A 68926-nucleotide genomic window follows, 5' to 3' on the forward strand; every position below is an offset into this window, starting at 1 on the left:
GGGGGGCGCGGGGCGGAGCCCACGGTGTGGGGCCTTGCTGCCCCCGGGAGGGCGGCGGCCTTTCCGCGGGCGGCGGAGTCGTCGGGCGCTGCTGAGCAGAAGGGCGGCCTCATCTGACCTGCGTGCTCAGCCGCCCTGGCTGCCGCGGCGAGAACGGACCGAGGGGCGAGGGCGGAGCAGGGGGACGCGAGGAGGCCACCGCCGGGACGCGGGGACAGACGGACACGCGCTGCTGGCCCGGACCGGAGGACAGAGAAGCGGGTGAGGCCAGGGCTGCGCTGACGGGCTTCGCGCACGGAGCGGTGCGGGCTGTGAGGACAAGAGGGGTCAGGGACAACCTCGGGGCTTTGAGACGGAGCCGCCAGAAGGACAGCGCGGTCATTTCCCGAGACCGGGAGGCGCTGGGGGGCGCGGTCAGGGCGGGGGTGCGAGTCAGGAGTCTGGTTCCGGACGTGCTCTGCTGCGAGGCCTCGCGGAGCCGCGGCCGCGGCGTGTCCACACCTGCGCTTCGGCGCTTGGGCGGCGACGTGCGTCGGGCAGCACGGAGCCTCCTGGCCCGAGACCACCGACCGCACAGGGGGGCGGGCGGCGCTCCGCCTGGGGCTCGGGCCTGAGTGCCCCCGTCCGTCCGCAGCTCACCAGGGGCTGCGCCTGGAGCCCCTGCGGCCCCTTGCACCGCCCCCTGCGCCGCCCCGCCGGGGTCCCCCCACCCAAGCCGCGGGCTCGGGGCCCAGGCGGGGCCGGGGACCCCCACACCTCCTCCCCACGGTTCTCTGCGCGGGGTCATCACACTGCGGGTCAGGGTTTCCCAGAAAACAGGAACAACCCCAAACCCGGTTACCCATTAACCCAGGCCTGAGCGAGGGCCGCGTGGACGGGCCTCGTTTTCTCAGCCCAGCTGGTTACAGTTGGTCCCGGGAAGGCACGTGGGTTCCTGCTCTTGTGCCAACCTCCGTTAATGAGGTGTGGTTCTGGGTGGTGCCGTCTTAACAAGAGGGAAGGGATGTAGTCATCGATGAGCCGTGTCTGCTATGGGGACAGGATCTGAAAGTGGCCGTTCGCGTGCCTCGTCTACCTGCAGATACTCACGGGTCTTGACTTACGAGGGCCCGTGCGGTGTGGGTCAGTCAGCCCGCTTCCTGAGATTCTCACTCAGAAAGGGAGATGCTTTCAGTCCTGCCTGAATCAAACAGAAGAGACCCCAAAGCCAACGCGTGTCACCGTTCCACACACCCCACCAGCTAGAGAATGAGGGCTTCCCAGCAGCCCTTTGTATCAGAGAACCAACTACAGGAACAGAATTGCAGGCCCTGGGGAGGACATGACTGGCGACCCCAGCTCACCGCTGTCTTTCTTAGTGGGCAGGTGACCTCCCTGAATCAGGAGGTCTGTGTTTTGAATTAGCTGGACCACATCTTTCAACCAGCCTCAGGAAGGCAAAGAGTTAATGAAATTCTGCTATCCGAATGAAACTTTCTTCCTTAGAGGCCACGTGATGTGGGTCTCCAAGTTAACCCCAGGCAGATTTAGAATTAAGCATACAGCATACCAACCCAAGAATCAAAACTTTAGCATTACTCTTTCTGTTTTTCCTTAAAGATTTATTTATTTATTTATTTGAAAGAGAGAGAGCACAAGTGGGAGGAGGAGAAGGAGGGGAGAGAGAATCTCAAGCGGACTCTGCACTGAGTGTGGAGCCCCATGTGGGACTTGATCTCACAACCCTGAGATCACGACCTGAGCTGAAACCAAGAGTTGGACGCTTAAAGAAATCTATGTATATTAAGTTTTTTATACAAATCGACTTTTAAAAGAACTTAAGTTTTACGATATTTATAGGGTGGATTTATCAGATTTATACAAATGATCTAAATCCTCAGGGAAGTTTTGTTTGTCTCAGATAAGTGAGTCAGTATCACAATGCATTTATAGATGCACCTTAAAGTATTTGAAGACGAAGTTTGTTAAAGGCCATTAGGAGCCCTTGCCAAAATCTGCTACATCTTGAAAGAAGATTTCTAAGCCGAGTTTTAAAGGTTAAGAAAGAACTAGTGTTTTGATTTAGTAATTTTAATGATAGAAAGGAATTGTGGACTCTAAAAATAAACTTCTGAATAGTCTTTCTGTGCTCCAAAACCCTCAGGAGGGGACGCCTGCCTGGCTCAGTGGGTTAAGCTTCTGACTCGGTTTCGGCTCAAGTCATGATCTCAGGGTCATGAGATCAAGCCCTGAGTTGGTCTCCGCGCTCAGTGGGGAGTCTGATCGAGATTCTCTCTCTCCTTCTCCCTCTGCCCCTCCCCCACTCTTTCTCTCTCATAAATAAATCTTTAAAATAAACCATCACCAAATGACCATCAACAGATGAATGGATCAACAAACGGTGGTACGTCCATTCAGTGGAATACTACTCGGCAGTAAAAAAGGAGGGAGCTTATTCACAGAACCTGATGGATCTCCAAACCATTATGCAAAGTGAAGGAAGCCAGACTCCAACAGAAAGCAGATGAGGGCTTGCCAGGGGCTGGGGTAGCACAAGGTGATTGCCTGCCAAGGGTGGAAGGGAACTTAGTAGGTAACAGAAATGTTCTATGTCACGATTATGATGAACTGAGTGTGCACATTGTCGACTCATCACATTGTCCATTTAAAATTGGTGAACTTATTGTATGTAAATTATACATCGATATTATTGCTTTTTAGAAAATAATACTATTCTCAAGGTCACCCAAACCTCCATATTCCACATGAGGAATAAAGCAGGGTCACCTTCTGAGAATGGACCAGAAAGGGGAATGGGTTGTGAGGAGAGAGGCCGAGGAATAATGTGCTTGTTGTAGAAAGCCCAGAGCCAGCTGGTGGAGAGGCAGAGTGGGCTTCCATGTGAAATTTCTGACTATGAATAAATCAGACCAATGACTTTTCTAGTCAGTTTANTGACTCTTTCCCAGCAGGTGTGGACAGGCAGGAAGTCGGTTGTAACCCAGATTCAGGTTTTGTCTGGTGTATTATCCATTGCTGTGTGACAATTACTTCAAATTGAGTGTGTTAAACAACACACATTCATTACCTCACAGTTTCTGTGGGTCAGGAGGCCTGGCACAGCTTACACGGGTCCTCTGCTCAGGGGCTTACAAGGCTGTGATCATGGTGCAGGCCAGGCTCATCTGGAGGCTTCGCTGGGGGGAAAACCACTCTCAAACTCATTCAGGTGGTTGGCAGAATTCACTTCCTTGTGCTATATGGTGGGGCCCTGGCTTTTTGCTGGCTGCGGTTGAAGCCTGCCCCTGAGGTCCCAGAGACCACTCACAGCACCCTGCTCCATGGGTTTCTCCAACACGGCCACTGACTTCATCAAATCTGCAGGGAGAGTCCCTTTCTCCAGGTGGCCAAGACAGAGTCTTACGTAAGGTAAGGTACTCGTGGGGGGGGGGGGCATCTCATCACCTTTGCCATATTCTATCAATTAGAACCAAGTCACAGGTCCTGCCTGCAAGGGATTGATTATTCAGGGTACGGACACCAGGAGGCAGGGGGTCATGGGGGCCATTATAAAGTCTGTCCCCACACCTGGTGACTGCAATGGAGGGAGGAGTGGGGCAAGGACTGAGGTTATTTGAAGGGGTGGTTACAGATATGAGGGTCCATAGGCTCTTAGCAAGGTAAGGAAAGAAGTGAAACCAGGAGGTGACCAATGGCTGGGAGGGGGTGGTGGGGTCAATGATTTGAAGACCTCTGTGAGGTTGGAGAATTTTTGCCATGGGAAAGCTGAGCACAGGGAGCTCAGAGGAGAGCACATGGCGGCTGGAGGATGGGAATCAGGATTCTCCAGAGAAGCCATTTTTGGTGGTGGTAGGTTCTGTGGGAGTGGGCAGTTGAGGTGGTGTGAAGGTGGTGCTGGAATTGGAGAGGCCTACATGGGCTCCCTGCTCCCACCCTTGTCCCCTCTCAGTCTGTTCTTCACATCGTGACTCCTAATATGTATGCCAGATCCAGTGTCTTGTGGACATTAATCCTCCCATGCCTTCTTGCCTCACTCAGAGTAAAATCTAACATCCTCTCATGACCTGTCCACCACCCCTCTCAGACTTTATCTCCTGCCACTCTCGCCCTGCTGTCTACACCCCTGCTATACTGGCCTCTGGGACTAGCCCTTGACCCTCCCTGCCTAGAACACTCTCCCTTCTGATAGTTGCCTGGCTCCCTCCCCCTTCCTCCCCTTCCTCCTTCCCTCCCTCTCCTTCCCTCCTCCTCCTTCCCTCAGCCTCTTTCCCTTCCCTCCTCTCCTCTCTCCCCCTCCCTCCTTCCTCTGGTGTCAGTTCAGACTGCCATCCTAGGTAAAATCGCGCCTTCCGCCCATCACTCTCTGTTCCCTTATCCACCCCATCCTTCTTCCCCATCAAGAATTCCATGTATTTATGTATTCGTCTAGGTGTTGATCATCTGTCTCCCTCCGTGAATCTGGGGCTTTATTTACTGCTGTATCCCAGCACCTCGAAGAGCGCCTGGCACATAGTCAGCACTCCCTGGGTGTTGTTAAGAAGGCACACAGAGCTGGCTTCTATGTCTTAAGGGGTGGCTAAGTTGATACTGGTGGGCGTGAGGCCAAAGCCTTGAGGTGTAAGCCAGGAGTCGTTGTGGAGGTCTGGGTACCCCTCCCACCCCGATATGTGGAAGGGGTGAACAGAGAAGATGGAGCATTTAGTAGGCTTTAGAACCTGGCAGTTAAGAGCTCTGCCACCTAACAGCTGTGTAACATTGGACGAGTCACTTAATCTCTCTGAGCTTCTGTTTCTTCATCCGTAAAATGGAGACAAGAATAGAAACAAAACCTGAACTGCGGAGTTGTGCGGATAAACTCCGACCCCACATGTAAAGCACTTGGTACCGGGCTTGCATGTGGCAAGTGCTCAGTAATGGTTGGCTAATGTGACGGGACTCCTGCGTGCCTGCCCGTGATCCATGACCTTCTACTACTGTCCAAACACGCTCTGCCATTTGCTGTGTTTCTGATCTGGGGGCAAATTATTTTGCCTGAAATATGACTGGGTTTCTCATCTGCATTCCACAGATAATAATTCCTGCCCTGGCTCCTTGACCAAATCGTGGAGGGGCGTGAGTGAGGTACCCTCCCTGAAGGCGCTTAGAATGTAATGTGCTGTGCCTTATGGAGCATTCTTACTGTTCTTTCTCATTGACCGATTCCTTTTGGGGTTGCTGGAGTTGTTCATTATTTTACTGGGGCTCCATCGGAGCATCTGGGTACCCGGGCTGGGGTGGTACACACTGGACTTCCTTGAGCAGAGCAGGGCAGTCCAGACCTGGCCCAAAGGCCTGAGCCAACCCTGACTTTAAAATGGCCCTTGGGCTCAGGGCAGCATAGGCTGGCCAGCCAGCTTTCTGAGATTCATGGGCTGAATGACACTCTTGCTTCTTTCTACTCTGACATGAAGTTTAAAAAAAAAAAAAAAAGTCTTGAGAGCTAGGGTCTTTGGGGACCCAATGCCTGGCCCCTCTTCACCCACCACTGTCAAGTAATTAGAGGGGCATCTCTGCAGCCCTACTCATGAGACACTCAACTTTCACAAACAGAACCCACAGTTCTGTGAGGTCCAGCCTTTCACCGGAGCTCCAGGCTGGCTGGGTCCCAGACAGCTGGAAGAGAAGCAAGCAGGACAGTCAGCCTGGGTCAGGGAAGGTACGAACATCAGTCAGGGCCTCCTCCCCAGTGGGGAGCCAGGATGCTGGAGGGAGGCCCTCAGGGCGCCTTGTGGCACACAGTCCCTCCAGGGGAGGCTGATCAGCTGTGGGTGAGGACCACTGGTAACGAGCCCTCCCACTCTTACACTGTGTTTTCTGGGGGACTTCTCCGGAGCCCTGGGCCCAGTGCAGACACAATTCGATTTGAGGGTATCCAAGCTACCCTTGTGGAATCAGAGAATGGTGTGGAGTATCTATACCTGGTTCCTTAAACTCAAAGTAAATTGACCTCCAGATCATGTGTGCACGCATTCCCCCCCGCCCCCCCCCCCCCGGCAGTCAGTAGCTTCCGATGGCCCTCCCAGGCTGGGTGGTAAGGACCAGGTGACAGAGGTTACCTGTCGCCACCCATTCACACCTATTGTAGAGAGCAGGGCTCAGACGCATGTCCCAGCCTCCTTTACAGTTCGAGGCGGCCGTCCATCAAGGTTCTCACCGACCGAAAGTGGATGGACATACACAGGCTACTCCCGGGTCCAGACTTTAGACTGGTCATGCCTATACCAGGCTCTTGTTCCCTTCCTGCTGGCTTGACACCATGGAGACCTAGCATCAAACATGTAGGCACAAGGCCCTAGGGGATGACAGGGAATCAAGATGGAAGGAATCTGGGTTCTAGAATGTCTGCATTGAGCAGACATTCTGGCTGACTTGGAATATTCACCGGGAAGTTACACAAGAGATAAATAAGCTTCTGTGTTCTTTCATCCACTGAGTTATTGCTGGCCTCTTTGTTACAGCAGCCAAGCCTTACTCTCACCAGCACAGGGGAGAAAAGCATGGTGGGATGAAGGCTTCCCAGGCTAACATAACAGTCCAGCCCACCAGTCCTTTAGGTCTACCACTGAATGTCTTTGGCTTTGTAACAGGAGGCAGTTTGGGAAGGAAGCAGGGTACTGTACCGGGTAAGACTCAATCAGATAGACCTTCATTTTCATTTTGACTAGAACATTGATTAGTATTGTAAATTTTGGGTGCTTTCACTAACAAATTGAGTCTCAATTTCCTCTTCTGTAAAATGGGGGATAATAATAGTACTCACTCCCAGGACTATAGGGAGGATTATATGAGATAATGTAAGTCAAGGGCTCAAAATGTTTACTGTTATTAATGGAATCAGCTGATATCCAGGCCGATTTTTCCTACCCTCTTTCCCCAGGAAGAGGAGAAGGAAGCTAATATCTTGGGTTTTCCACAAAGTAAAAAAAATACTCAATGACTCTTGAATGACTTACAAATCCCCAAAGCTTTTTTTTTTTTAAAGATTTTATTTATTTATTCAACAGAGATAGAGACAGCCAGTGAGAGAGGGAACACAAGCAGGGGGAGTGGGAGAGGAAGAAGCAGGCTCATAGCGGAGGAGCCTGATGTGGGGCTCGATCCCATAACGCTGGGATCACGCCCTGAGCCGAAGGCAGACGCTTAACCGCTGTGCCACCCAGGCACCCCCCCCCCAAAGCTTTTAACACAAAATGTTTCTTATGCATCTACCATGGGCCAGGGACTAGGAGGGGCTTGGAGGACAGAGATGCCCTTGTGGAAATTAATTTCTGCTTTGCTTCTCAGAAATATCAGTTCTTTTTAGGCTCACAAACTGGAATCCAATTCACCTACTGAATGGAAATTCATGTTGAGTAGGGAAGAAATCCCAACTCTTCTTCACAGGTCCTTACAGGATGTCTGGGCTCTGTTGCACACAGGTTAAGTCATCATCTCTGGGGCCTGGGCACTGATATTTTTTAAAAGCATCTAAGTGTTTCCAATGAATAGGTAGACTTGAGTCTGGAAGCTCCTTCTCCCAGGCACTACCCCAAGCAAGACTTTCTTAAACGGGTCCAGCCTTGGCATTTTCCTTGGCATTCACCTGGCAAAACCTTCCGTGGCTTCCATTGCCTATAAGTAAAGCCCAAATTCTGCACAGCACCCAAGGTTTCCCCCAATTTGGATCTGGTCTCTTTCCACTAATGACACTAACGGCTAACACTCAGATTGAGCGTTTCCTATGACCCAAGCCCTGGGCTGAGGGCTTTCTGTGGGCTACCCCATTCGCTCTCCCCTAACTTTAAGAAATGGTGCCTTGGCTTAGTTGTCTCACCTGTAAAATGGGAACATTCCAAGGAAAGCATTACCAACAGTACCCAGTACATAGTTAGCACTCAGTTAATAGCCATTACTGCATCATCCCTACTTTATCAATGAAGAAGTTGAGGTTTAGGGGTGTTAAGTAACTTGCCCAAGACCACAACCCTGATGAGTGACAGAGGTGGAGGCTGGACCCAGGAAGTCTGGCTTTAGTGCCTAGGCTAGCCCGCCTTCCCTCTGTCCCTGAAGGTCTGTGCTCAACTTAGAACCAACTCGCAGGGCACCCCTTGACGTCTTCAGGTCTTTGCACAGAGGTTCCCTGTGCTGGTAGAAGGCCTCCTCTGGTGCTCCTTCAGGAAGCCTTCCTCCCAGCTGTCCCCTCCCCCATGGCCACCCCAGGCAGAGGCAGACATCCTCTTTGGGTCCCCCCAGCCTCCTCAACAGGCCCCGCTCCATTCTCACCTCAGCAAACTGTCACTAGACAGAGGTCCCAGGCCCGCGGGCTGTCCGCGTGCGCACCCCCTCTGGCTCCACCACGCCTGGCCTGGCATGGAGCAGACCTCTGCAAATGTTTGTCGGATTGATCGCAAGCCAGATCCATCAGGGCCAGAGTGGAGAACAATACCTGCTGGAGGGATGCCTGCCTGTTCTCAGCTGTCAGTGTACGCTCCAGTGCGAGCACACTCACACTTTTCTTTGGCCAGAGCCTCTTCACCATTTGCCAGAACTTCCAGTCCCTTGGCCCTGCCTCTTGCTTTGCTCTCCAGCCTCCCCCCAAAGCCGGCCAGTGGGGGGTTCACCCCTCAAGGACCTGTATCATCCAGCGGCTTGAGTGTGGAAGATTCCTCACCTCCCCAGTTCATTTATTTGACAAATATTTATTGAACGACCACTTAGAGCTAGGTACGGGGCTTGGCACTGGGTCCAGGGTGGAGTGCAAGCCACACATGGTCTCTGGCCTCACAGAGCTTACGTGCTGGTGGGGGAGACAGTCAACCAAGAAGTAAACACACACGGATGTGCGATGGCAAGTGCCTTAGGAAGGGAAAGAATAAGGGACTTTGAGATAGATGAACTAACTATTCAAGCACAGTAGTCAAGGAAGCCTAGTCTGAGGAGCTGAGTTTAAGCCAAGGCTTGAGGGTATAAAGAGCTTGACCATGCAAAAGCTAGGGGAAGGGCATTCTGGGCAATAGAACAGCATATGGCACGTCCCGGAAGTGGGAACAGGCTGGAATGTTGACGAAATGAAGGAAAGTCAGAAGCACAGCGAACAAGATTGGAATTGGCTAGAAGTCTGAATGGGATGAGAAGAGGAAGAGCTTGGATTTTATCTTGGGAATCGAGTAAAGTGTTTTACGTCAGAGTCAGTATGATATGATTTGCATGTTTAAAGCTCTCTCTGGTTGCCTTGAGAACTGAGTGACAAAGCAAGAGGGAAGCAAGGTGACCTTGTGGAGGGCAGTGATCTGGGGGCAGGTGAAATGGCCAGACGAGGGTGATGGCTGTGGGCTCAGAGAGAAGTGGATGGACTCCAGAGATCTTAAAAAGTAGAATCCTTCAGAGGTTTTTAGAAGAACTAAAACAACTTTATTGGATGCCTGCTACAGCCCCAGCAAGGGGGTAGGAGTCGGGGACACCAGAAAGGCCTGGGACCAGAAACAAAAGATACAAGTCCTCAACCACAAAAACAAATACGTAGTCACCTTTCCCACCCACCATCTCTTGGGGACAATAAACCCAAGATCAACTCAGATGCTGAAAGTTCTGTGCCATTCCCACCTCATTCAATGGTGTCAACAAATTCTTCTGGAATTGGGTCCTGGAAACGTGGAAGTGGGTTTCCCATATTCTCAGGCTGTGAAGTTGCAAAATTGCAGGACTGCAGCGCTGACCTGGTATCCTGGGAGCAGGGAGCCGTCAGCTGGGATAGCCCGGGAGAGGAGGACGAGGGGCCGGAGGAAGATTAGGAGCAGGAGCAGGAGAAGTCCTTCCTGCCCTTTGGGACAAAGGTGAAGTCGGGCTCTGCCTTCTGCCACCTCTCTCTGCCCACCTTTCCCAACTCCCGGGAGCCTGCTGACTTGCCCTCGTTGTCTGTCTCCATCAGGAGCACTCCTGGCTGGTGACCCACTCCCTGAAACACTGCCCTCTCTCCCCGCGGCTGCACATCTTGGATGCCTCCAGGAGGACAGAAATCTGATCGAATGAACACTGAGGACTGAAAGAATACATTAGCTTGTCATGCCTCCTGGAGGAATTGGCCTTTTCAAAAGAGATTTCTGGGTCATTGAAATGATCTCTGCCCTCTGCCCCATTTCTCCAAAAGGGCCCTTTCCCCCAGGGTTTTTGGCAAACTCTATGTCTGAGCCCAAGGATCTCCTCAATTTAGTCTCTGGGGAGGGTAGTTCCATCAAAGGGTGGGGGTGAAAGAATCTTCCCAGGGGTGACATTCGAAAGAAGTATTTACTAACCAGTGCGAATAAGCACCAAGGAGTCGCCGGCTGGAGGACGCCGTAGCCTCTGGTCGGCCGGGCATTAATCAGCGTGGGGTCCTGGCGGAAAGCCACATGGGGCAGGGGGGCATTTAGAGGCCCTCAAGGGAAGCAGGTATTTGCCAACAAGCACAGAAGTGGCTCCACATTTTAAAAACTAGCCTGGCAACACGGGTCCAGCTGAATGTCAGTCCCATGTCTGCCCCAGTCCTGTCCAGTCTCTGCTGTTCCGCCGGGAATGGTGGCCAGGCCATTTGTTCCCTCCGTTAGAGGACAAGCGGCCAGGGCTGGAGCTGGGTCATGAAATGGCCTCTGAGCAGAGCCGGCTGCGTGGCATCCCGGGTGAACAGGATCTCAGGCCCTTGACCCGCCGCCTGACCTTGAAGGGCCCAGCCGCCTCTGACTGTCCTTCCTCTCGCCCCTCCTTGCAGTTATTTTTGTCCTGCCTGACAGCCCTTGGCTGTCCCACAGTCTGGGCTCTGCGAGCCGGATGCAAACCAGGCAGCACAAACGTCTGGTGCTGAATCCCCAGAGGGCTCCTCCTGGGGCGCCATCACATGGGAACGTGACCCTCCACGCTGTGCACCCAGCAGGGACCAGGCATCTGGAGGATGGTGACCGTGTGAGAGGCAGGGAGCTGGGTTCTCTGCTCCATCCCGGCTCTTGTCTGGGAGCGCTGTCCCAGGCCTGGTGGTAAGGACCCCCTCTGTTTTAGAGCCTTATTGCTGCCCAGAAACCTCCCATCTCTATGCAGGGAACTGTGGGTAAGCTGGAGGGTAGTTGTCTGCAGCAGGGAAGACCCCCGAGCAGGCCCTCCTGGGCCCCTAAGCCCCGGGCCTTGGTTGCAGTGGACAGGGGGGCCTGTCCTGTGGTTCACTGCAATGGGGTGGGCAGGGGCAGCCAGGGGTTCCCCAGAGACCACTTTGTGGCCCCTGCTCTGCGACTGTCTCCGGAAGGGAGGCAGACACTGTGGGGGCCTGGGAAGGCCGCAACAGTCAGTCACTGCTCGGGCTGGGTTCCGAACTCTCTAGGCAAGCAGGGGCCTGAGGCCATTGTGCCTTTTAGGTTCAAGCTTTGTTCCCAGACCTTAGATTCCTGCCTGCTGCCCCCTGTGTGCCGGGACAGGAAAGAGTCTGGGCAAAGCTTGTAGGGGCCCTCCCAGAACTTATCGGTCCCACATAAGAAATGAAACCAGGCCTCTAAGATCAGAACAGCTCCAGGAGAGCTGGATTGGGAAGCTGGGACGGACAGTGAGGAGGGGAGACGGGCCAAAGGAGGAAGGGGCCTCTGACAGGTGAGGAAGATGTCTTCACAGAGAGATGAGCCAGGCCAGGAAGCAGGGCAGAAGACAGCACTGTTTTTAGAGCTCCTGGAAAAAGAACCCTCCTCACTCCTGCGGAGAAGCCAGCTCAGAAAGCCCCGATTTCAGTGATTTCAGAGACCCAGGAGTGGCAGAGCACAGCTCCCGCTGGCCTCCCAGCTGCCCCCGGGGAAGAGGGCCTGGCGGCAGGAACAGCCACATAAGCAGGGGACCCCACGATGCTGGGGGGCAAGGGGGAAGAAGATCGTAAGAGGGGTGCCATGTGGCTGCTCCTGGCAGCCCTGATGCTGGGAGCCACAGGCAGGGGGGCAGCTGGCCTCTCTAGGGGGCGGGCCCTCCGCGTGGAAGATGCCCCTCGACTGGGCAGCAAATTCCTCCGGGCTGGCAGGACGGTACCAGCGGCTCTGCGCACAGGAGTGGTTCGGAGGGCCGGGATGGGGTAAGCAAGAGAGGAGGCGCTGGGGAGGACGGGACCGGGCACTCTTCCCAGGATGGTGAGCTGGTTGCTCGGGGCTGACAGCCCTGGACAGCTCTGGAAGAAGGACCAGGGCCAGGCAGGGAAGGCCAGGGGGCCAGTGGGTGTGGGAGAAGGCTCCATTTCGGCTGCATAGCTGTTGAGGTGCGAGAGAAGACGAATCCGGACGGGGTCTGCTCGGCTGCTCGGCCCTTCCAGGACCCCCAGGTACCTGATGACCTCGGTGAGGCACTCCCGAAAACCAATGCTCCGGAAGTCCACTGCCAAGGCTCGGGCGTCAAAGAATCCTGCAAAGCGAGGCATGATGAGGGTGTATGCCAGGCGAGGACCAAGTGCTAATCCTGGGGTCAGACCTGTGTGACCATGGGGATGCCACCTCACCTCTCTGAGCCCCAGTCTCCACATCTGTAAAGTGGGAATAATCACCCCTACCTGGGGGAGAGGGCCTGCATTGTGAGGATCAAATGAGTTCACTGAACTACGAAGCATGGTAAAATGGAGAGTACCGTTTTCATCGAAATTCACAATGAATGCAGAGAAGAAACTTGGCGACCAAGATAATGTCATTTAAGTGGGCGCCTGCCAGGTGTGAAAGGCCTATGCCCACGGAGGCATAGAACAACCCTGCCTACTGGTGGGCATGCATACTGGGAGGGGGGGCACAGCCGTCATAACCGGGGTGTCTCCTCAGAGAAGGCAGCAGAGAGTCGCACTGAAGCCTGAGGTCTCTGGAGGTCAGGAGAGCAGAGTTCAAATCCCAGCTCTGCCACTGAACTAGAGGGCTGACCATGGACACGTCTCTTAATCTTTCTAAGCCTCAATTTCCTGGGCTGTAAAATGGGTGTATAGTAATACTTGTTGCACAGGGTCGTGAGGGCAAAATTAAACGCAATGGTGCCCAGAAAGAGTCCATGAATTCAAAGTTAACCATCATTTACACTTGACCCTTGAACAACACGGGGCTTAGGGGCACCTCCCCCAGCGCCACTGAACACCTGAGTAAACTTTTGACTCCCCCCAAAACTACTAGTAGTGGGAACCACCAGAGATCACTTTTTCCTGTGATAGCAATTTCCTGGAGAGACGGACTGCTCAGGTGGAGATGATTAGTGCCGCATGAGGTCTTAAGCAGATATTCGCGATTCTTGAGCTCACCGTGAGAGCGACAGGAGGGGGCTAGGAAATTATGACCCGAGTACAGCATGTACAAACCAGTTACGATTATACTGCGTCTTCACGTTTACATTTCTCTCCACTGCAAACGGCCCCGTGTGCGGTCTGAGACGGTTTGTAGGAGGAAGTTTTGCTAAATTTTAACTTCAGTAATAGATGTGTGTATATTTTATGGTAGTGAGTGATAAAACAGACTCATATCTACATTTACTTTATGCATTCATGACACATCTAACTTTTTCTTAATTTTTTCAATATTTCTAGGCTATGTGGTGTGTCTGCAATTTTTTTTTTCAAACGGTTGCAAACCTCCAAAAGTGTTTCCACTTAGTACAAAAATTCTGCCTGTAAGTGAACCTGCATTATTCAATCCTGTGCTGTTCAAGGGTCAACTGCACATTACTGGCTTGGCCCCCGGAGGCGTGTGAGTTTGTCCCCTAGCCTGAAGGGCAGTGCGGAAAGCAGGACCCCACTCTGGTTCTCGGCTGCCCCCATCAGGCTGGGATCCTCAGTCTGGCTAGTTTCAGTGAGGTCTGACCAGGTGGCCTGCCCACAGAGGTATTCAGCTCTCACGGCCTTTCCACCTGCCCCTCTCTCAACCATCCTCTGTGCAAAGACAGACCAGCCTCAATGAGCACTGGCCTCATGACTATGGCTGCAAATATCTGGTCCCCGGTTCATGGCGGAGGCTCCCACAGAGGGACAGCTCTGCAGGAAATGGTGTTTGGAGTCAGGCCTCCTTGGGGACAAGACCTTACTCTGCTGTATACTTAGCTATGCGACTTTGAATAAATGCCCTCAGTTTCTGCATTTGCTGTTCTTTTTCAGCTACCATTTTCTGAGTTCTTATTAAGTACTCAATTTGCATTATCTGATGTAATCCTCAGAAAAATCCTATCCTTATTCCCATTTCAGAGATGAGAACACTGAGGCATAGAGAAATTAAATCACTTGTCAAAGGTCATAAAACTAGCAAGTAATAGAGTCAAATCCACAATTCATGGGATTTCAATCACTTCAGTTCAGGATTCTAACCCAAAGCCAGCGTTCTAAGTTACAGTCCTGTCTTCCCGTTAGCCCTTGGCCAGAGAAGGGTGATGCCAACAACCCCCAGCTTCGAGATTCTTGTGGGAATCAAATGAGATAACACTGGTGAAAGCATTTTTGAAACTGTAAAATGCTGGCCAAAATATTAGCCACTATTTTTCTTTGAATTGGATACCCGTAAATGTAGTTGCACAGGTCTCCCCCACTGGTTGATTAGAATCAGAACTTTTCACTGTTGGCCATGCATTCCTTTGGCTGAAGTTCTCAAAGTGACCACCTGCATCAGGGTCATCGGGTGTGCTTGCTAAACTTGCAAATTCCTAACCCCCAGGCCAGGCCTCCTGGCCCAGAGTCTCTGGGGTGTGCCCTGTGGCTGTCTGCCCCCAGATGATACTGCGGCTCACTGAAGCCTGAGAAGCACCAGGCTGGGTCACTTGAAATGCGACTGCCCCCTCCAAAGGTGGCCAAGTTAAGGTTTTAGGACTTAGGTTTTTGTGGCCCAGGTCTGTGGAGCTTTCAAGATTTCTCAATTGTGACATCGCCAAAATACACAGCGAGGTTTCATGCAGACAGAATTTCCATTTGTCCAGAAGTCTTTTTAAAGCCACAGTTCCATGACTTCACTGCAATGGACCAGCCCAAAATAACGGCACGAGTTACATTTGGGTTCCACTAAATCCCACAACGGATTTTCAACTGTGAGCGTGACCTATGGTCCCAGCGCTGCTAAGGACACGGTATGACCCCAGCACTAGCCCAGAAGGCACACCAGTGAACATCCGTGGCTAAGCATCTCAGGCAGCCTCCTCTTGGGATTTCAACTGGGATCCCAGTGAGAATGAGTGCATTCAGGCTAAGGCTTAAGGAGAGTGGGGGTTAAGGGGGGGGGGAACCCATAGGGACAGGTCATCTATGCAGACCTCCTCCAAGGGCTAAGCCTGGAAGGAGTGGAGTTGAGGACAAGCTGGGGACCAATGAGGACACTGACAGCGGAGAGGGCACTGCTGAAAGGGGAGAGACGGGCTTTGTGGCTGCTGCACCTGGGCCTGCTTCAGCCCCACCATAGGCCGTGAGCTCCTTGAGGCCGGCGACCACATCTGCTTTGCTCACCAGTATATCCGCAGGGCCTAGCCCCCAGACATGTGTTTCATGAATGACCCCCGGGACAGAAGAGCATCGGTACCTGTCCCACCAGTGGCGTGGAGCATTTTCAAGTGATCCACTGTCATCTGCAGGACCTCGGCCTTCTCCAGCTTGGAGGAGCCCTGCGTGCACAGAAGACAGAAGTGTGAAGGCCTCCAGCTGACCTCTCGCTCCCTTCCCTGTGGTGTCATCAGCCCTCACTGGCTCCCTGTCCCTATCTTCCTCCCATTCCACCACGGCCTGTGGGCAGGCTTCTGCTTTGGCCAAGGCTTCCCAAACGAACAGACTCTCTTTAGTTCCCATTTCAGTCTGCACGCACACTGCACTGCCGAGCGTCCTTCCCGAAACCCCTCCCCCTGTGACACCACTTCTGGCTTCTTCCACCACCTTGCCCTGCCTGTTCCCTTACAATGGGGCTGTTCCCCAGTGGGCGCTGGCTCCCTTTTCTCACGTGGCACATTCTCCCCGGAAGGTCTCATCTACCTCCACGGCTTAGCGCGCCATCCCAGAATACCACTCCCGCGTACCCACCTGCTTCCTAGACCAGCCTCCCCGGGAATCCAATGTCATGCTCGCCACACCCAAGATCTAGCGCATCCTCTTAGCCCCGCAGCACCTGCTCTTCCTCTATTCTCTCTCTTGAGCAATGTTCGCTACGCCTCCAGCATCACCTGGTCTCCCAGGTGAAACCTGAGGGTCAGACTCTCCCCGTGAGCTCCTGAGGGCAGGTGCCAGGTCTAGGTCATGGCTGGGCCTGTGAAAATTTCAGTGAACGCCTGTGGAATGACTGACTTGTTCTCACCAGTATAAAGGAAGGCCCATGACCCATGACCGTGCCTTGGAGCCCAGGGTGGAGAATCCTTGAGACTGTCCAACTGATTTCACCTTCTAACTCCCTTCCCACTGTCGCCTTCGTCCTCCACATGGACAGTGGCAGGGCGCTCACATCCCCGAGAAGCCTGTTCTGCTTTCAAACAGCTCTGGAACTGTCAGCAGTGCAGAGGGTGAGGGGGCTTTCAAGTCACACAGTTCTGTGGTCCGGTTCTGTTCTGCGACTTCCTAGCTGTGTGATCGAGTGCAAGGTACTTCACCTCTCTGTGCCTCAGTTTCCTTCCCTGTGCAATGGGCATAATCATCCCTACCCTTCAGGATCATTTTGAGGATTCCTTTCAAGGGGGTGATGGACAGAAAGGCGCAACATGAGAGACACCAGCGTAAATGGAAGTTTCTGTCCCCTTTCTCCCTGGCAGATATCAGTGGGTGACACATATCGGCAAACAAGGCACCAGTACTTCAGGCAGCTGCTACCAATCCATGCGGCATGCCACGAAAAATGGGCCGTACCTGCCACCTGCGTGGGGTTTCCTCTGGCACCACCAGGAATGTCACATACCTGTTTCTCAAAGGCGGTGGGGACCAAGCGTCGCAACTCCGAAAGGCTGCTGTTGATGCGGTCTCGGCGCCGCTTCTCTATGATCTAAAACACAACGACAGGATTTTACTCGCAGGCACTTCGCCAGTTTCCAACATGATTTGATGGACACGGACTCATATCTTCCCTCACAGTATTTTTGTGAGGGAGGGAGATCTGTTGATACTTTATGGAGGAGAAAACCGAGGCTCAGAGAGGGGCAGTGACTTGCTTAATGTCACACAGTAAGGAAGTGCAAAGCTGGGAGTGGAACTCCAATCTCTTGTCTTGGTCAGCAGGGGTGATGTTCAAAATGCTTAACTGCAGGTACAGCAGGAGACGGACCCATCAGAACAGGGACACCAGCCACAGCCCTGCCGCGGGCCCTGGAGGCTCCTGCAGGCCCAGGTTACCTCTGCAATGGCGGGGTGGTGAAGAGGCATTGCTTCCATCTGGGAAGGCCTCTCATTCACACGACCTCATTCTCACCTCACCCTACTGGTAGGAGAGTACTGATAGCAGAGCAGACATCATGACCCCCCATTTTACAGATAAAGATGGGGGCTGGAAGGAAGTGGTTTGCCTAAGTGAGTGGCAGGGCTGGTCTCTGCCACATTCCAGGTCTTTGGACGCCCAGGGCAGAAGCACAGCTGCATCCTGGGGGCAGAGTGGAGCCTGGGATGAGGCCGCAGAGAGGCAGCCAGGGAGCCTCCTTCTTCTGTTCCTCTCCCCCGCCCCTTCAGCACCCTGAGAGGAAATGAAAGTTCTGGGCTTGGAGAGAAGAGGAGGAAGGCTGGAATAAACAGTAAGGGCTAACTGTGTGTCAGGTCTTGTCCTGAGCATATTACATTAATTCATTTAATCTTCAAAACAGCCCTGTGAGGTAGGTACTCTCCTGGTTCAGTTACACAGTTGAAGGAATGAGGCGCAAAGGTTAAGTGGCTTGCCCAAAGTCTCTCCCCTAGCTACTGGCAGAGCCAGGATTGGCCCTCAGGCCGTCTAAATGGGGGTGATGTTTCTGACCAGGGTTCTCCGGACAAGGCCCCTAGGGACTCAGGGCAAAGATTCGTCGGGCAAGTCCGCAGACAGACACTCACCCCTCTGCGTTTCTTCCTGGCTTGCATCTGCGAAGGGCTGGGGGTGGACAGCGGCCTGGCCATCTGGCTGCAGAAGAAGAGAAAGGCTGATTTTTCAGAGCTCGGGGACCATCTCCCTGGCCTGGGCTGACCTTGCAGGAGGCGGGGATGTGGGCGGGCACAGCCCCCTCCCAGTAGGGCCGTGGTCTCCCCCGCGGCCGAGGACTCCCAGGCGGGGAAGCAGCGCAGGGCAGGCGTGGGTGGGGACCCATGGCTCCCCCCACCAAGTCGCCCCTGCGCTCAGTTTCCTGCCCCAGGGTCGCGAGGCGGCTGGGGTGGGGGGTGGGGGGGTGGGGGCTCTCGGCCCGACCCGCTCGGCCTTGCCCCCTGCCCCTCGCCCCTGGCCGGGGGCGTCGGGAACCGCAGCCGGCCGCCGCGCTCCTGCAACCCGATCCCGGGCGGGGCGGGCGAGGGCACGGGCGGCGGCGGCGGCGGCGGGGCCGCGCCGGCGGGTTGGGTTTCAGAGGGAGCCGCTGGGAAGAGCGTGGAAAGAGCAGATGCCGCCGCTTCCCACGGGCCGGGCGCGCCCGCCGCCCGCCCTCCGCCCCGCCGGCAGCTGCCGCCTCCTCCCACGCAGCGCGGCCCGGGCGAGGGGGAGGCGGCATCTGGGTCACAGGCCCCCTCGGACTCTCAGGACGCTGCCCTGGCCTCCCCCGAAGGCCCCAGCCCCGCTTCGCGTCGGGCCGCCCCTCTGCAGGCGGGCCTGGCACAGGATGGACGTTTGCTCGCACCCCGGGAGTCCCCATCGCGGCGAAGAGGCTCAGCCCCGGGGTGGCTGGAGCTTTCCTTCCCCGACTGACCGAAATCTCCAGCCCAGCCGCTCGCCCCGCTAATTTCCTGCTTCAGAGGCTCTCCCGGAACGGAGGGGATTCACGGGGTTGCACGGAGGGCCATTCATTTGGCCGACACCCCGGAGGCCGCATTCGGTCCAGGGCTGGACTGGATGTGGTCAGCCAGGCCCCAGCTCCCGGGGGGAGATGCCCTAGCAATGAGTAACTTCAGACAAGGTGACTCCCTGCCATTTCCAAATGCAAAATGCCACACATCTGAACACGGACCCATAAGCTTGCCTCCGACTCAACCACCACCCGTGTCTTCCCCCTGGGCTCCCACCTCAGCAAAGGCAACCGCATCTCCCAGTTCTGTGAGGCCACCTGGCCACCACTACTTTTGATTCCTCTTCTGTCCTCACCCACCTCATCCAAAAGTGCCCATTTCCATTCCAAGTCTGAGATACATCTCACCTCTGTCCTGCTTATTTCCACTGCTGCTGGGAGGACCAAACCTCTGTCACCTCTCACCTGGACGGCTGCATGACTCTATTGCTGGGTCCCTTTGCACCCCTTTCACTTCCTACAAACAGTCCCAGTGATCATTTAAATACACATCTGATTTTGTCACTCTCTTAAAACCCCTCAGGGCCTTTCCAATGCTTTTGGGATCAAGGCCATCATTTTCATGTAGCCCAGCTGGCTCTTGTCACCTCCTGGACTCAACTCTCCTTTGCTTTGTGTGTCCCAGCCTGTGAATGCTCGACTCCTTCCTGTGGTCGCACATACTGTTCCCCTAGCCTAGAGTTCTCTGATGCACCCTGTCTCCCCACCCCCAAGCCTCAGGCTCTTTGCCTAGTACCTTCTACCACTGTTCAGAACTCAACTCAAATGTCAGCTTCCTGGGGGAGGCTTTTTTGACATCCTCCCTCCCACTAGATAGCTCCTGCTCCATCCTCCTAGCATCCTGCAGTCACAGATGTATGCCCATTTGTTGTTTTTTACGTATATGATTATTTGATTAATGTCTATCTCTCCACCAAGTGCGTAGGCTCTCTGAGGTCAAGAACCATGCCTGTCTCATTCACCATTGTAGCCCCAGTACCCAGCAACTGTTTGGAGCACAGCAGAGCCTAGGGTTGAGCTCCCTCTTCTTCCCCTCTTTGGCATCACTGGGGAGCACAGAAGTGACACCATAAAACCTACCTCCTAGGACTTTGTGGAATGGGGGCCTATGTGGTTCACCAGGAGGGTCTCAGCCCATGTGACTGCCGTCTTGGCATGAGAGCTTAGATCATTTTCATCAGCTGCTCAAAGAGAGAAGGTTGCAGGAGAGTCCACATCAACAGTGATCAAATCCCACTGCTATGTCCCTGGCCTTGTCCAGCTACATCTGGAAAAGGATATCTCCTTCCAAACATCTGCATGAGAAGAGCTGGTAAGAGGCCTATGAAGCTCCTGGGTGGGATGGCCCAGCACGCTAGGTCCAGGGCTCAGATGGCCCGATCCTGAGATCTGTAGTGCAGCTTGTTTACAAAGCTACACTCAGGACAAGCCCCAGGAGCCAAGGGATACTAAACATGGCCTTTGTCCCCCTAGGCTGGATAAGGAGTCTCCAGGGGTATTGGGTTAACACTGTGCACGTCACTGCCCCCCAGCCTGATCCCTCCTCAGGGACCATCTGTCGGAGGCTGACGCACCCCTTGCAGGGCACGGTGGCTCTGCTATCCCTTTATCCTCTCTCCTGGTCACTTGTTCTCTGCAGTATTAGCCCCCTTCCCCGACTCCCATATCTGACAGGCAAACCTCACTTCACAGTTTTCTTGACATCGCTATATATATCTCCCTCCTTTGAGCCTAACAAAAGCCCCATTTTACAGATGAGGATGCTGAGGTTTGGAGACCCCAGGCAGCTTGCCCAGCCTACATAGCTGCTAAGGAGCAAAGCCAGCATGGGAATCCATGTCTTCTGGCTCCAAATTCAGCATTGTTTTCCCTCTTAATTCCTATTTCCTGTCTGTCTGAATAGCCCTCCAGTCCCCTTATCCTTAAAGCTCCCAAGAGCTCAACCAGAGCTCACTTCCAGGCTGTGATCTGGCCCTGACATTGGGGGGCGGGGGGGTGAGAGCTTCTTGTCTGACAGTCTGAAAATAAGGCAGATTTTCACGGACCCAGAGAAGATATGCTGACCACCAAGATCTGCTCCATGGGCCTTGAGTGGTCCCGAGCCAGATTTCTGAGGTCTTTTGGGGGCGGGGGGGGGGGGAGGAGAGCAGCTTTCTAGGTGGTCTGGCTGCCAGTCCTGACTGCCCTCAGCACTCACCCTCAGGCCTCCTGGGGCACTCTCCCCCCACCCGGGGAACCCTTGCAGATGACCCCACTCATTTTGCATTAACCAAAGGCAGAATCATGATATCCCCAATGAAGGGTTTTCAGGAGCACTGAGCCCACTTGTAAAATTAGGCAAATCTGAGAGGGGAAGGGTCTGTTCCAGGCCACACAGCAAAGTAGAGGAAATTCCAGAACTGGAGCCAAGTCTCCTGGCTTTTAATCTTCCCAGTGCACCCCGTATCGTCACCCCCTCCCCCACCACGTGTGTCACATAGCCAGTACTCCTTGTTCTAGACAGTACTTCCACATTCACTTGTCTCGCTTATTGCACAACGGCCCTGTGAATTAAGTCTTATTGGGGCTATTTCACATTAGGAAAAATAATCATGTGATAGATGGAGTGACAGAGACACAAAGAGTTAAGAATCATGCCCAGCAAATCAAGTCTTCAGGCTTCTAGTCTTTTCATTAGACCAAGCTGCCTTGTGAACATGGCGCCCTCCAACTGAATGGTGACGCCTTCCAGAGCGACATTGGTTGGAAGTTACCTCGGGCTAGATCAGGGAGCTGTGCACTTTAGCTACATTATGTCATCGAAGGCTCACCCTATGAGGTAGGTGTTAGCAGCCCCCGTGTTGTAAGGGAGAAAACTGAAGTTCAAAAATGCCCACGTTGACGGTGGTGAGAATCAAACTCAGGTCTATCTGACTTCAAAGGCCACCATGTGCCTTAAATCATGTAGGAAAGACCCAGAGACCCGGAGCCAGTGCCTGACATATGACAGGTGTTCACTGAATGTTCACAGAGGGGGAGGGGAGAGAGAGGCTATATACTCTCAGTTGGGACCCAGCATGGAGGGGGGGCTGGGTTCAGATAGGAGATCTGTGGGCGATTTTCTCATATGGGGCAAGATGCCGCCACCAGGCAGATGCCCACAGTGACAATGGAATACACCCTTCTCCGTATTCTCACATCTCTGAATGTGAGGGATTTGTGCCCTGCCTGTGACCCCAGGGAGGCTGGCTGCCCCAGTCCCGTGGCCCTTGCCACTGTTTATCTGGCTTTCTTTGTACATGAAGCTCTTCTTCTCTGAGAGTTCCCTGAGGGCAGAGGCTTAGCAGGATACATCTGGGCCCCCCACGCCCAGCCCAGGGTCTGGGCCACAGCAGGCATCGTTCAGCACACCCTGAATTGAAGCATTGATGTCTGCTGGGGGGAGGGCCCTTTGGTGAGTGCTACAAAGAGGGGTCTATAAGTCAGCCTCTGCCAGATGTCCAACTGCTTTCTCTGCTCTGAGAGGGTCTGCTCCTCTAAGAATCTAGATAGTCTCTAAAACTGGGCTCTGGGTAAAAGGACAAAATGCCATGTAGGAAAAATCTGCCCACTGATCTTTTATGCCATCGCCCAAATGCCACCACCTTCAAGCAGCCCTCCCTGTTGCCTCTGCTTATAAGTGACCTCTTCCTGCTTGGGTGCCCTCACAGCCCACAGTCTGTCTCTCTTTCCATCTTCCATCCTGTCGACGGTCTTTTTGTGACCTGGCAGGTCATTGGCCAAACTGCAAATTCTTGGAAGACAGAGCCAGCTCTCTGGCATCAATTTCATGCCTCTGATTCATGAAGACCCAATGACATTGAATTTGAGAGCCCTCTCCACCACCAGCACGTGGTACAGGGCCCTTCCCCTGCTCCTAGCAGGCGCAGACTCAGAGAATTGCTTCTCTAAATAGCAGTTTCTGCTAAACAATTTAAGAATGCTAATAAGTTGCATAGGAAATTGTATTATATATCTCAAAACCTAATTAATGTACAGGATGCAAGGGGGATATCTATTGCTTTACCTCCTGTTATAAGCCATAAATACTTGGAAGTTGGTGGCATTTTACTAGGATTTGTGATTGAGGTAGGATCTCCTGGACTCAGAAAACTGGAGTCATTGAAATGATGAATTCCCCTAAGAAATATCCCCAAGGATGAACTGAATCCCCCTTTCCAATCCTCCTGCTCTAGAGAATCAGGCTTGGATGAGCCAGGAAAGATCAGATAGCCACCTCTCTTTCCCACTCCATGTCTTCTTTTTATTTTATTGATGAGAAAACAGGCTCAGAAAGAGAAAGCAATGGCCCGAGGTCACATGGTGAGTTGATGTCAGATTTGGGGCTGGGACTCAGGCTTGCAGACTCCCACTCAGTCCCCGCTGCTCTTTCAGGGCTCTGGGCATCACGTGTTGGGTGCCTGACAGGAATTAAACATTTGCTGTGTGCTAAGCCCTGTGCTAAGCCCATGACATGCATCATCTTATTTGATTTTCCCCAGTAAACCTGAGATTGGTTCTATTATTTATACCCATTTCACCGATGAGGAAACTGAAGCTTAGATGGTGCCCAGAACTGGGGGAAGTAGCAGAACGGTACCAGTGGGGTTGGTTCTAGGGGTTTGAAGCAAGGCAGAATATTTACCAAGAGGTGAAAGACATGGGCAGCAGGGTGTGCGTTAGAAAGAGCACTGGCAAGTCAGCTGTTATTTTCTTCGGTACCAAAACCTTAACTCCAAAGTCCAATTTGCTCAAGGGAGGGGAGATTTTCTCCCCCCTGGAAGCTTTTTGTGTACTACGTGGAGAGTGCACCCAAGCCAGGGTAGACTAGAGAAAGTATGGCTATTCTGCCTACTCAGCGGATTCCGGACAGGGGGTGTGGAACCGAGAGCCGAGGAGGGTTTCCTAAGATCTTCAGGGAAAACTCCTCGGCAGTGGCCTTAACCTGGCGCTTCTACAGAAAGACGATCACCAACCGGGCGGGAAGACCCCAGAGCGGACCTCCGCTTCCATCCCGGCGCCCTGAGCCTGAAATGGTCCGGGGCGCAAAGGATCCAGACACTCGTGCGTGTCACGGCCCACGCTGCACACGTGCCCCCCACTCGCACTCCCAACCCCCACCCCACACACACCTGCGGGCCGTCGCCCACACCTGCATCTCCTGAGGCGGTACGGAGGACGAGTCCTAAGGCCCGCTGAACCCGTCCAGGCTCTCCCAGTATCCCCATCCGGCCCTCACCTCAGCTCGCCCTCGCGGCCCACGTCGATGGGTCCGTCGGACTCGCTGTCAGAGCCGCTCGGCTCCCTGGGCCGTTTCATGGCGAGCGCAGGCTCTGGGTCTCTGCGCTACCCGGCCGGCTCCCGGTGGAGAAGTCGGGCCCCGCCCCCGGCCCCGCCCCGGCCCCGCCCCGGCCCCGCCGCCCTTTCCCAGGGCCCTCTCCTGCGCCGCAGCCCCCGGCGCCCCGGCGCCCCCTCGCCCCCGCGGTGACGCGCAGGCCGAGCCGTGGGAAGGCCCCGGGCGGTCACCGCCCCCTCCGACGGCTGGGAGGTCCGGCTCCGCTCCGCCGCCCTGGCCGCCGCGCGCTGGGTGGCCTTGGGCAGGTGCCCGTGGAGGCCCACCTTCGGGGAAGCCAGGGGTCCCCGTCTGTCCCTGGTTCGCCCGGGGCGCTGCGGGTCTCTGGGGGGCGCCGCTCCGCGATGCCCCAGTTTCTGCAAGAGTCGAGCCCGCCGGTTCCTGCCTCCTGGGTTTCTGAAGGAGGCGGAAACATCGGGTTTGGTGAGGTTGGTGGGGTGGCTGTGGCCTGATCCTTGACAAGAATCCTCCGGCAGCTTTTCCCGTGGGGGTCCAAGGCATGTGGAATGTGTGTGTGTGTTGGGGCGGGGGAGGCTCCAACGTGAGAGAGGCGGCTGTCATGCCCCCTAAGGGACGGCTGAAGTTGCGGCTGTACCACGGCTCCGGCCAAGAGAACCGGGCTGGGGGGTGGGAATGGTGGGTGTCCCTGGGAATCCGTTCCCATTTATCAGAGGCGGTGCTGGCCTGGGAGGCCAAGAGCGCCAGGAAAGGGCTCCACTCCCAAAGCTGTGGCAGGGCCTCAAAAAGGGGGTGGGGAAGTATTCTTCAGCCTCCCTTCCTGAGTCTCCCTCATGCAACCAGACCAAACTGTTCACTCAGTGGAGACTCCAGCTAAGAAGGGAAAGTCAAGGAAGATTCTCAGGGATTCACCAGCCATCCTCATGGCCCAGTACCTCAGGGAAGCCCCCAAGGCTCAGAAGGAAGCGGAATGGGAAGAGCCTGCAAGGTGGACTTCAAGAGCAGGGAGGAGGAGATGGGAAGGCCTTGATGTGGTGGGTCAGACACCAGAGAAGTCTCTCCCTTTCACCTACCCACCAGGACACAGAGGAAGCCACCCCTTTGCTTGGGAGAATAGGGTTGGTCATCTGAGAATACCTGCAGACCTGATGGGGACACTTGATTACAGCAGTGTGGAAAAACATTCCTGTGCCCCCTTCCACACACGTCCACAGACACAGCCACACGGTCAAGCACACAAACACATACATACACACTCTGAGATACAGTAGTCAGCACCTGCCTGTAGCCTGTGCTTTCTCAGGAGGCCCTGGGGGTCACCCCAGCCACACCTACGGACTCTTATCCCAGATGCCCTCAGGGCTCACACACCTTCTGTGAGCACATAGCAGTGGAGTGGACATCTCAACCAACATAGAAGTTGCATGATCCACGCACTATGCATTCCCTGGAGAGGCAGAGCTCAAAGATGCCACCAGATATCTGCCCTGTGTAAGGACTTCGATTGCAAGGCCTGGCAGTGTCGCCGATTTGCAGGGGAAGGTGAAGGGCTCTGTTGTGGGCATGTTCATATGAGATGCCCCAGGTCATCAAAATGGGATGTACAGTTAAGCAGGGGGTCTGGAGCTCAGAAAGAGGTCTAAGGTGGATATTTAAATCTGGAAGTCACTAGGTAATAGGTGGCACTTAAAACTACAGGGATAGACAGATTACCCAGAGAGAAAGTGTGGATGGTGACAGAGGAGGGGTCTAGCTAAACAGTTAACGGGTAGATACTTATCACACCGGAAACTGTTTTGTAAATATTAACTCATTTAATTCTGGACAGCTCTATAAGGTAGTAATATTGTGTCATCCCCGCTTTACAAATAGAAACAGAGACCCTGAGAGGTGGAGTAACTCTATACCCAAAATGGACAGGCAGTAGGGGCGCCGTCAGTCAGTTGACCATCTGACTTTTGATTTCGGCTCAGGTTATGATCTCAGGGTCCTGGGATAGAGCCCCCCACATCAGGCTCTATGCTCAGCGGGGAATCTGAGATTCTTTCTCTCTCCCTCTTGCCCCTCCCCCTGCTTGCATTCTCTCTCTCTCTCTCAAATAAATAAATAAATCTTTTTTTAATGGACAGGGATTAAATGGAAGGGTTGGAATTCAACAAGACAATTGGGTTCCAGAACCAAACCATTAGGCTTTATTACCTTGTATGGCTCTTAAACATTAGGCTCTCTTATCTAGTACTGAGCCTGGAGCTGTGCCATCGATACGGTAGCCACAAGATACATGCAGCTACTAGGCACTTGAAACGTGGCTGGTCTAAATAGCAAGTGTGAAGTACATTCCAGAATTGAAAGAGAGTGAAAGGAAAGGAAGGTAGGAAGGAAAGAAGGAAAGAAATCTCATCAATATCTTTAATATTAACATGTTATGATGATGATATTTTGTACATATTAGATTAAATAAAATATATTATTAAAATGAACTGCAGTTTTCTTTTAGGTTTTTTTTAAGATTTTGTTTATTTTTGAGAGAGCAAGAGAGAGAGAACACGAGCGGGGAGGGGGGAGGGCAGAGGGAAAAGCAGACTCCCCGCTGAGCAGGGAGCCCCACATGGGACTCAATGGTGTGACCATGACCTGACCTGAAGGCAGGCGCTTAACTGACTGAGCCACCCAGGCGCCCCTAGTTTGTTTTTTTTTTTTTTTTTAATTTGGCTACTAGAAGACTTTATGCAACTCTCATTATATTTCTGTTGGATAGCACTAATCCAGTGCAGGGTTACTAAACCAGCACATTTGGGGCTGGAAAATTCTTCTTCATTTTTTTTTTAAGATTTGATTAATTTATTTTTGAGAGAGAGAGAGAGAGAATATGCACAAGTGGGGGGAGGGGCAGAGAGAGAAGCAGGCTCCCCACTGAGCCGGGAGCCCTAGAGGGGACTCAATCTCAGGACCCTGGGATCATGACCTGAGCCAAAAGCAGATGCTCAACTGACTGAGTCACCCAGGCGCCCTGGGGTGGAAAGTTCTTTATTGTGAGGGGCTGTTCTGTGCTTTGTAGCATGTTTAGCAGCTCTCTGGCCTCTCCTCATTAAATGCCAGTAGTACCTGTCCCACTTAAAAACGTCCCTAGAGGGGCACCTGGGTGGCACAGCGGTTAAGCGTCTGCCTTCGGCTCAGGGCGTGATCCTGGTGTTATGGGATCGAGCCCCACATCAGGCTCCTCCACTATGAGCCTGCTTCTTCCTCTCCCACTCCCCCTGCTTGTGTTCCCTCTCTCGCTGGCTGTCTCTATCTCTGTCGAATAAATAAATAAAATCTTAAAAAAAAAAAAATGTCCCTAGAGGGGCGCCTGGGTGGCGCAGTCGTTAAGCATCTGCCTTCAGCTCAGGGCGTGATCCCAGCGTTTTGGGATCGAGCCCCACATCAGGCTCCTCCGCTGGGAGCCTGCTTCTTCCTCTCCCACTCCCCCTGCTTGTGTTCCCTCTCTCGCTGGCTGTCTTTCTCTGTCAAATAAATAAATAAAATCTTTAAAAAAACCACACACATCCCTAGATTGTGTGAGACATCCCCTGGAGGAGAAACCACACTGGCTGAGAACCACTGGCCCAGGGAAACCCCAACATTAGAAACCCCAACATTAGGCGTTGAGTAGGAGAGAAAGAGCTGCCAGAGGAGACTGAGAAGGAACAGCCAGGGAGGTGGCGGAGAGCCAAGGAGGGTGTTAGAGCAGCCAGAAGAGTGTTTCACGTCTTTGGTCAAGATCCTTTAAAGTGTTGGTCAAATCATGTCACTTCCTGCTCAAAACCAATCCTAGGTTTGCCTTCGCGCTTGGAATAAAATGCCAGGGGCTGACTGCGGTCTCTACATAGGGTAACTTATCATCTAAAGCTGGGGCGCCCTTCAGAGGGAAAGGAGGCAATAGTAATAACTCTGCCGGGACAGCCCAAGGCACCCAAATGTGTAGGGTCATCCTAAGCGCTGGCGCCGGCCCTTACATTGCTCACTCAGCCACCAGAGCCTTCTTGCCGTTCCACCAATATTCATGTCTGTTGCCACCACACGGCTTTACGTTTGCTGTTCCCTCTACCTGGACCCCGCGTCCTCCAGATCTTCTTAGGTCACCTCACTCCATTCCGGGCTTTGCTCAGATATGCCGTCCTCAGAAAGGACCCTCCCAAGCTTCCATCTAAAATAGCCACCAATCCCCTGGTCACCCTGCGTCCTCTGCCTCACTTCATCTTACTGTATCGCATCTATCAATATTGCTGACATCATATTATGTAGGTTAATATATTTGTTTATTGTCTGTGTCTCCAACCAGAAGATAAACTCATTGAGGGTAGAGATTAGTCCCTTCCGTGTACTGCTGAGTCTCCAGCGCCCCGCACAGTGCCGGGCACGTAGTAGGCGTGCAAGGAATAAATACTGGCTGGCGGAAGAGCGAGCTAGGCCAATCAAGAGCTGGAGGAAGACGTGGAATCCAGCGTTCGTTTGCTTCTGCTTTTGTTTAAAGTCGGGAAAGAGTGGGGTCTGGCTCCAGTAGCAAGGACTTTTACTACGGAAAGGCTTCCGTCTTGGCTGTGAAGTTCCTGGGGTAGGAATCATTTTTGTTGTTCACGACCATGTCCCTTCATATCTAGGAAAGTGCCCAGTACCTAGTGGGCATTCTAAAATATTTATAAAATAAATAAATGAAATAATAATGATGTTGATGATAACAAAATTCAACTGCACTCACCATATTCCAGGCACTGTACTAAGTATTTTGACATCTATCAACCCACTTAAACCTCACCGCAACCCTATGATAGAGGTTGTTATGACTCTTTATTAGAGTCCCATTTTATTGAGACTTAGGGAAGTTAAGTAACTTCCCCAGGGTCACACAGCTAGTAGGTGGTCGAGCTGGGATTCTACCCAGGCAGGCTGGCCCCAGAATCCACGCTGGTAACTACTATGTCCCGCATTAGCATGGGGTAGACCCATCAGGAGCCTCCTGCATCAGACCAGGCAATGGGGACTGGGTTTGAGGCGGAAGAAGAGGGAACAAACCCAAGTGATGCTGGATTCCTGTCTGGGTGACTTGAGTGGGAGAAGGTGACAGGCACCAATGGGAACACGGGAGAAGGGGAGAAGTTCAGTGTGGCCATGCTGTTGGTGAGACCTGTGAATACCCAGGAGTAGAACCCGGAGAGAGGTCTGGACTGGAGTAGAGATTGGGGACTGGTAGCTGAAGCCAGCGGGCACAGGAGCTAATGCAAAGCAAGAGGGAAGAGACGCAGGATGGAACCCTGAGGAACAACAGCCAGGGAAACTCTGGGAAGAAGGAGGAAATCAGGCAAGCATGGAGTGCCAGGGGCCACGGCCAGAGAGGTCCAAGAACAGGCACTTGGTCACCAGCGCTGGGACTCAAAGAGGAAGATGGGCAGTCACAAGGTCATAGAGGCCTTGGCATGAGTGGAGGAAGCAAGGCAGGGGCCAGGACAGGGAAGCTTCTGAGGGAGGCAGGTCAATGAAAGAGCCCTGCAGGGCCTCAGGAGGAGTTTGCTTGCTGATGGGGGGTGGGGTCAGGAGTAGGCAGAAGGGTGAGCCCTGGGGAGCCCAGGAGTAACCTCAAAGGGAGGGAGGCACAGAGGGGACCTCTACTTTCCCCACCTGCCCTGTCCCCCTACCCCAGAGCTGAGCAAGCAGGGAGATTTTCAGAGGCAGGGGTCAGGTCTAGCTCAATGTCTGGTTCCCACCCGAGGTCACCCTCGTCTTCTCTTGGGGGCTGGTATTCAGATTCCTGAATGGACATGGTCCAGGCTCCGAATGGCTGGGTTGCTCGATACTTCTGCTGGGCCAGGCACTGAGCCTCTGACTATTGGGTGGTGACAGTATCTGAGGGGTCCCAAAGGAGGGGATGGTTGGCACAGAGACGCTCAGGGCAGTGGCTGGGAGTTACTAGTTGTGCAGTAATTCCTGTCATCCTGGGACATCACGGCAGGACCCAGGTCAGGTTTGCTCACCGTCCTCTCCCCCAGCGCCTACTAAGTGCCTGACACTGTCTGGCACCGAGTAGATATTTGGTAAATATTGGCCGAGTGTCAAGCGATGGAGAGGGGAGCTGGGGGGCCCCGGAAGTCCTCTATCTTCTCTGTAGAGGTGGTGCCTGGCCCCTTGGCAAACAGCAGAGTCCCAGTAGAGACTCTCCTGAGCCAGGGCCTGCGGGGAGTGGGTGAGGGGAAGGGCCGGAGCACATGGGTGCCACCCAGTCCTCCCTCTCTAGGGCCTTGCCCCTCCCTTTGTGTCTGGCCTTCCTGTACCTTGGTTTTCTTATCTGTAAAATAAGATAACAAAGCTATTCACTCCCTAGGCTCGTTGTGAGGGTTAAACGAGGTAAGGTGCGCAGAGCAGCGCCTGGTGTTCAGGGTGAAAGCTTGGGAATGTTAACATCTGGGCTGAGCCTCTGTGTCGGTGCATTTGCTCCCCAGGGGTTCATCTACTTCCATGGATTTACCTCCTATAAGCCAATGGTCCCAAATTTGTATCTCTAACGTACACCTTTTTTTTCTGAGCTTTGGACCCATATATCCAACTGCCCAGAGTCTTTCTCCTTAAACTCCTGTTGGTCCACCGATGTTCTAAGCCCCAGCGGGGTGTGCTGGGCCTGCCCGGGACCTCCCCCAGGCTCTCTGTGCCAAGGCCCACATCCACAGGGCTCCCAGCCCAGATATCAAGCGTCCCCATCACCACTTTCTTACTTGCTGTTCCATCCTGAGAACAATCTGAGCCTCGTTGCCTCACCCCCTCCCTGACCCCTGCTCGTCCCAGGCCCTTCCTGTCCTCCCCTTGCCCTCCTCCTCTGCTCCCCCGGGACCTATCAGCGCTCACTCCCCACCTCCACAGCTGCCGCCACAGCTGGTCCCTGACGGAATGTGCAGCTGCTAAGAGCCACATGTGCGGAACAGGCAGTGCACAGCTACCCCTGGGGCCAGGCGGGGGTGGGGGGTGGGACCATCTGTCTGTGTCTGTTCGTCCATCTACACACACACACACACACACACACACACACACACACACGCAGAGTCCTGACCTCCTTCCTTAAGGATGGTGGTGGACAGTATTGATTTGGTCCCTTTCTCTGTCCCTGGGCTGCACAGTTCATGCTCCATCGATGGGGAGCGCAGTAGTCCCAGCTTGGGGTCTCTGACGGCAGACTGGCTGGGCTGGCCCAGCTGTCTTGGTGCCCGTATACTCCCTGCCCCTGTGTGCGGGCAGCACAAAGCCCCCCAGAGACTGCTGAGGACCAAAATGGCGGCCTGGGTGATCAGAGCCTCCCTTTCTTTCCGAGACCCTGGGGGGTGGCCTGCAATGGAGGAAGCCAGAGGCCTCAGACACATTCCAGAGCCCCCTGGGCAGCGCCTGAGGCTCCAGAGGAGTCAGCCCTGGGGCAGCGCCAGCGGCATCTGTCCTGGTTCCCACACTCTGGTCTCTGGAATCTCCGCGAATTTCTCTTCCATGTGTGCATGATGTCAGCAAGACAAGGACACTGCGGGTGAAGGGAGGGGAGGGGCTGAGGACTCTATGCTCCTTGAAGTTGATGGCCGTGGGGAGGGGGTTAGGGGAGAACGCACCCAGTAAGGGGAGGATGACTTGGCCTCTTGCTCCCAAGCCTGACTTGGTCTGGACACTGCCCAGTGCGTTCCTGTCAGAGCCCCTTGCCATCTCTGGGGCCTCAGTTTCCTCATCTGTAAAAGAGAAATAAGACTAGCAGCTCCCTCCTAAGTGTAATATGGAGGCTATGAAATCTTGACCCTTGTTGGAGATCCCTCATGATGTAGGCACAGCTCACTCTCTCACCGCTTCCCTGACCTCCACCCCAGTGCTGCCATCTCTCCTATGTTTTAGAACACGTAACACAGGTTCATACTTCTGAGTCTGTATTCTGTCCATCTTGAAAGCCTTTCCCTTTTTCTATGTGGGAAACTCCTACTTAGCCTTTAGAACCCGGCACATGAGTCCCTCTCCAAAAGCCTGTCTGGCCTCCCTTGGGCACTGGTACTGCCTCTTTGTACTCCTATGGTTCCCCCTATGGCAGTCTCATCTTCCCATACTGTACTGTCTCTTTTCTTCCCCTGACCGTGGCTCTCAGGGAGCTGTCCTTCCTGGGGCAGATGGCCACTCTCAGGGGCCCAGGCACAGCACCCACAACTTGTAGGTATCAGAGTATAATCAGGACATGGCTCCAGGCTCACCCTGATGTTAGCAAGTAGAGCTTGCCCCCCCATCCCCACTGGTCTGGTCTTGACAGGAAAAAGAAGTAGCCTCGTCCTTACCAGCTGCCAAGGCATTTCTTAAACCCAGGAAACAACCACTGCTTGTTTCCCTTTCCCCACCCAGGGCAGCCAAGACGAAGTCCCACTGTACCTATGGGGAATACTGAAGCCAGAGAAGAGAAATGAGCAGTAAAGACTGAGTTAGAACTCAGGGCACCCACCCCAGTCTAAGGCCTCAGGTCCCTTTTTCCTACCCCTAACTCCCTCTTGGAAGTTGGAGCTGGGAAGTGACAATGGCGTCAAGGCAGCGTCCCACTGGGTTGAGCAAGAGCCCGGGACTTGGGAAGCAGCTGTCCCTCACCTCTGGCTGTGACTGGAATTGGATTCCACCACACTTCCTGGTATTGACAAGGAAGCCTCACTCTCTTGCACCGCTTGTAAAGATGGAGAGTTTAAGGCCGCCTGGGGGCAGATGGGCCTGGGACCTGTGGCCCAGAGAAGTTGTGTCAGCTCAGGTCTTCCAGGAGAACTAGAGGCTCAGATTTACCGGGGACATCGCTTGCGGGGATAAAGGGAGGGAGCAGGAGTAAGCGGGAAGAGCCTTTGGGCCGTGATGGAGGTCTGACGTCTGTGAAGGAGAGGGGGCAGGAGGGAAGATTGCAGAAGAGCCTCAGACTGCAATGCAGCTCTGACAAGGTCTTGGTCAGGCCCGGGGTAGAGATTATCCATCAGGGGAGTCCCATGGTGAGCAGAAATAGCCCAGCTCTGGTCTCCCCATGGTGCCCAGTCACCAACTGGGAGCGGTCCAGGGAGACCCTGCCGTCTGCTCCCTGAAAGTCACAGTGGGTCCGAGTTACAGCAGCTGGGGGCTGTTGGCTAATGATGCCCCCCCTCTGGCAGCTGGAGAGGGTCCGTACTTGGCAAAGTCACCCAGCCATCGAGCAGGTGACAAATTCACGCTCCCGGATTGTGGCCATCCTATTCTAAGCTTTAACCTCTTGGATCTTTGCAGGGCTTGGGGGGCCGGGGGGGGGCAGGGACTTCACCAGAGGAGGGAAGGAATGAAGGTTCAGAGAAAGTCAGGTGGGAACATGGTGTTCCAGAAGGTTCCAGAAGGAGGAGCAGTGAAGCTGGAACAGCAGCTTGGCATTACACGTCCTTCCAGCATCCAGCACTGTGTGTCCTGACAGGGATGAGAGAGGATCTCGCTCACGCCTCCCCTGCCCAGATCCAAAACCAGTGGGTTGAGGGGACCTGTCATTTTGTCTCTGCAAAGACGGCTCCGCCTCTTATAGAGGTGCCCATGAACGGCCGCTCCTGAAACTTCCCCCGGGAATAACCCAAGTGGCAGAATATTATTTGTACTACCGCTGAGGTTCAGGGGGACATAGCTCAAACCAACAATGAAAGCTCAGATTTTATGTGTGTTTTATCTTAAAATTATACACGAGGGAGTCAGTATAGTGTAGCACTGAAGATGCAAACAACAGGAGTTTAAATCAAACTCTGCTATGGACAGTAGGTGAGTTACTTTACCTCTCTGCGCCTCAGTTTCCTCCTCTGTAAAATGGGATAATAATACCTGCTTCGTAGGGTTGTCGTGAGGATCAAATAGATCGATTTATAGGGTGTGTAGCACAGTCTGTTCTGCTTACTGTTATGATGTGATTTGTCACTTATTCCTCGAGTTTCCCGTTTATAAAAACGTTTTTTTTTAATGACTACCGGCAAAGAAAACTGACCGCCAATAGGGAAAAGGAAAGAAAGGCACAGAAAGAGAATGCTTAACCCTCACATCTCAGCCCTCAGACCTCTCGCTTTGCAGGTTGAAAAGTGAGGACACAAAAGAGGAAAAAGAATTACATCTGTGATTTCTCCCTCCCATTGTTCCAAGGCACAGTCACACCTCTTCTGTGTTGTGGGGTTTTTGCTCCCACATCCAGTCCAAGTTCCCGTCGGAAAGCGGAGGGCTCAGTCATGGCAGCAGAGGGTTGAGTCTGTTCACTCGAGGCCCGGGCAGGTGAAGGTGTGGGGTCACCACCTCTCCCTCCACCCCTCTGCACCCCTGCCTCTTCCCTCACCTTACACATGGCCCATCCGCTACAAGCAGCATAAGCCACTCTGGCACCGCTGGCCTTATGGACTTTATAAAAACTTCACAGTGCGACCGAGACATCTCAGAACACGAAGTTTCCATGATGTTCCCAAGTAGGTGACCTCAGGGCCCCTGAAGGAATCTGCTGGATTGCGAGGTGTGAGGGAGGATGTGGGTGAGAAGTCACATTTCTCCTTATCTCTCTGATGTTCCCAAGTAGGTGACCTCAGGGCCCCTGAAGGAATCTGCTGGATTGCGAGGTGTGAGGGAGGATGTGGGTGAGAAGTCACATTTCTCCTTATCCCTGGTGACTGGCTGGGAAGGTGGGGAACTTCAGGTGGAAGAATCAAGGAGGCATATTTGGGTCTAGTGTTGCCTGGAGGCAGGGGAATGGCCAAGACAACCTTGGAGGCCCCTGGTGATACCAGGCAGATGGGAGTACAATGATATGTGGGAGTCATCCTCCAAGATGGCCCCCGATTGTCTCCACTTCCTGGTGTTCACACCCTTGTGTAGTTCCCTCCCACACTGTATCAGGCTGGTTTGCGTGATCAACAGCACATGGTAGAAGTGATGATGTGTCACTTCTGAGGCCAGGCCTTCAAAGACAGTGTTTAATAGTAAGTTTGCCTTGTTCTCTCTCGGTGCCGACAGGATTGCTCCGGGGGAAGCCATAGCTATGTCGTGAGGACACCCAGGCAACCCCGTGGCAAGGAACTAAGGCTACCTGCCAACAGCCATGTGCGTGAGCCACCTTGGACGCAGATCCTCCAGCTCCCGTCAAGTCTGCAGGTGACGTCAGCCCCAGCCAACAGCTTGACTACAACCTCACGAGACACCCTGAGCAAGGACCACCGAGCTAAGCTGCTGCTAGATTCCAGCCCCACAGAGACCGTGAGATAATTAACGTTTGTTGCCTTAAGCTGCTAAGTTAGTTGGGGTAATTTGTTACATAGCAATAGATAACTAATGTGCCATAAGACTCCCATGCCTTTGGTTTCCTACCTAGATGGGTGATCCTTTGGGGATCTTTTTAAGAGATATTCAAAATATTTTATAACCAGTTCAGAAATGACATTGGCTGCAAACAGCTGGCCCCGCCCTAACAGCCCTGAATTCAATCGTTCAATTATAGGCGCATTTAAATATTTTTAGAAAAATTTAATTAATTAATTAATTAAATTTGAGAAAGCAAGAGAGCAAGGGGAGGGGCAGAGAGAGAGAAAGAATCGCCAGCAGACTCAGTGCTGAGCACAGAGCCGGACGCATGGCTCCATCCCACGACCCTGTGGTCATGACCTGAGCCGAAACCAGGAGTTCGAGGCTTAACCATCTGAGCCACCCAGGTGCCCCAATTATAGGCACATTTATTGACACCCACTTGGGGCTGGGGGGACACCAAAATAAAGCAGGAGATTCTCATTTGGGCTATGGGAGAAAGAGCCATGGACCTGACTGTGGTGTACGGGAGAGAGTGATCTGTCCCTCACGCTGTACCGCGTTCTGAGGGAGCCTAGTTGAGGAAGTTGTTTTGAGAGAAGTCTTGACAGGGCCTCAGCAGACAGAGGGGAAGGCGGGTGGCAGGAAAAATGAGAGTGGTGGACAGAATGGCGTAGAGGTATTGGCCCTGGGTTGGGTGGGCTGTGGAGGGGGCTGGGGTGCAGAAGGAAGAATAATGGGACGGCTGAGGCTAGGGTCTGAGTCAGCCCCTTCCTCCTCCAGCTCACACCCTCTCTTATCTCCTCTTCTTCCTCCCACTCCAGCCCACCCTCCGTTGCTAGGTCCAGATGGGGACATTGAGTCCACGCCAAGAGCACCGCTGGGAGAAGCTTGCCTTCTGATGGACTCGGGCTGCGGAATCTCCCCGCAGGGTGGTCTTCATGTGGGGGAGGGTCTACAGGGAGACACTGGTACCCCAGGACGGGGCTGATCTCAGGTCTGCTCACTACAGGCATCGCCATTGACATCTCTCGAGGGGACTGTCAGTCAGTCAGTGGATACAATCGTGAGGAAGGCAAGCAGGACAATATAAGTTTAGTTTAAAAGTCTTCTATTTATTTGAATGGCTTTTAAGAGGCAGAAGCCCACGTTGTGAAAGTCAATTATAGGACAAGCATGAGGAATGAGAGGCATCCACAGTGACCGGGTAACTGCTGGGAGCCAGACCGAGCGGGGGCGGGGGGTGCGTGGGGAGGGGAGATCGCAGAGCGGAGTAGGTATGGGCGGTCTTACCCCCTCTTCAGACGACGAGGGAGCTCACACCGATGGAGAAGCACACACTCGGACCCTTGAAGGAGGCACTTAGGAGATTCTGGTAAGGAGGTTAGGTTGTAAGGAAGACCGGGGCAGCCCGTGTGTTGCAAAAGATATAAATAGACCTATAAAGATATAAATAGGGCTTCTGACAGGCAGATACAAGCGCGCTACGGGTAAGGCTTCCCTTTCATTCCTGTTCTACACTGGGGGGGACTGAGATGCTTTTAAGTAGAAACCAGAAGCTAAAGGTCCGTGTGGTAATAAAGGACGTTGTATGTACACAGTTTAGAACACAGGGATGCACTCGGCTACCTCTGAGGGCTCTTAGAGACCCCAGACTCCGTGAGCCTGAGGGCAATACCCTCACACGCTCAGCTGGTTCGGAAGAACTCAGTTCACGGGGCCTGGGCCAGCGGGTGCAGACAGGAGACTCCAGGGCTGGCGTTAGCGTGCAAGATGTGTTTTGTTTGGCCTGCACGATGCTTCCCAAATTCAAAATAGTTGCCAACATTTGAAAGTCCAGATTTTTAGCTTCCCTTGAAAAATGGGGTGGAATATCTGGCAGGCGCACCGCACATTCCCACATGGTAGCAAGCGTGTCGGACAACAGCATATGTGCGCTCCACTGCCCTCAAGACCCGGCTTCATCCCCTCGCTCACTTACGTGTCCTGCCTGGCCCTGGGAGTCATCAGAGTTTGTGACCAGGCTCAGGCACCCAGTCTGCAGTGACCTCATGATTTTCTACCTGGTGGCAGCTCCAAGCTTAGCCTTGAGGCCTTTCCCCTAGTTCCGTGGTAGACCCATCTTACCAATGGGCCCCTGAAGGCATCTACACCCACAGGCCAGGAGTGTGGGAGGCAGGAATCCTAGTCTATAGAGGGGACCTCTCGCTCTGCAAAGATGGGTAACTGAAAGGTTGCCAGCCATACTTCTCTGTCATCAGTTCAGTCCCGAGGGCATCAAGGAGATACTTCCTGATCAAGGTCAAGGGTTATTCACTTCTGGGCCAGAATAGAACACCCAAGCAGAGGAAGGAATCCAGGCCTAGGCTGGGCTGGGCCAGGGAGGCAGGGAAGAAGGCAACGTTTCTAGCCACGACCGGAAGATGACCAGGGCAGCCATGGGAGGGGGGCAGGTTTTGCAGGTGTTTAGGAAGCTCCACTCAAGTCATAGTGTGAATGACTCCACCTGGAGCTGTGCGGTGTACTGTCTACCCAGCTGCACGCGTTGGCCCTGGGACGAAGTGGAGATGGGGAGGCAGGTGCAGCCAAAAGCGGTGTCCTAGCACACATTCTGCCACTTCCTTTCAAAGGCTGCAGGGGGTAGGGCTGGGAGGCAGAGGGTTAAGAGCCAAGACCTTGTTGGCTAATGCCGGAAAAAAAGATAAGGAACTTGGCCTCAGTGGCCCCCATGCTGCATATATGCAAATGCCCATGAGATGACTGGAATGGCCAGAAGCAGTCCCAGGAAACAGGGCTGGCCATAAGTACGTGGGGCCCAGGATCCTTAGTTAACAGAGATTACCATCCTGTCCACTGTACACACACACACACACACACACACACACACACACACACACAGAGTTGTCAGCAGAGATATGTGACCCATTACACACCCACATAAACACGGACACACGCAGTTTTCACCCTGTTGCACACATTCATATGAATGTGTCCATACACACAGTCACGGTGGTTGCTGGTAAGAGCAATCAGCTTGTCACACAGGAAATTTTCAGAGCACCTATAGTGCTTTTAGGCTAAGCTACCCACAGGAGTCTGGCACAGCACTAAGTACCACAGGAGATAAAATAACCAGTGGAGAAAACCACCAACTTTGGCCAGTGGCAGAGTGCTGGCCTCTAGCGCCACCTACTGATGGGAGCGGTTTTCGTGCTTCGCCTTGAGATGGTGAAACCCAGAGAACACAGACCGTTTCCTAGGCACCCAGTCTGGGCAAGCCGCCAACCCCAGGATGCCATCCTCCCACCTCTTTATTTCCTGCCCAAGTCAGGTGAGACCCCCACATCCTGACTGGTACCGTGACATCAGAGAATGAACATTCAGGGCCTTGCATGTCCCCTGGAAAGCAGTACCCAATACCCATAGGGATGTCCGAATAGGGTATCATCTTCTGTGCCAACTCCGGCTTGCTGGTAGGGGCTGCCTGGAATGCTGGGTTGAGAAGGATTCTGAGGCCAAGTCTGGGCGTAGGGGCCAAGAGTATCATGATGGAACAGTGATGTCTACAGGTGGGACCACTTCCACACTTGCCTTTCTTGCGGTGGATCCTGGAACCTGGGTAAACGCCTATATCTGCAGGGTCCTAGATGTCTCCTGATGCACAATTCCACCACGAGGGTATGTGTGTTGCTCACCCGCACAGCACAAGGAGATCGCCGTTCTGACTTTCACTGGAGTTTTAGCTCTTGCTTGATCAGGAACTTCTGGGCCAGCTAAAGCCCTGGCTGGAGCTGTCTTCATGCAGAACTTGCTCTTGCTTCCAGGGAGAGCGTATGGATGACGTGTTAGATCGGAGAGCTACAGTCAACATCAGGCACTCCATTTTATCCAAAACCAATATTTAGCTAAAGCCCATCCATCCACCAGCACTTGTCCCTTCCCAAGAGGCCCCATGAGGGCAATGGCGAGCTGAGAACAGCAAAGCCACGCCAAGCAGGTGAGGAGGGCACACTCAAGTCAACTTTATGAGTCAACAACATTTCCAATTACAACAGGCCCCGGGGCACTGGGAAATAGTCAAAACTTGAAATCTGAAAGCCTCCGATGCCAAGGATCTTGTCGTGTGTGCAACATCACGGTACTCAGCTAGTGCCTGCAATTTCCTGCAGCCCTAACGATGCCCGTAGATGGGCACGGAGCCCACACACGCTGCCCCCTTGGCACTGAAACCAGCCTCTGCCGCCAGTGCTCAGGTGGCTATGAGCTGGGCTCTCCCATTGAGGGGCGGGCTGCGGATGTTTGCCTTAGCCCAGGGTCAGATAAATATTTTCAGCTACTTGGTCTCTGTTGAAACAACTCAACTCTGCTGTTGTGTGCAAAACCAACGGGCATGGCTGTGTTCCGACAAAAGCTTCTTTACAAAAACAGGTGGTGAGCTAGATTTGGCCCATAATTTGCCAAACCCTGCATGAGCCCCATACAAGGGCCTTCAAACTGGGTTCCAGAGAACTTGGGTGGTGCTTCAGCTGCTCTGCAAATGTTTGGCTCTAACTTCCAGCTATTTAGGAAATCACAGCAGAAATGCACCCACTCAGGTGTTTTATAGCATTTTTACATGAAGGAGGTCAACACATTAACTGCTGGGCAAGCTCTCTCGTCACAAAGCCTCTTTTGCCACCCCTGCGCCGTCCGGGCTGAAGGGCACAATGGCTGAGAGCCTGGGTCCCAAGAGGCAGACACGGGCTTCAGTGCCACTCACTAGCTGTGTGACTTTGGGCAAGTTACTGTCTCTAGACGAGCAAGTAGAGTGGACGATGGCCATTGTGCTGGTGTAGGCTCCTGGACGCCCCTTTTTGCTGACTTGTGGGCAGATGGCGTTGTCACAGTGGAGAGAGGCCAGGGCAGCAGAGGCCACGGAGGGGCACTCGGAGGCTCAGGCCAGCGTGATTTATCAACTGTTATAGAGGTATTTCAATGTCTTAATCACCAGTTTGGTGTACAGGTGCCCAGCAATCACACCAGTTGAATATCATTATGATGCCGGATCCATCTCGGATTTGAGCTTCTCGCTGGTTCTGTTTTCTCCTGGCGTTGCCTGCTGCACCCCTGCCATTCCGACTGGGTACTCGGGGAAGGGAGGGAGCAGCTCTGCAATGATCTTAGCAGTCTCAGTGCCTCGGACCAGGGCTTGGTCTCCTGCTAAGTGGCACTTTTCCCTGGGTCTGGGACTTTGGGGTCAAGCATTTCCTGGGAAGCATTCTGAGGGACTTGTTGGGCTCCTGGAGTCTAGCATTTCAGGAGCTGGGGCCCCCCTCCCTAGTGCTGCAGTCCAGTACGGGCTCTGAGGCTCACCTGGTGTTTTAATTTGCCCAGCGACCCCATAAACAATGCTTCTCACCACTGGAAAGAATCAGAACGTGCGTCTGGCCGCTGCCTCGCCTGCCCCCGGGATTCTGGCCTGTTACTCCAGCCACTGAGAGCTTTTTCCCAGGCCTGAGATGCTCATTTACAGTTTCAGTAATAGAATCGGACCCTAGCGTCTCGCACTGCCCGGGGCTGTCTATGTCTATTACCGGGGCTCCTGTGAAATCCACAGCTTTTACTGCACCTTATCTTTCTGCTGCCAGCGTCATATTTTTCTGTTTCCTGAGAGACCTGGAAGAATCAGGGCTGTTTATCACTAGGTCCTGGAGGCAGGACCTCTTGGTTCCCAGGATCCCTGGGGTTTATCTTAATTAGGCGCCATCTGGTGCCCAATGTACATATCCATTCTGGCCACGCAGACTAATACCATGCTATGAACCTCGACTGCACCAGCTTTGCGGGCTGCTTATGGCTATGGTTGGCTCTGTGAGCCCTAGAGGCTCATCCAAGGGGGTGATTCTGACGGGGGGGGGGAGGACAGAGGGCCTTTCATGGCTCAGCCAAGATCAAAGATGACTCTCTCTCCCTTTCTTTCCTAGAGGCTGTTCTTGCATCTCCCAGTATCTCTGGCCGGGCTTGGAGCAGAAGGAGGAGCTCAAAACCAGCCCCTGCCCTGAGGCCTCTTCTGTTGGCCAGAAGGATCCTGGCTGTGGATGGAAAGACCTGTACAAAGTCATCATCACCTGCTCCTCCTGTGATAAGGCGATGAGTGGTGGGGTCTGCCCCAGAAACTCAGCATGGCCTTGACCTTCCCCCCAGGCCCAGCTTCCCACACAGAGACTGAAAACCCAGCCCGGCACTCCTCTTCTGGCCCTAACTGTTTTGCTCAGTTTGAGCAATCTTGGAGGAAACTTCTCTCCATCTTGGAGGAAACTTTCTACAACTATTATCCTGCCCTACACTGCCCAGAACTTGCACCCATTCTGATCCTGTGCTGAGTCCACAAAATGACAAAGGTCAGGCCCCAGGTAGCCCTTCACCTCCTTTTCCCGCCCTCAGCAGCAGTCCAGCTCTCCTGCACACACCTCCAGGCTCCTGCTCCCTACGACGGTACCTTTGGCTTTCTTCACAAAATGCTTGCTTACAGCTGGGATGCCCCAGGAGCCGGGCAATCAGTCGCGCTCACAGATGGCTGCTCACCCTTTCTGGGTCTTCCTGAGGGACCAGCCATCAGTGCTCCCACCCTCCCTTCATAAGGAGAGCCAGGCTTGTTAGCAAAAGAGGAAGCTAACGCACCAAAGAGTGAGAGTTCTCCCCTAGAAGTGGTCACAAAGGGGCTGCAGAGGCTCCTGCAAGGTGGAGGATTCACTGGTGCGCTGCAGGGGAGGCCATCTCATTCTGGGGTCCCTTACACAGCATTCCAGTGACAGAAAGCTCAGTACTTCCACTCACAGTCCCACAGCTGGAGAATCTCTCTAGTGCACCTCTCAGCTCCTTCCTGTCTAACGGGTCACTGCCTCAGACCAGACTTTCCCATGTCACCCTGAGCAGGCCTTCCCTCGGGCGCAAGCAGGACACCCTCCCACTTCAGCCACTGGGCTTTCTTCCCCTGCATCTGGAACAACAGCGAACCCCAACACTCTACCTCTTCCCCACTGGCAAAACTGCTTGGCAGCACACAGAATGCAGTAACTGAAGGACTGAGGGCCGAGGTGAGGAGATTGGCAGGCAGGAACAATCCAAATTTGGCTAAAAGCAAAAGCCAAGGGAGCCCTGAGCGGGTGGTCCCGAAAGCTCCTCCCCGGAACGAGCCTGCAGTGCCCCCTGCTGGCGGAAGGAGAGTTTGCGTGCAGGTTAAATTGGCTCCTCTCTCCCTCCGCAATCCCTGCCCCTGGCGGCGGACCCCAGATGGGTGGTGACTCACAGTAGAGGATCACCGGCAAGCAGATAGGTCATCTTGTCCGGTGGTTTCCAAACGTGCAGAATTAGAGGTAGGGCTTCTGCGGACGATTGTGCCCATTTGACAAAGGCTTCCGAGCCGAGGAGCCCGTGGGGGCTGAGATTCAGGCTACGTGCTGCTGAGCAAGCCGGTACCCCAGTGTGGCTGTCTTTTTGAAATTCATTCTCGAGACAATGTTCTCCTCCAATTGCACAAAGGCACCATATGCTCTAGCAGCAGCCCTGGCACAGGGCAATCTTACTAAACCACGCTTCTGCAGCTCCAGGAGAGTTTGAAAACCACCTGCAAGACGCCAGAACTGAGGTCCTTGAGAGGGAGGGACTTACCAAAGTCATCAGTTCTTGCCGGGACAGAGCTGAGAAGCTGGATGCCTTCTCTCTCAAAGCCAAGTTCTTTGCACCACACTGAGCTAGTCTTCATCCCAAGCCTCCTTGGAGGCACCCTGACCCCTCTGACACTGTCACCCTCATTCCCACCAACTCCCCCCCTGAAGCCCAGCTACTCTGCAGTCTTACTTTCCTGGCTGACAGCATGGCACAGTGTTTGGCCAAAAGGAGGGCTGTGAGGATGCCGGCTCGGTCTGCGTGATTCCCTGCAAGTACCTCACTCGTGGGGATGGGGGCAGACGTGCAGAAGGACAGAGCGGAGAGGAACTAGAAGGGTCCACTGGATGACGTGGTGGAGCACGGACAGGGAGCTGGGGGGAGCTCTGTGGGCATCTCCGCTACTGCGCGCCAGGGGGGGCCTGCTTCATAGGCGCCGTCTGCTGGGGCGTCTGTGCCACACCGTAAGGCACATGCGCAGCCACCGTGCCCATCTCCTGAGCTCCAGCCACATGGAACATCTGGTCATCGAAGAAGATGTGCGGACGGATCTTCTCAAGGAGGGGGCCCTTGGGCGCTCCTGCGAGGAACAAGGCCTCATCCGTCTCCAGGCCCCAGCTGCGCAGGGTCTTGAGAGCCCGGGCCCCCGAACTGGCTGCGCTGCGCGCTGTCACCAGGTAGGTACGGATGGGACACTCCAGCCGCAGGCCCTTGGAGTAGAACTTCTTCTGCAGCCTACCCAGCGCCTCCAGAAAGCCCTTCAAGGGGCCCTATGAGAAGGCAAGGGAACACGGTGAACTCCTCTGTCTCCCAAACATTTGTCCCCTCTCCCGTGGGGCTCCTCCCAAAAGCACGAGTGTCTTGCTGTTTGGGATGGGAAAGCTTCTGGAGATCCCTCGATCCCCCAGCTCTGCTCCACCTGCTAGGGCCGCTGTGTGCATCAGTGGGACTGCAGGTACCTCTGTCGGTCTGGGGGTCCGTACTGCTGTGATTGGGGATGTCTGGGTCAGAAAACCATCCCAGGGCAACTGTTACTATGTATGTCCATCCACGTGCCCTCCAGGTACGTGGGTGTCTGTTGTGCAGCTGTGTGAGTGTGGCCTTCTGCGCTCATCAGCAGGGGTGATATCGAAACTATTTAGTAACAACGGCACGGGCACCCTCCAATCAGAATGGACCCCAGCTGCAAACAACTGGGACCAACCAACCAACGTGTACCTGCCAAATATCGACCCTGCCCATGGGGCACAGGTGGCTCAGGGTGCCGTGCTCCAGCTCTCTAGGGTCAGGGGAAAGATTTACTCTCTCCCGCGCCTAGAACAACCAAGCCTAATGAGGATGTGGGGATAAAGAACCAGGTGCTGATGAAGAAGAAAGCAGCATCAGTGGCTGGAGATCAGGGCAGGTGGACTTCTAATCTTAGAAGCCCACCTCATCCCTCCCTGGCTGGGTGACCTGGAGCAAGTAGTGGTCTCCTGGGCCTCTGCCTGCCACTGAGTGGTAAGACTGGTCCTGCCCTGGATTTCCAGAGATCTCCGGGGGACTCCACATGAACGGAAGTCAGATGAATATCCAGGAGCCACAACTAAAGCCTGCTGAGCTCCTGGAGGAAGAGCTTCTGGGATTATCAAGCACCCAGAGTTTCATTGAAAGCACACATTGAAGCTCCCAAGAGGTCTGTGAATCCCAACACCTCCAACCCCAGGGAATTTTCTCAGGCTCCAGGGCATATTCGACTCTTGGGGAGACTCCAAGCAGTGGGAGGCTGAGCTCCCGGGCAAGGGATGGACGGCAGGAGGTGGGACGGCTGCTGTGGCCCAAAGCAGGTGGGTTGCTCCAGACCCCACTGCCTGCTGGGTCTCCCTGCCCCTCAAGGAGCTGCCCAGCTTTCCCTCTCCTCCAGTGAGGGAAACAGGGGCTTCTTGAGGACCTGGGAGACTACTCAGGGGGGTGGCGAATCTCAGAGAGGGGACGGGGGTTCCAGAGAGAAGATGGCAGCTTTGGAGACAGAGTGAGGCCTTTGGAGAGTGGAGGGACGCTTCAGAGGGCAGGGGAGCTTAGAGAGAGAATGAGGGCTTCAAAGGTGGGGGATAGGTCTGCAGTGAGGGGGATGAGGTTTAGTGAAGGGGTAGACGTTCATCGAGGAGGCCAGGGCTCAAGTGAGAGGGATGAGGGCTGGAGGCCTGGTGAGGGGACCTGGCTGGATTCTGGGGTGAGCTTGCGGTTTGGTTCTGGGGAAACCTGACTTGGAGTTCCAGCTAAGGGCAAGTTCTGGGGACCCGCCTCACTCCTCTCAGGGGTTCTGGGGAGTGCATGCAGCACCTGGGCCAAAGGTTTGTTCTCGTGGGCCTTCTCATGCTCAAAGAACCTGTCCAGCCCGTGGGCCTTGACGATGCGCTCTGACTCATCCGAGAAGAGCACAGCATCCCCATCGAAGGCCACGCGCAGCTGGCTCTGGGATACGGCCACGTCCCTGCTGGGGCTGAAGATGGTGGCGGCTGCGATCCCTGCGCAGAGAGAGGCAAGTGTTGTCTGCCTTCGTCTAGGCAATAGGGGCCCCTGACGCCTGCCTCAGCTGCCTGGAGCCAAGAGAAGGCCCTCTTAGACTCTCCTTGCCCCACCGGCCTCACCCAGGACTCAGGACAAGGCCAATGAGGGCTCATATTCAGAATATTTTAAAACCGGTCAATAAGAATGGACAGTGGCTTTTGCCCTGAGTAGGGCTCTGAGGGCCCTGGCCTATGTCAGGGTTTCCCTCTAGTTGCTGCTTTGTGGGAAGGTCTGGGGGAGCCCCAGGAAACAGAGGTCACTCAGAGGACTCAGGGAAGCAACTGTTTATGAATCAGTATAGAGAAATTTCAATTCCTTAATACCTAGTAAGGTCATGCTGGTGTGGACCAGCTGAATGTCAATCCTGACCGGAAGGAAGGGTCCCTCAGGCCACTGCTGTCCTTCTAGGAGATTCTCACAGGCACCTGATGTAGCCCTACGGGGGAGCTGGGAAGAAGCCCCGACCCTGGCTTGGCTTCAGTTACTCTCTGCTGTTGATTCTGGCAAGTAATCAACACCTTCTCTGGGCCAAAGTCAAATTAAGGGTATTTGAGCTCTGTGTGGAGCTGAGATCCCAGGCTGAAGTCCATGGGCACCCCCAGTTTACTACCACAATGGCACCAGGGTATGCCCCACTCAGGGTTCCTTGAGGCAACGTGGGTGACCATCAAGGGCAGTACCAATGCCGTCTGACTGTGTACACGGACTCTCTGCAACCCCGGGCTTCTCCAGGAGTCAAGGATGCCTGTGGGAGCCCAGGTCCCAGACTGGAACTGCCCTGGACAGCAGAGAGCCAGCGCTGGGGCTGGAGGCCTGGGGGACTGCCGTCTACTGGTCATCTCCCCAAAGGCTGCTTCAGCCCTGCCCTTGAGACTCCAGGCTCACAAGGGCTGGGCTAGGGGAGACTCTTGGGAGGCGAGAGCAGTGCCAGGCTCCCAGCAACTTCAGTAGCTGGAGGATGGCCTAGGGAGGGCCAGGCCCTGGGCATCAGGTCAGGCACCTTCTCAGCACCTGCAACGCTGGAGCCAAGATGAACCAGGACCACCCAGCTCTGCGCAGGGCCTCCCTCCTGACCACCCCCTGCTCGCTAGCCTGTACTCAAACTACAGACATACAGAGGCACACACTCGGGTCAGTGCCCAGTCCCCAACCAGAGGGTGTGACATCTGCCTGGGGAACTCGCTTCTGGTTTCTGGTTAAAGAAAGCCTGTTGCAGTCCAAAGCATTTCAGAGGAGTGAGGCATCGCGAGGAAAGAGGCCAGGCTTCTAGGCAGGAGACAGCATGAAAGAGGAAGAGAAAAGTGAATTAAAAAAAAAAAAAAGTAGGACGTCTGGGTGGCTCAGTCGGATAAGCGTCTGTCTTCAGCTCGGGTCATGATCCCAGGGTCCTGGGACCGAGTCCCTCATCGGCTCCCTGTTCTGGGGGGAGTCTGCTTCTTCCTCTGCCCCTCCCCCTACTTGTGCTCTCTCTCGCTCACTCGCTCTCTCACTCTCTCTTGCAAAAATAAATTTTAAAAAATCTAAACAAACAAACAAACAAACAAACCGGATATATTGCTGGTTGATAGAGAGAAACCTGCCCGGAGTGTTCAGCCTGAGGAGCCCTCTCGGGCCGTGGGGCAGTCCCTCCTCCTGGTGGGCCTGTTTTCTTCCATGAGCAATAGGGATACACACCCTGCCAGGAGATACCCCTGGCAACTGGTGGCTACCCCCCCCAACTGCCCCTTGACAGAGACCCACGGAGGGAGAGTGTCTTCGTCATTATGCGGCCCGGGGCTCCTAACCTCACCTCAGCGCCGGCCACGCTAGCTACCGGCACGCTAGCCATTTCCCCGACCCCGGGGCTCAGGATGAACTAGGTACTGACCTTCCTCCCCACTGGCCCAGACGGGGGCAGAGGCTGCTCATGGTCGCACGGGCGTCAGAACTACCGACCTGGGCGATTCTTAGAAGGGAGTAGCCTTCTGGGCTGTAGGGAGGGTTTCCATGGGAAGAGAAGGCTGGGGAATGCTACTGAGTAAAAGCATCCTTACCATGGTAGGGCAGGAGGTGGGAGAGTGCACTAGAAGGGCCTACTCTCAGAGTTTACAGGACAGGTCATAGGAATTAAGGAAGGTACTCCCTTTCCAGGTACCACGGTAACCCCTAGCACGTGCTCAGAGCTTTAGGCCCAGCCCCTTCCCCCCACTTCTGGGACCCCTTTGTCAGCCTCCCCATATTCTCCGTCCCCAGCAAGACTCACCTTCATCAATGGCTTCCCGCACTTTTTCCGCATCAGCTGACAAGTACAGGTTGGTGTGATAGGCCTTGAGGTAGCAGATGGGGCTATTCCCACCTGTCATGCAGAACCGCTCAATGAACAGGTCTGGGGAGGAGGTAGAGAGTACCCAGGTGATGCCTGAGTCAACCCTCAGGGCCTCAGAGTGGTCCCTCCGTGTCCAGTGGGCGCCATCTTGGTTCTGAGTGGTGATGGGGCAGCAGAGGGATTCTCTGACTGATTTTAGACCACCCTTCCCCTCTCGAGCCCCTCCATCCTTCATCCACAAAATAGGGATGATCAACCAGGAGTGATCACCTGGCTCACAGTAATATCCTCTTGTCAGATAATCACAGTGGGTGATTATCTGTGATTACAAAAGGTGGGTCTCCAGTCAAAGCCTGGCCCTCCTGGCCATAGCCGATTGGATAGGGGCAGACACCGGACCCAAGCTGGGCCAATCAGATCCTCTCCAAGCCTGGGCTGATAGTCACCTAGTACCCCTGGGTGTACAGGCTGGAAAAGATTTGCTGGTTGGTAAGTGGCTACTGCTCTGAGCCCACGGAGTTACTCCATCACTACCTCAGCCCCTCATGTGGGACAATCTCTGGAGGGCCCTGCTCCAGTACGGTGGGTGGTGTCTCCTGACTACTCCATGCCTATGTCCTAAGGTAGTTAAATATTTTGAGTATCATCCCTGCTCCCAGCAATTTGAAATTCGGATTACAAAAATGCCACTGAACTCTGTTGGTTACTTAAAACAAGAATTTGTAAACTTATAAATTTTGGCCATATTCAGGAAAAGCAGAGAAAGCTAGTATGGGAAGAGAGATGGGGGTAGGGGATGCAAACAGATTTGCTGAGAGAAGCAGAAATAAGGGCTCAAGTGGCCCCGCGAGAAAAAGCCCAGGAGAGATTTCCAGCACGTGGATTCAGGCCGCCGGGGGCCCAATTTTACTTCCCGCCCTGTGGTTCTAAGAGACACCCCTTTAACCTAGTAAGAAATTACCGTATTCTCTTCCGCGTAAGCTAGCTCTGGAGGGTCTATTACTCTCGATCAAGAGTTTGGACTAAGACACAAAGTTTCTTCACCCTGACAACTGCACCTGCTTCTCCTAGCAGCCTTGTGAGGCCTATGAGCTCTATTGCAGATAGAGAAACTAAGGCACGGAGGCAGCAAGTGCCCTGCCCAATACATAGGCAGCGGGTCCTGTGCAGTGGTGTGCTGGAGCTGGCTTGTACCAGCTTGCAGGAGCCGAATGTTAAACATTCAGGGATTTTTTGGGCCACTTAGACTGTCCAACTGTTGATAACTTGGAATCAGCCATGGTAGGATATTCACACCGTAAGATGACGATGCTACAATCAGGGTTTTGGGTTTTTTTCTTTTGGTTTGGTTTGTTTTCGTAAGGAACCAGTTTACCAGCGTACCTTTGGGCTTCAGGTTCTAGTTGGTATTACCTACCTTCTACAGTGGTGTGGCCCCATCCCTAAGCGTCTAGAGGGGTGTCCCGTGACCAAGCCCCTGATGCTCACCGTAGTGGTTGATACTGTTGATCAGACGGACACCCACTTGAGCGTGGTTGTTGGTCACAAGGACGATGTCGAAGATGTCCTCACTATCGGGGTACAGCTCCCGCAGCCGTCTGTTCACAGCCTCCAGAGCCTGGATGGGAGAGGGGACCCTCCTGCTCAGACCCCCAGGGACTGACACCTGGAGTTGGTAGCCAGTGCTGGGGAGGAGACGGGAGCTGGGATCTAATGGGTGCCGAGAGGGATGGTCAGGGGCTGGCCGCCGACGTGGACCATCTCATCCTGACCTCAGCCATCGTGCCGGTTGGTTGCTGCAGAGGGGCGCCTCCCTACAGCGTGAGCAGGTGCCGAAATCCAGCCCAGCTCCACTCTCCAGGCAAGGCACCTGGCGTGGGGCTGCATGAGCGCAGAGGACAGGGAGGCTTCTGCCCACAACGGCTCCGTCCCCTTGCCAAGCCCTGTTCCTGCTGGCTGGCATCTGCCCAGAGGGGGTCCCGTTTCCTTCTTCAAACACCCGGGAGGGCTTTTCCTAATCCCCCCAAAGGCACTATACGGCACCCACCTTCACGAAGGGGAAGGCCGGCCCGGGGCTGAAGGGCTCGTTCTCGTGCTCCAGCTGGTAGCGCACGTACTCCTCGACGCCCTGCTCGGCGTAGATGCGCTGCTCCTCGTCCATGCGGAACAAGGCTCGGGAGGACACAGCAATGGTGACAGCGTTCTGAGGCTTGGGCTGCGGGGGTGCAGGAGGAGGGCTGTTACTCACACTCCCTGAAGCGGGTCTCACGCGCCAGCCTCTCTGGGTGCCCAGCCTTGGGCAGGGGCAGACCTGGGTCAGGACCCCCTCCGTGCAGGACCCAGCCAGGAACTGAGGGAGAGGGTGGCTCCCTATCAAGGAGCACGATCTGGTGGGAGGACATGTCCTCAGGGAGTTTGCAATCCAGTCGGCCATCTGGACACGATGGAAAAATGAATACAGTGTATGTAGCCAGAGTGTGACTGACACTCAAGATGGTCTCCAGATGGTTTCCATGATAAAATGAGAGCTACATGCCCCTTAGGAAGAAATGGTGCCCGGACACATGGCAGTTATATAAGAAAATTTATCTCCAGCCCAGATCTTTCTCCTGAGATCCAGATTGATAGATCTAATTGCCCCAGTTGACTAACAGACACTCAAACTCAACATGCCCAAGGCTGAATTCCCACCACCCCCTGCACCTCCAAACCTGGTCTCCCACCCCCCTCCTCATCTCAACTCAGCACCACCATGGACTCAACACTGAGGCCAGAGCCCAGAAGTCAACCTCAAGTCCTCCCCTGTCCTCATCTGCCCTCCCTACACCAATCAATCAATCAATCAATCACCAAAACCTGTCAACTCTGTAGAATCCATCCCCTTCTTTGTGCCTTCCCTGCCAAAGTCCAGTCCATCACCATCTCCCACGCCAGGGCATCCATACTGTTGTCAGGGGTATTTCTCAAGTTCACATCTGATGATGCTCCTTCCCCTTTCAGGGGTACCCGCTCCTCTCAAACTCTGTTCCACAGCCTTGAGTATGGAGTAGGAAGCCCTTGGAGACAGACGCCTACCTCTCCACACTGTAGCCTTTCTGCGATCCCGCTGCTCGATCTGACTTTTCTCATGTCCGAGCATACTTTCCTGTCTGTCCCTGAGCCTCTGCACACGATGTGCCCTCTGCCTGGCTCTTCCTCTAGCTAACTTCTCCCCAACCTGCAGGTTTCAGACTACATGTCCCCTGCAGGAAGCCTTCCTTTGCTCCTAGTCATGGGCTTGCTACCCCTCCCATAGATTTCCCTTTTTAGTTAAATTTAGCACAGCCCTAAGTGCTTATCTAACTATTTCTATTTCTAGACAGAGTTCTGGGGAGGAAGCAGGGACCATGCTTAAGTTCTGAGGGAACATGAACCAGGACTGTCTTGTTCGTTTAGTGTATCTGCAGTGCTTAAAACGGTGCCTAGCACATAGTAGGTGCTCCTAAATTTGTAATGCTTCTGAGCTCTCACGTAAGCTACTTCAATGAGAAACAGTATCTGCTAGGACAGATTTAACATGAAATGGAAACTCCAGGGCAGTACCCTAATCTTTTCAGATTGCTTGACATATAGTAGGTGCTCCAGGAATACTTTTTTTGGGTGATGCAAATTTTACAAACATCTACTGGTTTTTTGTGCCAGGTCCCTGGGCTCTGCCTGGGAGTGGTCCTGGTAGCGACTGGCGTCCTGCCCTCAGAGTCACAACGCTGGTAGGGAAGAAAAGCAGGTAAACAAAAGGGGCTGTCATGAGAAATCGGACACAGGTGAAAGCAGAGTCTTGATGACAGGGGTTCACAGTAGGTTGTCACAGGAGAGGAAGCATTTGCGTGGAGCCCGGAGGAAGAGTCAGGTGAAGGAAGGCATAAGGCGGTGAGCAAGTGCGCAGCACATTCACAAAGGAAAGCAGAGCCCAGGGCAGGGGGCGTGGGTGTCGATGAGCCCAGAAGAGTGAGCTGGTGCCAGGAGGCCTTCCCCAGGGCCCAGGAGGGCCTCAGAACTCCTTCACCACCTGCAGTGGAATAGGGAGAGGGTGCGCCACCACAGAGAGCAGCTGGACCCTTTAGAATCCCTGGGGAGGATCAGAATGTGGGGGTGATTCCCACTTTGCACATGATGAAACCAAGGCTCAAGTTGGGGGCAAGACTCATAAATGGACCTCAAATTCTGGCCTGCTCCTGAGAGCGCCTCGGGCCACATACTCAACCCCACTGCTTCTCTCTGGAATCAAGCCTGGGACCTAATCAGTGGACAACACTGAGTGATTACCATGTGACAGGCACCGTGCTGGGGACATGGCAGGAAACAATACAGACACGATCCCCGCCCCCATGGAGCTTATGGTCTATCCTATCCAGTAGAACTTTCTGTGATAATAGACATGTTTAGTCACTTGAAATGTGACTGGTGAGACTGAGGAACTGGATTTTTAATTGTATTTAATTTTAATCAATCTAAATTTAAGTAGCTATGAGTGGCGAGTGGCTAATGAAGCTTTAAACCTCGAAGTAGTAAATGGAAGGCCAAAGAGTTCCCCAAGCACATGCGGTAAGCCTCAGTTTGCATTTGACTTTTACCCAACCAAGACGGTGTATCAGGCCAGCAGGGTCAGGGAAAGGCAGTGGCAGGCAGGACAGGTGCCTCTTCTCTGGGGCTCGACCCAAGTACTCTCCCAGTTGCCAGCCACCCCTGTTTGTGTGATCATGGGTTGGGTACCTCCCAACCCCCTCGGCAACTGTGAGCTTTCAAGGAAAGAAGGTAAAGTAAAAGCAAAGGGGTGAAAGAGGGCTGGCCAGGGATGGTAAGGATGGGTGGGGTTGGGGGAGTGGGAAGACCACTCTCATAAGCCCAGGAAGCCTACTGGGTTTACTGCCCCAGGGACACTGGCCCATCACCCCCTCAAGGACAGAGAGCCAGCTGCCCTTCTGGCCCCTTCAGGCAGGTTCCCAAGCCAGCCACTCCAGCCCAGGCAGCCAGCCAAGGCTTCACTCCTCATTTGCTGTCCCGCAGTTCTTGCCAGACTACTGCGTTCTGGGTCCCCTCTGATTGAGCTGCTCAGACCCCATCCCATCCCACCTCTGGTCATCGCATGAAAATATCCCAGTTGCCTTGGCCCCAGGAGTCTCTACTTCCCTCTTTTACAAATGGGCAAGTAGACTCAGGGAGGGGCAGCGTATTACTCTAGGTCACACAGAAGAGTCAAGGCAGATCCAGGTACGTAAGATCCCAAGTCTCTGGCCTCTAACCTGGCTTCTGTCCACACAGCAGCACACCGCCCCCCTCCCCCACAGGCCCCTCCTTGAGAGCTCCCGGATGACCCTAATCCCTTCCATTTCAGCCACTTCCTTGGGACACTTGCCCCATGCAGCCCTCCCCTTCCAGATTTGGGAGAAATGGTGAAGGAACGCCATGCCCCCAGATGGAGGTTTCTAAGGGCAGGGCTCTCTTTTTCCTCAGAATGGAGGTCCCCAGGGCAGGAGCCTTCTGCCAGCTCTGCCTGCTCTGACACTGTACAAGGAGGGTCGGGTCTTGGGGCCCAGACGGCATGAACTGCTGTGAGAGATACAGAAAGAGCCTGGAAAGCCAGGCTCCAGCAGAGCTGAAGGACAGGTAAAGAGCTGGCCAGAGCTGGGGAGGAGCCAAGCACTTGGAGACACCCTGGGCCTAGTTGCACAGGGAGATCACCCCTTCGCGTGCTGTTAGGCGTACCTAAAAACAGTTCCTCCAGAACACAGAAAGAAGTCCCGATTCCAGACTGGGAATTGGGTCAGGGGGACCCTTCTCCTAGACCGGGGACTCAGCCTGGGAACAACGGGCTCCAGGGAGCCAGGGTCCTGCCAGTTCTCTGCCTTCCACTGGTGCTGGGGGGAGGTGGGGGGGTAATGGAGGACAGCCAGCCTGCCTGAGGAGCTCTCATTTAGAACCGACATGATTCTGCCTGTTGGGCCCAAGAGAGGAATGCAGCCAAAAGCTGTTATTTCTTTTTTTTTTTTTTTAAAGATTTTATTTATTTATTTGACAGAGATAGAGACAGCCAGCGAGAGAGGGAACACAAGCAGGGGGAGTGGGAGAGGAAGAAGCAGGCTCACAGCGGAGGAGCCTGATGTGGGGCTCAATCCCATAACGCCAGGATCACGCCCTGAGCCGAAGACAGACACTTAACCACTGTGCCACCCAGGCGCCCCCAAAAGCTGTTATTTCTAAACAGTCTTACTGGGAGAAGAACTGCTGGAGCAGAGAGGGACAAGATAGGTCTGGACTGAGGAGTCCTCTGACCCTGTGAGGTGAGGGCTTCCTATGGGCCTTCAGGGCTTCAATATTTCACTCAGGCTCCTGGGAATGAGACTAGGCTCTGATGGGGCCCAGGAGGCCTAAAGCCCCCAAAATAGCCTGTGGGAGGAGGGGCTACTGCAGGAAGGAGTAGGGGCTGGGAGGCCGCCAGGCCCCTTGCCTCCCAGAGGACTGTGAGGCGAGGCGTGAGGCGTAGGGGTCACGACGACAACTAGGCCTGAGCTCCCTAGTTCCATGGTGCTTGGGGAGGAGACACATTGGTGAGCTCTGCTCACCACCCCAGCCCCAGTATCCATCTCCTGGGCCATGGCCATGACATTAGGCAAGCTTCCTCCTCAGGCAGGGACCAGCCTCCTCACTGGTCTGCCTGCTGCCAGACTCATCGTCTCTCATCCCTCCACAGTGCAGCCCCAGAGTGATTGTGCTCCAATGAAATGGGACCAAGTTAATCCCCTGCTGAAAAATCCTGCTGAGGGCACCTGGGTGGCTCAGCCGTTAAGCATCTGCCTTCAGCTCAGGTCATGATCCCAGGGTCCCGGGATCGAGCCCCGCATCTGACTCGCTGCTTAGTGGGGAGCCTGCTTCTCCCTCTGCCTCTCCCCCTGCTTGTGTTCCCTCTCTCACTGTCTCTCTGTCAAATAAATAAATAAAATCTTAAAAAAANATCCTGCTGAAAAATGGTTTTCAAACTTTTTAAAAAGTAGGTTGACCTTTTATTTCCATGAACTCCTGGGCAGAACCCCACTATGTAAATCAGATATTACTATAGTTTATTTATATTTATTTTACTGGTTTACTATTTGATTCAAATGTATTGCGTGTACCTGGTCTATTTATTATAATGTCACCAACGGAAGCAGTACGGTTGTGTAGGTGATAAATTTGTAACCAGGGGTTAGGCTGCCGGTGCAGACTTAAACTTCACCATCTAGTTAATTGGTTCCTGTGTTTGCTGGTTTGTGCACAGTACTGAGAAAGTCCTGAGTCCCACCTATAAGCGGATGCAAATGGTAAAAAATTTTTGTTTTGTGTTAAACTATAAGCCTCAAGATACTCGGCAACACTAATTGCCATCAATCTCAAGATAAACTTCTAGTAAACAGTTCACAGGGAAAGCTTTATCCTGAGGTTTGATAAAAAACAAAAAACTAATCAACCTGCAGCATAAATTAATATGTTGGTGGTATTGGAGATGCTAAGATGTCCACATAACACGTTTGAGTGAATTGAGTTTTATTACATAGTTTTAATTGTTTAAGAGGTAGTTGGAAGAAAAAAGGAAATAAATTGGATCCACGTGTGCAGACTTCCAGAAACAGGGGCCCCAGTGGAACCTGGTTTTCAAACCCCTAACCCCACTGAATAGCCAGACTCCTGAGTATGGCATTCAAGGCCCTCTGTGGGTCTCTGGCACCCCTCCCGTGTATCTCCCAAAGATCTGCATTCTCCCACTCAGTTTCAAAGACATCCCCAAGCCTTTTGCCCATCCTGTCTCCCAGTCTGCCTGGGAAATGTTGCCTACTCAGGCTTTAGGGTGAGCTCAAATGCCGGTCTGCAAATCCTTCCTTAGTGAGCGCTCACTCCTGTATGCGCCCTCCGGACCATGTAGGGTCTTTCATCTGAGCACTCACCACGTCCAGGGGCTCTCTCAGTGCACGGTGAGCTCCGGAGGCAGGGACTCAACCAAATTCGTCTCTCAACCCCCGCTGCTGGGCAGGGCCTAGAGATACTGCAGGGAATGACTGTTGACAGGGTGGGCCTCCTGGGGAAGGGCCCTTGGAGGGAAGTAGCAGGATGCTTTAAGGTCAGGCTGGAACTGTTTGGAAGATGCCTCTGGGCCAACCTCCGTTCAGTCCCCTTCCCAAGCTCTGAGATCTGGGAAGCGGGAATGAGCAAGACCCAGGGGACAACAGGGACATCAGGAATCTGTTCGATGGGAAGAGGAGCTCTCTCCTCTGTGAGAGTCTCGCCGGGCTGAGACCACCACGGGGGTCACAGGCATGTTGATGCCCACTGCGACGGGAGCAGAGCCCTGAGCTGTGGCGCAGAGTCCAGCGATGGGAGCCCTGAACACAGGGCGAAGATGCCAGCGCAGCTCCCTTCCCTTAGGACGCGGGCCGCGCAGCACCCGGAGCCCACGGCGCAGGGCCTTGAGCCAGAGCCCGAACGCAGACGCTTGGGTCCGGAGCCAGATGCCCAGATGGCAGGGACCTGAGCGCACAACGAGGAGCCGGGTTTCCAGTGTCAGGTTACCCGAGCCCGGGGCGCTTGGGCAGGCGCCGCTGACCCGCTAAGCCAACAAGTGCTGTCCGCGCGCCCCTGGCTGCCGGCTCGCGGAGGAGCTGGGCCCTGAGGACAGCATGGGGGAGGGGGATTCCTGGCGTGGAACCCGAGCCCAGGAAAAAAACACACCGGCGCAGAGCTCCCAAAATAAACGCGAGCCCGTGCCAACGGCCCGGCACATTCTGGTGCTGAGGAGCTGCGTCCCCTCCTGAAGGGCTGCCACGGGTCCCTCTCCGGGGGCCTTAAGACCCTCCCTCGGTGACCCTTCCCCTGCCCTCCTCCGTACCCAGGCCCTGCCGTTACCGATTTGGGTTTCTTCTTGGGCGCGAGATTTTCGTAGAAAGTCTTGGTCTCCTCCCAGCACGGGGCCGCCGCGGGCTCTGCTCCCCGCCCGGGCTCGCGGGGCTCCCGGAGCTCCCCGGGTTCCATGATCCGGCTGCCACCCTGCCGGCCCGAACAGGCGGCGGCGGGGACGCGGCGCTGGCGGGGCTGGGCTGCAGTCGGGAGGCGCGTCCCGGGCGTGAGAAGGGGGCGGGCCGCGGCGGGGAGTGTGCGCGCGCGAGCCGGCGGGGGGTGGTGGGGGCGGGGGGTTGTTAACTCCCCCTCGGCGGCGGGCGGGTTGCCGATGCTGGATGTGTCCGGGGGCAGCTGAGTCCCCAAGTGAATAGGGGGGTGGGGGGTGGTTACTAGGGAGGGTTTGGCCTCTCGGGCTCCCAGGAGCAGGGGCCCCGAAGCTGGGCTTGCGGGCTGCCACGGATTCGGGATTTCGGGGATCGTGTTCTTCGCTCGTGTTCAAGGGCACCGAGAGAGGAGAGCACGACAACCCCCCCCCCCCGCCCCATCCCGATGGTGATCCTCAAAGGAGAAAATGAAAAGCTAGCCTTCCCCTCTGGTGCCAGGACCCTGGGAATCCGATTGGCAGACCCTAGTCGGTTCTGCGGAGGGAGACGTGGATGGACAGCTCCGTCCTGCTCCTAGCCGGGCGCACAACAGAGGGCCCAGCTGGGCAGGTATCCCCCACCAAGGCGGAAGGACCTTTGAAGTCAGTGGCGAGACCAGGTCCCCTTAGCCTGGCCGGGAACCCATACCGGGAAGACACCCAGGGACTCTGAACCCAGGCTCTTGCTGGCCTCTTGATGGCCAGTAGGGGGCGCGCGCTCACAGGTTCCACCTGCAGAACTTGGGGTGGTTATGAAGTGGCGAAGAGAGGGAGGGTAGAAAAGGAGCTTAGGAACCAAAGACTATTGGACCACCATCCTGGAGTTCCAGGGCACTGTCCCCTCTTGGTGCAGAGGCCAGGGTGCAGCCACTAATGCCACCTGTCCCAAGGTACAGGTCAGGAAGCAGACAAGGGGCATCTCTGTGTGAGCCTAGAAGTCGGCACAGGTGGGTGGGAGCAGCAGGAGAACATTCTGGCTGAGCCTGGAGGGCATCTGACTGGAAGGGGGTACAGAATGGAGGGATATGACCCCTCCTTCATGTCCTGGGGAGAACCAACCAAACCTTGTGTGGGAGGAAGGGGGAAATAATAACAACTTTTAGGATTGGGGTAAGTATGTTTGGACTTGCCCTTCTCGAAACTTGATAGTTTCCATGGATGGCCCCAAACTCTCCAGTCTGCCTACCCTTTGGCAATGTGACTTCGACACGGAGACCTGGATGAGCTTTGCAGGCTGCAGCTTTGTGCAACATAAGGCTAAGAGGGGGTAGAAACCCTACAAGCAGAATGAGCTCATCAGCAGATAAAGATGGGAAAAGATGTGCAGAGGGTAGCAGAGACCCCGTGAAAGAGAGACCATGCTCCTTGACAGGGAGCTGCCTCTTGTCCAGACAGCTTCCCAAGTCTCAGGTGAGGCCGGGCAATACCGTGCATCTCTACAGCCCTGTGAGATTCTCCACATCACTTTAACAAATGCCCCCCAAAAGCTGGTGGCTATTGGTTTTGTCTGACTAGCAACCTTTCCCACCCTCTTCTTCTACAGCTAACCCTTGTAAAACAGGTTTGAAGTGCGTGAGTCCACTTAAATGCAGACTTTTTCAATAAATACATTGAAATTGAAATATTTCAATAACTATATTGAAATAAATTATTCAATAAATATACGTATAGTACCGTAAATGTGTTTTCTCTTCTTTATGGTTTTCTTAAAACATGTTCTTTTCACTAGCTTACTTTACTGTAAGAATACGGTATACAAAACAGGTAACATACAAATTCTGTGTTCATAGACTATGTTCTCAGTAAGGCTTCCCGTCAACAGTAGGCTGTTAGTAATTAAGTTTTGGGGGAGTCCAAAGTCACACGTGTATTTTTGAATGCTTGGTGGCAGAGGGGTGGCCAGTACCTCTAAACCCCGCATTGTTCAAAGGTCAATCGTAGTAACGGGCCCTACCTCCCTGCCTCCCTGGTCATGGGAGTAGGCGTGTGAACTAGACCTGACCAATCAGAAAACCTTATTTCCCTGGACACAGCAATTGAACAAGGAGTGAGCCTGTGACCCCAGCTGAGCCACTCTTATTTAGGGTTGCCGGGAGATTTGGCTCTTCCTTCTCTGGGGTTATTAATATGGGGCAATGTGAGCTGGGAACCCATCTTTCCCTATGGCAGGCGAAAGAACGTGGGAGCAGCCCATCTGGAGCTGACAGTGAGGTCACAGATATAGAGAAGCAGAAGCAGAGAGGGAGACAGGGTGTAACACTGAGTCTCTGGATCCAGCAGTGCCCTGGGTCCCTTTTTGCTTGAGCTTGTTTGAATTGGGTTTTGTTCCCTTGAAACCAAACGTCTCGACCAATCTAGTCCTCTTACTTACACTGACATGAGTAGGCCTCTAAGGATTCTGTCTGACTCTGGGTTCAGTTCCTTTAAGAACTTTCCCTAGATCCCTCTTTGGAAGGATTAGAACTCCATCCTAGACTGTTCTTTCCACCCTCTTAGGCTTCTGGTCATTGTCTCTGTTTTCTCTGCCACCCCTGACCGCTGGCTTGGTGCAGGGATTCCCCGCTCTCTGCCTTGCTGCACTTGGGCCGGCACTTTCCCTCAGGGTTCAGCTCTTCTGCAGGTGAAGCTGGGAACACACCCCTCTGCACAGGACGCCAGGATCCCAGCGCCTGAACTGCTCATCTGGCCAGCCCTGCCCCAGCACGCCTGGTCCTTTGGCTGGTCTTTAGCAAGACCTGGGGCAGGAGCCACCTACTCCGTGAAGCCTCCCTTCGCCCTTCTCCTGCCCCCTCCCCCTACACAGAAAGCACAATAAGCAGTAGCCTTGATGTTAGAAGACCCAAGTTCAAGTTGCAGCCTTGCTGTTCCTGAGCCTTCATTACCTGGTCCTTTCTTTTTTTTTTTTTTTTTTTTTTTTTTTAACTGGAGACTAAACGTGTGCTTGGCTCGGCTGACAGGGAATGATAATGGGAAGCTGTTTGGTAGCAATGACGGACTGTGTCCACATGAGGGGTCAATTGTTTGAGGTCTGGGAGGGCTTCGCAGAGAAGGACACCACTGAGACAGGCAATGGGGTGGCCCAGGGAGAGGCAATGGCTTGTGTACCAGCACAGAAGCATGAGAGAGGCCTTAGGGAAATGGAGGGCAATATGGGGTGGCTCAAATGTAGGGTGAAGGACGGGAGGTGGGGGAGGAACAGGCTTCGGAGGGCAGCAGGTGGCAGGCAGATTCTGCAGGGACTCGAGGGAGTCTTATCACACTGGGGGGAGAGGGGAGATTTTGGCGAGTTGACACAGCCAGACCTGCGCTTCAGGAAGATCACTCCAGTTCCTTAGGGACAGCCGGACGGCACAGAAGGCACGCCTGAGAGCAGGAGGAAGACCAACCAGGGTTAGAGGTGATGGAGGCCACGAGGGTAGTTTTCAGGAGATGGTAACCCAGGACCTGGACCTGTGCACCCCCAGGTAGGCAGGGAACAAGACTCCCCCCCCACCCCCCCCAGTGAGGCTTCAGCTGGGACTAGCAGCCCCAAGTTCTCAGGCTCCTGAGTCACCTCCCGAGGTTTATGGCTGCCCTGAGGCCAGGTCAGCCTCCTTCCTCTGTCCTAATTACTTCCTGCCAAGGAAGCTGGCCCCCTCTAAGTGTCCTTGAGAAAATCCTTGTTAATGCAATTGAGTGTTTCAGGAGGAAGCAGTCACCTCCAGCTGCCACTGCCCCCGACTCCCTGTGGCAAACAGTGCCTCTCTGGCCACAGGGTGGGGTGGGGCTGGGGGGTTCGTATTCCAAGAAAAACGCATTAACATTAACTCCATTCCAGGAGGTCTCAGGGCCTGGGCTGGTCTCCTTGAGGACGGCGGAACAGGTTACACACTACACAACACCCTTGACCATCAGGGCAGGTGGGACTGAAATCCAAGATCTGCTCCACTTGCCAAGCTGTGCACCACAGCGCGACAAGGCTGTATTTACTCAGAAGAAGGGTATACTTTTCTCATTAGGCCAAAGGTGCCATCCACTGGCCCAGCTGCATACTTATGAGGCTGTTTATACCCAGAAGGGGTGTCTTCTCCTAATTTGCACAAAGGGCACCATATGGCCTAATTGTAATCCTGGCTCTTGGCCTTTCTGCCCACTACCCACTCGTTTGGGCTCTATGACGCCTTCCACTGGACAGAGGGAGAAACCAAGTCCAATGTTGTCTGCCATTAGCTCCCTTCTGGGGAAACTGCTCTGCCCACAGGCCCATGTATCGGCGTCTGGTCTGGCCATTGATGAACGGACCAAGGGCTCCCACCATAAGCCAAGCTCGACCAATCAGATTCTTTTGCTTGAGAACTGGAACTAACTGACGCAGAGGGGAGCTGTCAGCTTGATGCGGGAAGTCTTGATACAGAGTTGGGGATGCAGCCACTTTTGCAGGGAAACCAAGGAAGTCTGAAGAGAAACTGAGGAAAAGAACACAGATGCAAATATTGCCAAGGGGAGGAGAGCCCGAGAGACCTGAGAGGAGAAGGGAGAGGCGCTGTTGCCAGTTCCAGTCCTTTTGAGGCCCAGCCATTCTTGATTTTCCCTCTTCAGGGTCCCTTGTGATCTGCTCACCCTTTTCTTTGAACTAGCTGGAATGGGTCTGTGTTCCACATAAACAGAGTCCTTGCTAGAACAAGGCCCTCAGCCCCAAGGAGGTTGCTGAGGCACCCCTACTGTTGAGCTCCCCCCAGGCCTCTTCTCCCCCTGTCCCGCACCCCAGCCCTACCTCAGCTTAGGGAAGAGCGAGAGCCCTCAGCATGGTCACACCTTTTATTCACGGTCAGTGAAAAACACACCATACAGCACAGGGTTGAACAGTGAGGACAGTCACTGCGGCCACAGCCGGGAGCAGCACATGGGGAGGGGACAGGGGGCCATACTAGAGAATGAGTTGGGATGCCCCCCTCTGCCACCCAGTTCCCCCTTTCCCCCAGGCCTCCACACCCCCTCAGCCTCCACCAAGCAGGAAGGGCCATACACCCTGAGAGGCCCCGTCCTGCCCCACCTTCTGGCAAAGGTAAAAGAAAACCTTGAAAATTTCAGAAAGAAAATTCCATATTTTTCTGAGACTTTGCAATTGTAGGATTTGAAGGTTTTTTTTTTTCAAAAATGATAAATAAAATATGTAAGAAATGTATTCTTTCTTCCACAGTGATCTCTAAAGTCAGAACAAAACCTCACCCAGGGTGGATCTTCAGGGAAATTTGTTGCTTTAGTAAATTTTTGTGTAAAAATATTTACAGCATCAGCTTACTACCCTGTGTAGAAACCCCAGCTTGTTCTCTCATTCTCTTTCCTTTCTCTTCCCTCCCTCCTTCTCTCTCTCTCTCTGTAGCAGGATGAATTTCTACCTCTAGAAACTGTCAGTAAAAGATTCAGTGCCTTTGTTTATGGGCTTCCTTTTTCTTAACTTTTGATTTAAAGGTAAGTTATATAATTCTGACTACAGCTCAAAGGACTGGAGCAGCCATCTGAAGTAGACCTTGCTGATGATTTTTAGAGATAAGAAATAAGGGGCTCATCAGTTAGCCCAAAAGGATGAGGAGGACAGAAGGCAGTTAGGAGGTAGATTCTGGAAGCTTTCAATTCAGACTTGCTTCAAGAAGATACAAAACTTCAAAAGGAGAGTTTGAATATATCATTGTTTTCACTGTCTGTATATGTTTGTGTCTCTGCAAGTCACACTTCCATGTCTCCTTACCTTGTGCTCTACAGCAAGTCCCTCGCAGCTGGCACAGGGACCAGAGGCCTGCCTCTCTTCTCAAGGCAGGGCCGCTGCTCTACCACAGGAGCCCCTGAGCACGCAGTCCCTGGGACATCCGGGATCATGTGGGAGCAAGGCCTGGCCTGCCTGTGGCTCCTCCCATCATCAAGATGGTGGTCTCGGTTCCCAGCCTGGCTTTATGTGTTCACACCGCTGGGCTGTCTGAGAATCTTTGGCCTAACTGGCAAATATCACCCACGGGATATGTCCAAAAGCTTGGAATGATCAAACATGCTCTCACGGGTAGGACTTGCCCACCAGCTGGAGAAAAACAAAAACGGTTCTCTTAGGGAAGAATATGGTGGTAAAGATGGTGCAAGATGCTTCCGGGGTGTTGAGTCAGAGGCTTCCCAGGACAGCATCGACCTGTTAGCAGAGCTGCCCAGAAGCAGACAACAAGAAGCTTGAAAATGTCGGGAGTTCAACTAAGCTCCTATTTCTTTTTGGAAGACCACCGCCTCAGAAACTTCTTAGCGGGAAGCTTGTTAAAGACCAAAACGAACTTAGCTTGCCCCACAGTCAACTTTGTATGACTCAGAGTCAGAGAGATGAGGGGGGCGAGACTCTGAAGAAAGAAACCCTCTTAGGGCCTTGGATTTGAGTCTTGGCCTGTGCCACCGCCTGGCCGCGTGCCTTTGCACAGGGGAATCCCCTCTTTCTGTGCCTCACTTCCCAAGTCCGGAGAAAGGGAATGAAAATCCCTATTTCTCCAGGCTGGAGGATACAATGAGATGGGAGTAGACGCAAGCCTTTGAAAGTCATGAAGTTCTGTGCGATTGTGAGTTAGGTTATATTCAACATCTGGGGGATGGGAACCCCACTTTGTAAAAAGCCTTCGAGTGGAAGTCTCAGCTGAGCCAGGCTGGTGAGTATCTGTGTATCTGCGGTGCTGACCGGTAGCACAAGACACACCCCGTGACCAGCTCCTCAGAGCCATGGAACATTCCTTGAGGCATCACTGGGTAAACACCTGCTGGTTAGTGCCTGAGGATGTGAGTTCCCAGCCTCAGCACATGGCTGGTCATAGGCAGAAGACAGAAAGAGAGCGGCAACTAAGTGGCCTTGCTACCTCCAACGGCAGCAAGAAGGAAGGTCCGATAGAGTTCGGGACCAAAGGTCAGCATCCCCAAGAGTTTCCACCTGCAGAGAGGGAGGACAGGTGAGCACTCAGAAGAGGCATGCCTTTCCTCCTTCCTGGAGGTACGATCCCGCACCGCTGACTCAGCAGTCATCCCTGCTCCTACCCTGGGCTGACAGCACCTGTGTACTAAACTGTTTTCAGCAGCAGCTCAAGAGGAAATCTGTCACTGCACATCAAAGCTAATGTCTGATCACAAGTACAGGAGAAAATAAAGTGAAAGGCTTGAAGAAGCGAGATTCATTTTCTGGCAGTCAAAGCATGCAGCTGTATAGCTCATTGACCCCAAATCAGAAAGCAGGAAGCAAAGCCAGTGCACCTGGAAGATCACGAGTTTACCTGGCGGACTGAGGATCTGGGGTTAGAAAGAACCTTTCAAATGGAGCACGTTCCCAGCACATTTTTAGGCATTTGGTCCATAAATGTAGTCTGGCAACCTAAACAGTGGCCGGGTGGTCCTCTTCTTCTAGCTCCTTCTGTTTCTGTAGCAGAAAGAACAAGCCCATCCTTGAAACTAGAACAAACCCAGAAAGGAACTACCAAGATGTGGAAGATACACTTGTCTCACTCTCAGCAAACCTTGTTTTTTCTGTTCCCGAAGTCAGCATCCAACCAGAGCAAGTGGACAATGAGAGAGCTGCTCACTGAATTGAAAAAGATCATTAAAAAGGAAGCAGCAGAAGCTGCTGATGGACTCCTCAGGACTTAGTCTGATAAGAAAAAGTGTTATTTGGTAAGTTTGCTGGTATTTTCCCTCTATTTTTTCTCAGCTCTCCCTCCCCCCACCCTCAAAATTAGCATTTTCTATATTCATTTAATCACTTTATAAGAAACCAAGTAATATAAAGTATGTTTTCGTATCCTAAACTAATAAAATGACTTTAGCTCTTTTAAAGGGTACTAAAAAAATAAGCATTACATAAATATCAGTGTTTCTTAAACCTTCCACTCACAATGGTTCCTGGACTTCCAAATACTTTTCGTTTCATCCCTCTGCAGCTCTGGGTGGAGGTGAGCTGAAAGGTTTAATGGTTCCTTTCAAACTAACTGGCCTTAGCACAGCCTCTGCTCAGCTGTGCGCTACGTTCCCATCTGAGGCTCTGACCACTGGAAGTTTGCCTTACTTCCCTTATGAGCTTCCAGAGGGCACAGAATGTGTCTTGTAAACTACCATAACCTTAGCACCCACAGGTGCCTGGCATTGAACAAGTGCTCAATAACGTTAGGTGAAGAAAGGACTGAAGGAACGCTCCACAGGCTGGGGCCAGAGGGGCCAGGTAGAGTCAAGGGGGCAGGGCAGAGACCACCTTTAAGGAATTTAGGTCCTCAGCAAAGGACAGACCCACTTTGGCCCTTTAACTGGGATCTGGGAGACCACATCCTGTAAAGTGTAATCCCAGGAAGAACAGAATTTCAAAGCAGACCTGCAGCCCCCCCTTCCTCAATCCTGGCTCTTGGGGCAAAAGCCAACTCCCTATGCCCAGCAGATGTTGGTTGTGGGCCAAGACTGGGGGTGGGGCTAGACCACAGAATACCTGAGGATCTGTCTCTTTTCCAGGGTGAGGTGGTCCCTCAAGGATCTCGATTGAGGGGAGCAAGGGCTTGGGCAGAGGGGTGGGTGGGCCAGAGAGTGAGGCTAGAATACCCCTCCCCCTGAGAGGTCATCGGGTTGGGAGGTGGCCACGCCCCTCCTGGCCAGGGGCCCTGCCCCTCACCAGCCTCTACTTCTGCATATCACACTGCAGCAGCAGCACAATGGATGGGTCACTCTTGGCCGCCTCCTTGAACTCCTCCAGCGTAATCTGGTCGTCCTTATCCCGGTCCATCTTCTTGAAGATCTTGTCCACACGCTGCTGGGGCGTGAGCCCATCCTGGTTCATGCGCATCATAATCACAGTGCCCACCATCTTGTAGATAGCCTGGGGGGTGGGGGTAAGGAGGGAACTGTGAACACTCACAGCGGGCTGGGACGAGCGGGGTGAACGAAGGGGGTTGGGGATGGTCAGGGAGAACATGGGAGATGGCAAGGAAACTGGAAGGTGTTGTACGGTCATTAAGACTGAATATTTAATGGGTATCTCATACCACATGTGTCTAAAAGCCAACTCTTCACCTCCAACCTGCTCTTCCCCCAGCATTCCTGGTCTCAGTAAATAGCAAATCCACCCTTCTAGTTGTTCAGACCAAAAACCTCGATGCCATTCTTGACTCTCCCTCATGTCCAATCCTTCAGCAAATCTTGTCAGCCCAAATTTTGCAATAGGTCCCATATCCAACCACTTCCGCTGCTCCCCCAGAGTGGCTGTTTCCATCAGCTCCTGACTGGCCTGAAGTGGAAGGATCCTAACTGGTTTCCCTGCTTCTGCCTTCCTGTGCTCTTAGCCTGTTCTCCACACAGACAATAGAGAGCTCTAAATGCTTCCTTATCTCACTCAGAATCAAGTCAAATCTCTACCCCAGACTGTGAGATGCTAAGTGATTGGGTTCTTGGCTGCCTACCTGACCACTTCCTACCACTCTCCTCTCACTCACTTCTCTTGTGCCCCTCTGCCCTCCTGGCTACTCCTTGAACACTGCAAACACAGTCTCAGTGCCTTTGCATTTACTGCCCCCTCTGCACAGAACCCTCTTCCCCCGGACATGTGCACAATTCGCTCCCTCACCTCACTCAAGCTGCTGCTCACATTTCACCGCATAGACTTCTCCTCCATCGCTCTCACTCCCCTTACTTTGCTTTGCTTATCGTCTTCACAGCATTACTGCTTGACATAGCACAGGCTTTTTTCTTGTTTTAAAATCTTCTCACTATATTGGAGTGTCTGGGTGGCTGAGTTGGTTGGGCGTCTGTCTTGGCTCAGGTCGTGGTCCCAGGGTCCTGGGATCTAGCCCCATGTCGGATCCCTGCTCAACGGCGGGGGGGGGGGGGGGGGGGGGGGGGGGGGGGCTGCTTCTCCCTCTCCCGCTCATGCTCTCTCACTATCTCTCTCTCTCTCTCAAATAAATAAAATCTTTAAAAGAAAAACTCTTCTCACTATTGAAGGAGCGTCCTAATAAAGCAGAACTTTGCCTGGCCCACAGTAGGCACTCAATACATACTTGTTGAAAAAAATAATGAGTTAGAAACTTAGGCTCTGGAGTCAGAGTCCTTGGGTTTGAGTCATGAACCACCACTTGCTATGTTTCATCCTCTGTAAAATGGGGCTTCTGTCAGTACCTACCCATAGGGTTCCTGGGGAAAGCACTTAGCACAAGGCCTGTTCTACACTGCGCACCCAACCAATGCTAGTTAGCCACTGGGTCCTGGGAGGCGGGATTCGGGGACAAGTGGAGTGCAGCCCGGGCCCTCCTGACGCCCGACAGTAGGGTGCCTGGAGAGGCCTGGAAAGGACCCGCCACGAAGACAGGAGAGGCATCACCGCAGCACCGCCTGCCCTCCCGCATCCATCCCCGCGCACCTCAATGATCTCCAGCATCTCCAGGCGCGTGATGCGCCCGTCGCCGTCCAGGTCGTACATCTCAAAGGCCCAGTTGAGTTTCTGCTCGAAGCTGCCGCGGGAGGTGACCGAAAGGGCGCAGATGAACTCCCGGAAGTCGATGGTGCCGTCGCCGTTCTTGTCGAAGGTGCGGAAAGCGTGCTGCGCAAACTTGGAGGCGTCGCCATAGGGAAAGAACTGAGGCGTGGACCGGGCGTTGGGGCGAAGCCACAGCCTCGCTGTCTCTGCCCGCCTCCTCGACTGCCTGGCCCCGCCCCACCCGTCCGGCCCGCCCCCGGCCGTCCAGCCCGCTCCCTAGATTGCCTGGCCCCGCCCCCACCCGTCCGGCCCGCCCCCTGGAGTTCCCTGGCCCCGCCCCCGGCCGCCCGGCCCGCCCACCTTGATGTAGAGCTGTTGGAATTCCTCCAGGTTGAGGATGCCGCTGGGGCAGTCCTTCAGGAAGCCCTTGTACCACTGCTTCAGCTCCTGCTCGCTGAACTCAGTGTTCTGTACCAGGTCCTCCAGCACCTCTGGGGCCAGCTTGCTGTTGGTCTTCCCCATGGCCGGGCCTGGGGGACATGGCTCCCTCAGTTTGGTCCAGGGCAAGGCCCTCACCTCAGCAGCGGTCCTCCAAGTCCCCATAGGACAGGATTCCCTTTCTCCACAACAACCCCTCCCATAACAAACCCCACGTTCCCACAGCCAGGAGCCCTTCTTCCACAGCAGGGTGGGTCCCCTCTCGTCACCACCACCCTCAACAAGCCCACCTTCCTACAGCTAGGCCCTATCCTTTACACCCCTTTCCATAGGAGGTCCTGCCCCCCTCCCCACACATGGGAGGGGATCCCTTCCCCTCGTCACCCTCCCCCCTGGCAGGGATTCTTCTCTCCACAGCAGCTCCTCCCCTCTCCTCACAGCAGGTTTCCTCTCCTGTCACCTAGGATCTCAACCCCCGGGTCTCAGCTCGCCACCTTCTCGCTGACCAGGGCTAATGTCACAGTCGTCCTCCTCCCCTCTCCTGTGTACACCGGGCAAAGCTCCCAACACCCCTAGGACAGAATCGTAATCCTCCCCTTGCTATTTAGAGCTATTTCCACCCTCAGCCCCTACCCGCCTCTGTAGGCTCTTCTCCGCCCAGGGACCTGAGGAAGGTTCCTTGTGTGTCCCCCAGCACCATCTCCCAAGTTCTTCCTCAAGGCTTTCCAGGCCAGCCCAGCAGGAAGCTTCTCTCTCTCCTTCCTCTGTACAAATAGAAGTCCTGGCTGATAGCATCGATGACCCTGACTCATCCTGCTTTTCATTAGTCATTCATTCCCTGAGCATTTACTGAGGCTGACTGTGTGTGCCAGGTCCCGTGCCAGTGACGGGGATAAAGTAGATATGGGCCAACCTTTAATAACTCATAATTGGGTCAAAGAG

At 53.9% G+C, this 68926-nt stretch overlaps 3 protein-coding genes across 4 annotated transcripts; all 3 read right to left on the bottom strand.

Moving 5' to 3' along the window:
* Positions 1–7149: 7149 nt before the first annotated feature.
* On the bottom strand, positions 7150–24273 carry HEYL (hes related family bHLH transcription factor with YRPW motif like). Of its 2 annotated transcripts, none has more exons than XM_008694349.2 (5): positions 24191–24273; positions 17999–18065; positions 16884–16967; positions 15531–15612; positions 7150–12414 (listed from the first exon to the last, which is right to left on the bottom strand). In XM_008694349.2, the coding sequence occupies exons 1-5, from the start codon at positions 24268–24270 to the stop codon at positions 11741–11743; spliced, it is 987 nt and encodes a 328-aa protein (XP_008692571.2). In that variant the 5' UTR covers positions 24271–24273; the 3' UTR covers positions 7150–11740. The 2 variants fall into 2 exon arrangements, with proteins under 2 accessions (XP_008692571.2, XP_008692572.2); XM_008694350.2 differs by lacking the exon at positions 24191–24273 and adding an exon at positions 24084–24146 and having other exon boundaries at positions 7151–12414.
* Positions 24274–43602: 19329 nt separating this feature from the next.
* On the bottom strand, positions 43603–57095 carry NT5C1A (5'-nucleotidase, cytosolic IA). Its single transcript, XM_040619388.1, has 6 exons — positions 56970–57095; positions 50104–50271; positions 49545–49674; positions 47994–48116; positions 45524–45708; positions 43603–43971 (listed from the first exon to the last, which is right to left on the bottom strand). The coding sequence occupies exons 1-6, from the start codon at positions 57093–57095 to the stop codon at positions 43603–43605; spliced, it is 1101 nt and encodes a 366-aa protein (XP_040475322.1).
* Positions 57096–64946: 7851 nt separating this feature from the next.
* On the bottom strand, positions 64947–68068 carry HPCAL4 (hippocalcin like 4). Its single transcript, XM_040619389.1, has 3 exons — positions 67907–68068; positions 67490–67705; positions 64947–65953 (listed from the first exon to the last, which is right to left on the bottom strand). The coding sequence occupies exons 1-3, from the start codon at positions 68066–68068 to the stop codon at positions 65756–65758; spliced, it is 576 nt and encodes a 191-aa protein (XP_040475323.1). The 3' UTR covers positions 64947–65755.
* Between the last annotated feature and the right edge of the window lie 858 nt (positions 68069–68926).

This window comes from Ursus maritimus, unplaced genomic scaffold, assembly GCF_017311325.1.
Source record: "Ursus maritimus isolate PB19 unplaced genomic scaffold, ASM1731132v1 scaffold_32, whole genome shotgun sequence".
In the NCBI taxonomy this organism is placed as follows: Eukaryota; Metazoa; Chordata; class Mammalia; order Carnivora; family Ursidae; genus Ursus; species Ursus maritimus.

Bases quoted from the DNA above. Each gene is read 5' to 3' on its own strand.
- NT5C1A (XM_040619388.1), bottom strand. From the start codon at position 57,095: ATGGAACCCGGGGAGCTCCGGGAGCCCCGCGAGCCCGGGCGGGGAGCA. The intron at 50,272-56,969 runs GTAACGGCAGGG...GCACCCCCGCAG, and splicing joins CCAAGAAGAAACCCAAATCG to CCCAAGCCTCAGAACGCTGT. The intron at 49,675-50,103 runs GTGGGTGCCGTA...TCTCCCATCCAG, and splicing joins CGGCCTTCCCCTTCGTGAAG to GCTCTGGAGGCTGTGAACAG.
- HPCAL4 (XM_040619389.1), bottom strand. From the start codon at position 68,068: ATGGGGAAGACCAACAGCAAGCTGGCCCCAGAGGTGCTGGAGGACCTG. The intron at 67,706-67,906 runs GTGGGCGGGCCG...TCCACGCCTCAG, and splicing joins TCCAACAGCTCTACATCAAG to TTCTTTCCCTATGGCGACGC. The intron at 65,954-67,489 runs GTGCGCGGGGAT...CCCACCCCCCAG, and splicing joins AGATGCTGGAGATCATTGAG to GCTATCTACAAGATGGTGGG.
- HEYL (XM_008694349.2), bottom strand. From the start codon at position 24,270: ATGAAACGGCCCAGGGAGCCGAGCGGCTCTGACAGCGAGTCCGACGGA. The intron at 18,066-24,190 runs GTGAGGGCCGGA...CTTCTTCTGCAG, and splicing joins GGCCGCGAGGGCGAGCTGAG to CCAGATGGCCAGGCCGCTGT. The intron at 15,613-16,883 runs GTATGTGACATT...CTGTGCACGCAG, and splicing joins CCACCGCCTTTGAGAAACAG to GGCTCCTCCAAGCTGGAGAA.